Genomic DNA, 54,849 nt, shown 5'->3' with positions numbered 1-54,849 from the left:
TGTTATTTTTATATGGCTACCCAACCACTGTATATATAGGTAATCTAACTCTCTTGTTATATATTTTTCATGTTTAATCTCTGTTATATATGTAGTCTCCACACTGTATCGATTCTCTTTTATTTTATTATATATTATAAGTGGTTTATTCGAAATTTTTATATAAAATAAGGAATCTGAAATTAAGTGAGGTCCAAATTTTTATGAGAGTTATTATTTTAAATAATTTTTATGAAAAATAATTATATAAGTACCATGTAAATTTAATTTAATTAATACCTATCAAATAACAAAATGGTGTGTGTGTGATATCCCTACTCTAAAATACTTTAAATTTAGAAGTTTAATTTAGATGTCCATATTCATTATTTTAGGAATAAATATAAATGTAGTTAGCCTAGAATTGAAGCTGTCAACACAAAAAAATGGCAGGCTGATAATTTTTTATAACAAAAAATAAAAAATAAAAAATATCTTTGGAGGCATTCAAGGTGCTATTTTCACTTAACATTGAACTTTTACATATAAAAAATTGTTGGAAAAGAAATTGAGTAAGTAAATTAAAGTGATTCTTTTAATAAAATTGTAATGTATCTATTTAAAAAAAATAAATTAAAGAGATGACATAATAACATCTAATAGATATTTTAATTGTTACAATAATCTTTTTTACTGTAATAAAAATTGATGAAATGACAATTTTATAATAATACCATGGATTAGATAAGTTATTTTTTTCTTTTTTTCTTTTAATTAAGCTATTTATTTTATTTGGGGTTGTTCTATTTGCATGTAAGAGTTTTCTATATCATGATCACAATATTAATCTAAATTAGTTATTTTATTGTCAAAAATAGATTAATAAGTAGCAAATTCAACAAGAAATAATTCGTACAAATAGTCTTTGTGATGATGTTAGATGCTTATTTCAAAATAATTGAATGTTAGTACACATTACACTCTCTCTTAGAAATGAAAATGTGAATTTTTCATCTGACTAAAATATTATTTTAAAATATAAAGTACATTATCATTTCAAGAGACGTGGTTCACTAGTTATCTAATAAAGAAATTAGTTTTGGACAATGCCTCAACAATGAGGCATTTTGCCAAATAATTAACATGTACAAATATTTAAAGTATAGAAATCCAAGTTTTTTTTATATAAAAATAAATAAACCACATAGATTAAAAAAATAATAATAATATACATAAAAGAAGAAAGGACACAAAATAATAGTTGAAAGTCCAATAGAGATGAAGATTAAAGTATTAAATATATAACAAAACAAAATTAAAAAGAAAAACTAAGCACAACGGGAGTTAGATGAAGTGGGTAATCTCTCTTTAGGTGTTAGATTCATTTGGATTGCTCTAGATCTCTTGTGACGCCAATGAATGCTGCAAGAAGACGAGGCTTCTTTTGATTTTATCTATGACATCTTCTCAAGCTTGGTTTTTTTTGTTTAATTTTTTTCGGAGCTATATTAACATAAACAATAAGATCAATTTTACAAATAATGCAAAGATATAAAAGCAATATGCAATTGAATATATGAATATATGGTTATTTCTTTCAATCCGGATAGCCCAACAAATTACACAAATAAGAAGATTCCAGACCATTCAATTTTAAAAAGATTGCCCTTTGCCATGCGTACCAGACCTCTTTCAGGGAGGGATATGTGGAATGTTAAAAAGGCTTGCGAAGTGCATCCAAATACTTGTAGCAAATTGATAAATTACCAACAAGTGGTCCACTATTTCCCTGCATCATGGTAGAGTGTACATGTAATCGTAGTGATTCTATTACGCCCATGTTTCGCTAGGTTTTTCATGGTCAAGATCTTTTTGTCCCATGTTAGACAATTGAAAAATTTAATTTAAAGAGGCTAGCAACTTCGCAAAAGGGTTTGCTGAAATTAAAAGCATCATAGACCTCCGTCATTTAAAAATGTGTAGAAGGATTTAATTGTGAAGGTCCTATTTTTGTTAAATCGTCAGGTTCTAAGATCCAACCCTTCGGATAACAATGAGTTAACTCGGACTTGAAGGTAAAGGAGGATGTTGTCAAGATAGGTTGCTGGAATCAAACAAAATTTGTGGAATGTAAGGAAAGGATTCTGCCTTACTTGAAAGAGGTTTGACCAAGTGTTTATTAGCATTGTTTCCTTAAGTCATCTATCAACTAGAACATAGTAGTTTTCCCATCATTTAACTCAAGGACAACTCCTTGGAGGAAAGCATGTTGGCAGCTTAGTATACTTTTCCAGAAGAAAGATTTTCTATTTGGTGATGTATGGAATAGCAGTTTCAGTCTCTCATATCTCTTATAATTGAAAAAGACAATTGATGAAGGTCCTTTATGAGACAATTAAGTTTCCACCACCATTTACCTAGGAAGGCTCTGTTGAAGTCTTGTACCTTTAGTATGCACCCCAACCCCTTTGCTCTATGGATTTGCAAATTCGAGTTATCCAAATAATCAACCAAAATGACTTTTTTATAAATTAATTAAATAATTTTTTAAAAAAAAAGATAAACCATAACTTTATTAAAAATAAAAAAAACAAGTATATATATAACACAATAGATAAAATAGTACATCACAAAAGAAGATAACAATCCATTAGGAGTGGAGAAGACAACAACAATAACAACATGAAACAAAGTATGAAAGGATCCACTTGACGCCCTTTTAAGGATTATGAATATCCTTAGAAGAAGACTGGGTTCGAAACTAAGGAACAATCAAATAGCGTCTGCACGGGAAAACGGGACATTGATTACTTGCAAATTAAGTTCCTCAAGATTTCAAAATTGTGCTTAACAGGAACATTAAAGTCTTGTAAACTGCACTTGAATTGTTTAGTTTAATAACCAATCATTGCTACAAAAGTTGTATACACAAAAATTTCCAAGAAAATATACAAAGAGAAGTTATATATATATATATATACACACACACACATGGCAAATATTTGTAATAATATCAATAGTGTGGAAATTTTTACTAATTAACCAAAGATATTTAGCAAGAATAATAGACAGACTTGAGATGCCATATAGATCGGATATCCAGTCTTTGCTAAAGGAGCTTAGAATTTCTTGACTAGAGCTATAATTTGTGATATTTTGGTTTTTAAATTACTCTTGCCTAATCGCCTATCTTGATTATTATTAAAATTAACCATTTTTTTTTTTACTTTATTAACTTCTACAGCTCCCAAAACAAAAAAGCTAAAATTAAAAGACTTGATTGATACTATCAAGAGAAGCCTTGAGTTCCTTAGGTCTCGGTAAATCAACTTTAGTGAATTAATAAATAATCTAGGCATCAGTTAATCCTATTTGATGTATTTGCTCTACCTATGTGGGCAATCTTTGTGTTGCTTGAACTCTATTCTATTTTCTTGTTGTCATTCCTTTCACTTTGACGCCTAAATGATAAAACATGATGATTAAATTATGTTATATTTTTTTATTATTTTTTATTGTCATTGTTATTTTATTTGGTAAAGTAGCGGATATATAAATCATAACTTGATTAATAAAAATTAAGATAATACAACAGTGTACAAGAAAAAAGAAACTAAATAGATGGAAGCACTTCCAGTCTTGTTTTACTCGCCCTGTTACAAACAAAATTAAATTATCATGTACCTCAAAATATAAGAAAAAACCCATGGTCAAAGTAACATAATTATATGGATGTCAAATAAAATTAATATATCCATAATTCTTTAAAAGTCTAGTCTAATTTAATTACTTTTTTGGGTACCCCTTGACAGCTTTGTGTAACTTACCTATCTATTTTTCTGATCTGGAGAGATTTCGCTTTAACCCAAACATATATATATATATATATATATATATATATATATGAAAATTTTCATTTTCTCTTTTATTAATTTTTTTTCATGTATATATATATATATATATATATATATATATATATATATATATATATATATATATATATGAACACTAATATTTTAAAGATGATATTATTTTAAAATTTTTATAAAAATAAAATAAATTATATTCATCTAATAGAAAAAAAAAATTCTATGTGAGTGACAGTGCGATTATATTTATTATCTAGTACTATTGACTTCTATACAGAAAATTAAATATTCGATTTCTTTTCAAAATATGGTTTACATTAAAAATTATTTTCATTTTGTGATATTGAATGGTGATAATAAAATGACTTAATTAGACTCTTCAATTTTGTGATGTTTGATGTCCTTATCCAATTCTCTTCATATAATACTAATAATCCAAAACCAACCAAAATAACAAATATATATATATATATATATCAGAGATATATTTTTATTTGTTTTCAATGAATGAAGGCACGCGAGGAAGAAACAGGAAGGAGCAAACCCTAAATAGAAGGGTGGTCCACATCTATCCAACCCTTTTTATTCATATTATTTCTTTCAAGTCCAAAATAGTTGCGTGGTGCGCGTCTCTAGTCACATGTTTTGTGAATTGCATCACAAAGATGAGCACAAAAAAAGCTTTGGAATCTTTCATGGCCACCTTGGTGCTCATTGCTCAAGTGGATTTTCTTATAAGCCTCTCCTACTTTTCCATATATTCTTTCTCTTCATTTTTCCCGTCCACTCCCTTAACTAACGTGAACAAACACAATACCAAATCAACCATCACCTCATGAACCACAAAAATAAATAAATAATGATGTAAATACTCTTTATATATATATATATATATATATCCTTATAAAAGTCAAAAGAACTCCCACCAAACTCATACTACCAAGTCACTTTTTTTTCTCTCTCATTTACATTTTAAAACTATTATTTATTGTCATAGAATTGAAACACACACATATAGACATTAGACACACACATAAAAGAAGAGAGACAAGACTTTAAACCCTGGTTCTTGGAATCTTCCAAGCAGGAAATAAAACAGAACTAGGGGAGGTGAAAAAGAAGAGGAAAAAAAGATGAGAGCCAACCCTAAAAAGAAATCTAACCATGCAAGCCCTTATCTCTCTCTTTCTTTCCATCTTTTCTTGAGTCAATGGCCACCTGCCTAATACTTCTCAGCTGCTTTATCTTCCCCTTCTTCTTCTCCTCCCCTTTCTTTGTTGCCTAGCTTCTTCCCTTCATAAACCAAGACCATTCACACTTTGAAAAGTCATCAAGAAAATTCATACCACATGCTCGTTCGTACTGCCAGTTAGCAGTATCTATCTCCAGAAGACGAAGAAGAAGAAGAAGAAGAAGAAGAAGGAGAAGGAGAAGAAGTACTAGCAGTAATGGCAACCTAATTAGTTGAAACTTATTAAGGAGTTTGTACTATCTAAGCTTTATTTTTTATATCAACCTCATCATGGAGTTCTCAAGTGGCAGAAGAGAGAGATCTCTCAACCAAGAAAGAGATCAAGAAGATCAAGATCATGAGTCAACAAATCAAGCAACCTCTTTGATCATTGAGAAGGAACACATGTTTGACAAGGTGGTCACTCCCAGTGACGTTGGCAAACTGAACAGGCTAGTGATCCCCAAGCAACATGCCGAGAAGTACTTCCCTTTGGACACGTCTAGCAACGAGAAAGGCCTTTTGCTAAGCTTTGAAGATAGGTCCGGCAAGCCATGGCGTTTTAGATATTCCTATTGGAACAGTAGTCAGAGCTATGTCATGACTAAAGGCTGGAGTCGTTTTGTCAAAGAAAAAAGATTAGATGCCGGTGACACCATATCCTTTGGTCGTGGTGTCGGTGAAGCTGCCCGTGATCGTCTTTTCATCGACTGGAAAAGAAGGCCAGACAGAGGGCAAAACCCCCAACATCCCTTTAGCAGCACAATCAGCAGCAGCAGCAGCAGCAGATCCTTGTCCCCATGGAGCTATGGGTACCTGACACCATCATCTATTGCAACTTCTTCTATGGTGTATGATCACCGGCAGAGCTACACATACAATGTGGGGAGCCCAAGCAGTGGTGCCGGACAGTACCTTCTGTTCAGATCGGCAGGAGCCTTATCTCAACCTCCGGTGCAAGTTGGCCATGTAGGTGGGGACCCTACGGTGGCCTCGCCGATGGTCCTAGAGTCTGTTCCAGTGGTCCATGGTAAGGCCACTGCTAAGCGTGTTCGGCTTTTCGGTGTCAACTTAGATTGCCCTCAAGATGTTGTTGCAGAAAACAGTCATTCTACAATTCCTCTCTTGCCTCTCCATTTACAGCTCGGTCGACGCACCGAATCTTTAGAACCATCTTCTTCTTCTTCTCCTCAGGACCAGCCACCATCTCTAGATCTCGATATTTAGAGGAAGATTAATGTATGAGAATTAAGTGTGATATATATATATATAGAGAGAGAGAGATATCATTGCTTCATGTTCCCACTTCATAATAATTCATATTTGACAGGCTCAGGTTACAATTGGGATTGGTCGATGAAGAGAAAGGTCCCAAGATACTTTCTTTTTTGTGGTCACTTTGATGAGTTTGGTTTGGAGGTGTTGAAGGATGAAAGGAGGATATGCTGCTAAAGTAGGTTTATTCTTTTCTTGTCTTGGAACTCTCGTTTCAATTGTAAAGAAATTCAAAGGTATATAAAGCCTCTTCGTCTTGCAAATAATTATTGTAATTTCCATATCTAGTAACTCTAGTTTAGTTTTTAAAATATCATACTGATTTGTATGAATGAAACTTGTCGATTTTACTAAATTTGCACTCCAATATCACTGTCAAATGTTTTCTGCTAGTTCTTGCAGCTGAGTTTTTCTATCATCATGGACGGTCTACAAGCCTTGGATCAGATAATTTTGGACCAACAGAGGTTAGAAACTCTATTTTCTCATAAATTCTTAATAATTTAATCAGTGTGTTAATTTTCCCTCTTCCTCTTAAATTGGAGTGTATAATATATTGCATTTTCCAATTGGGCAAAAGTCTTACCAACTTTTCATAAATTCTTTTCTTGATGCCTAGCTGAAAGGATTAATTGGAATTCTTATACACAATATATAGTTTACTGAACAAGACAATATATATCATAAATGTTCATCAGAAGTTCATGCAGTTATAGTAGTGGGAGCAGTGTTGCATTCATTTATTTTGATGCACATACAGTTTAATTAACTGCATTGAGCTATATTTCTATATAATATGATAATATTTAATATCCATATTAATTTTGAAATTAAGGGTCATAGATTTACTCGAGATAATTAACTCTAGAGGACTTTGTTATTGACTGTTTGCTTATTCTCTCTTTCTATTTATGTTTCAGATAGCAATATTAATTAATAGTCAAATATTTAACTGGATCAATAAATCTATTTTATTAGGCACTTGATTTGCATTTTCATCTTTTATTGGAAGTATTAAATACACTGATTTCAATTATAATTGATAAAGATTTGCTTTAATTCTCAAACATATATATATCAGCATGCATCAAAGGTTTCCCCCTTTGGTTTTTTTTTTTTCTGAAAGTGGTTTAAAAATATAGGTTAGCATCATAGAACTCACATCAGGTTAACCATTATTAATGAGAAAACAAAAGCCACATATAATGATAGTAGTATATGTATAGAATTTCATAACAAATGGAGATCAAAAGTACATTATTCCTCTTTGTTCATTGGAAATTTCTTACTTGTCCATTTTAAGGACTTAAAAGGTGTATATATATATGTATGATATATTTTCAGTTAATGTTTACTTAATTGTAATTAAGCTAAATGTAAATTTCAAATCTCAGTAGTTTACACAAAATAACCAAGGATGAGAGATTTATGGTTCACTTAATCTACATATTTCATATGTAAAAAATATCAAATTAAAATAAGGAAATAAAAAGATAACTGTCTCTTTGCTAAGTTTTTCATTTTGGATTTATCATGTAAGTGCATGATAGCTAATATTCAAGCTTATGAATAAAGCATTCAAGTGATTTTTATGATATGTTTGTGCTTACATATTATTAACTGTACATATATTAGCAATGGTTAACATGAATAAGGTTTTAGCCAGAAGAGAATAAATAATGAAAGCTAATTTCAGCTAATTAACTACCTAGCATATACCTATGAACAAAGTTTTGATCATGTGTTGCTGTGAAAGCATCTGATTTAGATTTGTATATATTTACTTAAAATTTTCTGTATAAATATATATCTATTTTTTGTTAGGGTTAAGCAGGTGATCAAGTTTGGGAGGAGGGAATTATCTTAAATGAATGATTTGATGGAACTGTAGGTGATGTTTTCTTGAAAGATTGTTAAATGAGATGTACAAAGAAATAAGTTATTATTCTGGTCTTTTTTTTTTAAGAAATTATCTTGATATTATTACATTTTAGGTATACTATTCTTTTTAAGGGAATAGATTAATGGCTTTAGGAATCTTGATATTTCATATGTAAGTATCAAATCATACTAAGGAAATTAAATGGCAATTTGTTGCTTTGTTTAATTTTAGTCTGTTTATTGCAATTGGATTTAATATTCATAATATTTCTGTATTTTTTTAGTTTACTCACTATAATAGTTATAAATGAGCCATCACAAGAAAGCTCATGACAATAACTTTCAAGTGACTGTTATGTCATGGAATTTGTAGTTATTATTCTTTGTTATATAATGGGATTTGGAGTTGATGGAGTGATCTTTGTTTAAGTGAGTGTTGTATCAATTTGGAGCTAATATCATTGGAAAGGCTACATATGATCAAGCTTTTCAAATTGTTATCATGCATCTGATTTAGATTTGAATCTACTTGAATTTTGGGTGTAAATATATATATGTGTGTGTTTTTGTTAATTTGTCTTTTCTAAGTATCTTATATATATATATCCAGTTGTTGATTACCAAAATGACCCTATAATTGATAGGTTTAGATCCAAATCCAAACTATACAGTATTCACGTGAATCATAAATATCAGAAAACCAGATTCACATGTTTGGCATATAGAGCAAATTAATGGCTACTCTAATTTATTCCAGCAGCTCTATTCTACGTGTCAGCTTCAACTTTATCATAATTTATTTTCATTGTAACAACCATTGAAAGCATATGTCCATCCCCATCAAAATGCTTGAAAGTTTTAGAATGAAGTCACAGTATGAATAATGCTCCACGTGATGCTAGTAATGAAGGACGAAACAGGAGAAGGGACAAGAGGAGAAAAGAAGCTTTGTTTGCTGAAACTGGCACTAATGTGATTATAAAAGATTATCTTATATATATATATATATATTAATATATATATGAGGGCATGGACCGCATGGTTTACATACGCACTTGAATAATGCTTTGTTTGCACTATAAATCCAGAAATATGAGGACATGATTAACTTATATATGATTATCTTCAATGTGCATAACTACTACTTAATTATATGCCTATGGCACCATGCAATATATACAACATCCTTTATTTGCAAGGTGGATGAGTTTTAAACTAATTTTTTTTGTGAAGGATGGTTTCCTTGGATTTGGAGTTGAATAACAATGAAGTGTTTCATCCTTGATGTAAAACAACTCAATCTACAACTTCATTGTTCTACTGAGAAAATAAGAAGGGAATTGTTGTAACTGTTCATTTGTTGCTCAAGTTAAACCATATCATCAAGTCTTATTTGTGGGATTAGATAAGGATTTTTGACAAATGACAAAAGCACAACTATCAAATATGTGAATAACTGAGAATTGATCATCTTGCATGCGCCCTGATCGATTTGCTAGTATGCAAATTAGACTACAAGCCCGTTCCCACACGAGGAATCCTTATGACAGTTTACACACCATAGATCCTATGAATCTGTGCACACAAGGTATCCTTCCTCATAATGCATGCATTTGATGAGGTTTGAACACATGATCCTGGCATGGGAATGAATGCCATATCCTTTGGGCTAGCCAAACTTTAGCTGGATAAGAAATATTGTTCACATATTTTTCAATGAGAAAAAAAATCCAAATAATTGAGTTGTAGACAGTCAAGTGAAATCTTAACAAAATGGTGCATTATGAAAATGTCATTTAAAAAAGACTAGTTGCTGATGTTTTAAAAAACTAATCCTTTAATAGCGATTTTGGATAAACTTTAATGATTGCATCACTTTAGTCAAATATATACATCAACATTGTCATTTTCTTCCGCATGTTCACATTCTTAGTGATTATTTTCTATTAGATGAAAGCAAGACTTTGTGCCATCAACTTCATTATGGAAGCCTATCATTTGTCGTAACATACACAAAGTATTTTTATTTATAAATGTGAATAAACTACTAATTTATTAAAAATAAATAAATAAAATATATAAAAATGTATTCATAATATAACATGATTTGATTTGATAATAAAAATAATTTTTTGAATAAAAAACAAATCATTGATCTTTCTCTTATGAGTGAACCGCACTATATAAATAATAAAGAAAAAAACAAAGCAAATAAGGCTTGACTCTTCAAACTTACAAACAAAACAAAACTAAATATTGAACAACACTGCACATTATAATAAACTCTCTCTCTCACTACCAAACAAAAACCAAGCAATGTGATAAATCTTCTCTTATGAAAAATGTTCTTTTTAAAAAAAAAAATTATAAAATGAAAAAACTATGAATGCATAAAAAAACAATAAAGTACAAAATATAACAAGTACTACAGTAGACATACGAGTTTCAAAGAAGTAACAAAGAAGTAAAAGATTTTCCCCATGAAAAAAAATACTACAGGTGTTTTATTTTATTTTTATTTTATTATTTATTTTTTAATAATTGTGGGCATGCCACAAGTAGGAATCCATCAGTGGGAAGAATTGAGCAACATACATTGGCATCCATGAGTTTATATATCCTGGGCTGGGCTTCTATATGGAACTGGGCATTGGTCTATAATGGGCCAATCAGGCCTGTAATGGGCCTCTAGACCAGCTCATTGCTCAAATCTCACAGGCCTTATAGGAACAACTTCTTTAGGTACTTCGTTTTTTCGGGTTCATTCCTTTCATGGCCACAAATGTTTGTAATTTATATCGCTGTGGCCACAAAACTTTTTTTTGTAACATAAAAACCACTTAACTTTTTTTCGATTGCACGTGTGGTCATAATGGCCTATTTTAAGGAGATTTCCGATGAGTTTGCTGATATGGCGCTGACATGGCGCTAACATGATGCCAAAAATCTCCTTAATATAAGACATTATGGCCACACGTGTAACCAGAGAAAAGTTAAAGTGACTTTTGTGTTACAAAAAAAAGTTTTGTGGCCATGGTGTTTTAAAATCAAACATTTATGGCCATGAGGGGAATGAATCATTATTTTTTCCCATTGGTTCCCCTTCCTTACTGAATTTTCACTTTTCAGTGAACTCCATATTTTCTTTGTTTCCTTTCTTTATTTATTTTCTTTTTTCGGAGAAACGATTTGCGTTACTATTGTTGTTTAATTAACATTGTTTTTTTAATTATTTTTTATGCTTGAGCTGTATGGAATCAGAGAAAAAGAAGTGAAAAAAAAATGGAATTTTTTGGTATTTTTATTAACAGATTTGATGATGTGGCTGCAATATTGACTTCTTTTAATTGATAAGTGTTGCAGACAGGCCACTCAAGGGTGTATTCAGGAGATCCATGAGAAGGAACCAAGGGACACAGTAACAAATTCAAGGACTTTGTTATGTGAGGGGTAATACAAGGAGAATTAGTGATAATTGAATGAATGATTGTAATTTCTCAATAGCTATAGTTTTACATTAGTGTGACATGGAGGGAGAGTGTCTTGGCACATCAGGTGTTTGATGATATGCCAGGCTGGAGAATTAGTTACAAATGATAGAGATTCCTTGTAACCAACTATATAAGGGGAGTGGTAATGAGAAGAATGGCATCTTGGCCATATTTTCCAGAATTCTCTCTTTTCTATTCCCTTTCTCCTCCTGCCTCTCCATCCCTTCCTTAGATCTCCTTCTCTCTTCCTCTGTTCTTTCTCCTTCCAGACTCCAGACCAGTAAATTCAGCATCAATTTGGTGCTTTCGTTGAGAGTTTTCAGATGGCGGATGGAATGAAGACCAGAGCGAGAGCTATGGAGGAGCAACTTTCTTCTATGGCTGAGCAACTCGCTCGCTTCGATTCGGTAATTCCACAACTCGAGACGCTCTATTCGACGGTCCAGCAACATTCGGAGACGTTCGAGGTGATGAAGAAGAGTCACGAGGAATCTGTCGATATTCTTAGAAGCTCGCTGGCTGCCCAACAGACGGTGATGGCGGAGATGATGCTCAAGTTACAGCAGATCGATAGACCCCCGATCTCTTCCCCACCCCTTCTGCCGTTACCGATCCATAATTCAGGTACCTCACAACACCAATTCTCACCCCACTTGTCATCTTCGGTGAGATCACAGCCTTCTATGCCAGCAACCCGATTACCAGCAATTGAGGTTCCTTTCTTTGCTGGAGAAAACATCCTTGGATGGTTATTTAAGATCAATCATTTCTTCACTTTCCACCAAATTCTTGAAGATCAACGCCTCGACATCGCGGCGTTCTATATGGCTGGTCCTGCTCTGCAGTGGTTCCAGTGGCTCCATCTAACGGGTCAGCTTACAAATTGGAACGATTTTGTTCGCAAAATCGAGCTCCGATTTGGTCCGTCTTCATACATGAACCATGAGGCAGCCCTCTTCAAGCTCAAACAGTCATCATCTCTTATGGCTTATTTGCAGGAATTTGAATGTCTGTCCACTAGGGTCACTGGTCTGAGCCAACGAACCATGAGGCAGCCCTCTTCAAGTTAAATGGGGATGGGGCCGCGCTCATGTGGGCGCTGGAACCACCCATACACAGCCACTATTCACAACTCCCATAAATGTGTCCTCAGCCGAGAATCGAACTCTCACCACTCGGTGAGAGTTTTATCGGCGACCCGTGTACCAATAGACCCAAAGGTCGTTGGCCATACCATGCTAGTTTTGATTCTAAAGTTAGTGTGGTTACTAAAATCGGTGGTTTTGGCAAATTCTTGGCATGTAACTTTGTATTCCTGTCTGTTTGAAACTCTGCTCAACTTCCTGATTTCATTATTTAGATTGCCATTGGTCTATGTATGTGTTCAACACTATGTAATAGTGGATATTTTCTCAAGTATCAATTTTGTTGACTGTGTGTAAGTTTCAGACACTTTGGCCTTTCAATCGGAAACAACTATTGTTAATCCTCTACACCATAACAAACACTGAGCTGTTTGAGGCCATTTACTTATTTTGTTGTTATGGAGCTTTCTATTCAATGAACAATTCTAATGTTGGGTACATATCACAAAGAATATGACAGCAAATGGTGTGGTTAATTTGAAAAAAAAAAAAAAAAATTCCATTCTACGAAAGCAGTTCCCATATGCCATGTTATTATTCATTTGGACTATGGCCACTAATTGGAAATTTCTTCTCAGCATATTATATTGTTTACTGGAAATTTTCTTTGTGCTATTCAATGGCATATTCTCAATATCATATTATAGACACTAAGGGCCATTTGCACCACCAAGTGCACAAGAGGGCCTGAAAGAACAGAGCCTGCAACAAGTGTGACCAGGGGTGAAGCCAGTTGCATTTGGTGGCTTGTAGAATGATACCATGAAACTTCTGGTATTATTGGCCATGCTCCTTTCAGTTCATCTCATAAGATTGCCTTATTTACATTGTTATTTTGAAAAGAAAAAGAAAAAGAAAAAAAAAGTAAGATTGGAGCAACTTTTGGGGCTTGTTATTATTTGAGCTCTCTATGAAATCGATTTGTATCTGGAGGCATAAAACTATTGTTCTCATAACTTATGACCAAATGTTTTCAAAATGTCAAGATATAGTAATATCACTAAAATATCTATTTTCACCCAGTATCAAACCTGGAGATTTGATGTTTGAATACAACATATGTTAGATAAGCAGGCCCATGTTTCCCTTGTCAGATTTGTGTGTGAAATTTACAATACTACTTTGGCATATACCTGGTGAAATGCAATTTTGATTGAACTTCTTTCTGCCAATTTCCTAAAATTAAATGACAAATATTTCTCATTCAACTCTGTTACTGCATTGATTCTGAAATAGAGGTTAATTTTTTTTTATTTGCATCTGTTCTGTTTTGAATTGTTTGTACAGAATGATTTTTGATGGACCAGACAATCTCTACATCAAGAAGTTATAACCAGACAAGCAAAAGAATGTAAACAATGCAGCTCCACTTAAAGCACACATCTTATCTACCAACCTTTCCTTCCTGTTCTTCACGTCAAGGGCTTCCTTCTGCTTGCTCTGGTACTTGATATATCCCTCCTCAATGGCACGCCGGTCTCTGCTCCTTGTCGAACAGCTCAATGCCCAGTAGAGGACCATCAAGCTCCCCCGCCCGTTGACATGCATACCATCCACATCCTCCACCTGCAGCATCACCTCCACCATTCTCAGCTCAGTCATTGCCATCGGCCTCTCCAAGACACGGAACCTCAAGTCGATCACATACTCCACCCCACCGGCTCCACCAAGCAACTGTTGATCAATTGGCAGAGGACAGCTGAACCTCACAAGCAGATTGCCTTCTGATGGCCAGTTCTTCTCTACCAATGTAGGGCGCCAGCTCGAGAGATTCACAGCGACACCATTCCTAGAATCCAACAACACCCAGCTCAACCTCAATTCATCAAGCCTCTTGTACACCTCCTTCACAGCCTCCTCCCCTTCAGCCATTAGAGGAGGAGATGCACCATCATCAAGTGCATCCAATCTGAATGGGCAGTCAAGGAACCAGCTCCCTGTGTTATGCATGGGGATACCATGCACTACGTTAGAAAACACACAAACTCCTCCATAGAACACATCAACCAGAGAGACAAGCTCTGAAGGTGTACTAATGAATCCCTGCTGCTGTTGCTGTTGCTGTTGCTGTTGTTGTTCTGGATTGTAAAGGACAAGTGGAAGAGAGTTTGAGTAGAACTTAGCAAAGCCACCTGAAGAGGAGATGATATCATGAACTCTATGTTCCTTTGTAGAAGGCCAGGTTGTTTGGCAAAGATTCTCCCAAAGGTTCTTCTCCTGTGAGGCCTCCCGGAGGCCGGTGCTTGCGCAAGAGGCCGATACGATTGCAGGGCCATCAGCACGAGCCAGTATCTCAATCAGCATGTCTCTGTTCAACCTGTTCATGGGCACAGCCTTCTCCATGATCACTGATTCACAGATGTGTGTGTGTGTGTACTTCTCTGTATTCTATTATTGGCAATGGAAAAGATACATAAATAGTAAATGCATGATTACAACAAAAAGAAGAGTTGGGAAAGAGAAGAAGGTTCAAAGCAGTTGGGCAAGTGAACGTGCCTTGTAAATTATAATGGTCTGAAATAAATAAATAAATATTGGTTGACGTGAAGCTTGTTCAAAGGCAATGAACGAGTAAATAATAATTATAGATTTATGTATGTGAATGAAGTTGGGTTGGATCATCCTCACAACTCTACTCGTCAAAATCCATGCGCCTCTTCTTCTGGAAAAATTGCACTACTCGTTACAGCCACCTTGTTTATATATTATTAATATATTTATCTATGATAGTTAATAGCCAATGTAAAAATCATGTTGAAAAAATTTATTAATCTTTGTCCCTTGTAACCCCTTACTCTGTCTTTTATATAATATATATATTTAGTGGTTTGTGTTAATTAAAATATATGTATATATATAATATTTAGTTTTAATTAGTGCTAATTAAAATTAAATAAAGTTTGTGATTGATTGAATTTGCGTGTCAAGGATGTGATTCGCTTGTGTTATTCACGCAACATATATGTCAGTTTCTTTAATAATTTTATTGATAACTTCCGGTTAAAACTTGCTAAGTTTATAATTATTGATTAATGATAGTCTCAACTCTTGAAACGTGTGGGAATTTCATAACAATATACATATAATTTGATGATTAGTGTGAAGGGGATATCAGACCAATTAGAATGTTCAAACTAGTTTGAAAATGTATAGTGGTCTATTCTTTCATGTTTGAAGTTGTTCAATATTTACTTTTTCATAATAACTTTATTGATTTTTCTTTCATAGAAGCAATGTTTTGTTAGGCAACCGGTTCCAGTCCAACCGGTTCACCCGGATTTATTTTTTTCAAATAAATAAATATTTAAAAATTAAAAATAAAAATAAAAATTAGTAAAAAATAATTTCAAAAATAAGAAAAAATAATAAAAAAGATACAAAATTACATATTGCAAAGTTGAATTACCTTTATAAGGTCACAAAGTCTCAACTTTACATAAAATTAAAATTTTCAAAATACAAATATACAAAGATACAACTATACAACAAATATTGAAAAATTAAGAATTAAATAAAATATAAGTATACAAGTATACAACAACAATAATAATGATTAGAAAATAAAAATCAAACCGTTCAAATGCTTAATTTAACATTTTAACTTTAATGATTTAATTATTGATTAGTGTAAATTATAAGTTAATCATGATAAATTAATGATAATAAATTTTAATATATTAATATTTTTATGCATCTTGTTTTTTTATTATGACTTTTTTTGCCTTTTTAAAATTTGGGTTGAGTCAATGAGTTTATTAACTTTATTTAAGTTTTTTTAATTATAAAATAAATAAATTAATTAAATAATTTAAATTAATAAATTAACCCATTTGTCCGGTTTAATCGGTTCATCAGTTCACCAATTAAATTGGTTGAACTGATCGGTTCGGTTTTTTAGTGGTTTAACCCATTTGATCCGGTTTTTAAATCATTGTAAAAAAGTAGGTGATTTTTCTTGAAATTTATATAAAACATATCATATAATTAATGTTGTTGTTGACTTTTTGCCTTGTTTATTTGCAATTCAATAAGTGAACTCCCTGTTCATGTCTACCCAAAGGATCATCCAGATAGCTTGACCTCTTCCTTGAGTTGACCATGTATATCCACTCCATTAAATGTTTTCAATTGCGTGTTATTAGCTTTGAAACTAAATTACGTGCCCTCTAATTAATTGTATTTTAATTAATTTTTCTAGATGGATGGTAATTTGGGTTTGACCTCCTCCTTTCATTGACCATGATTATCCACTCCTTCTGTATATTACGGTACATTGTTTAAAATTAAAATAATATAATTAAGTAATAGTATATGTACATACATACGTATATATATTTCCATCATAAGTGAAAACCTCTTCTCCTTTAAATTCTTTCACCGTTTTGATTATGAGCGCATCACTGACGCTGGCCCTTGGACTTTTGATGGTAAACTCCTTGTTTGGAGGAGCCTTCACCTAGGAGATATACCAAATGAGACAGTCTTAAATATTGTTGCATTTTGAATCCAACTTTACAATCTACCCTATGGTTTCCATATAGAAGAAGTGTGCCGTCTCCTTGGTAGTGCGCTTGGCCGCTTTGTTTGTTGGGACAACAAAGGATCCATAGTTGAATGGCGAACTTATACACGAATAAGAGTGGAAATCAATATCCCTCTTCCCCTAAAGCAAAAACTCACCCTGCGACTTGTAAGGGGCGACGAAGTTATGATCAATCTAAAATATGAGCAGCTCCCCTTGTTTTGCTTTTTCTGTGGTATAATAGGCCATGCTGATACTGGCTGCCATGCTTTTTTTTCTTCTTCAATATAAATCTCTTCCAAAACCTTACTCTGCAAAGCTCCATGCTCCACAACGACGCCCATCGGCGGTGGCCATCGTTAGTCCCTGGTTGCGTGAGAACCACACAGATCCTCACTGTGCTCATCAAGTAATGTAATTACCAAGACCGGTATTTTCAGAATGTCACCAATCCCACAATGTTGCTACAGGGCAAGCAGATGATCCACTAATTAATGCCTGGATTCCATCATATGCATAATCCAATTGCAAACTGCCAATCCTTGGCACTTATCCCATCTACAATTCCCCCTTCACCCCATATGACCCTTTCATCCTCTGATTCTAAGAGAAAACGCACAAACTCTGAAGTAGCTCCCAAGTTCAAGCTTATCACCGTGTCCTGCCATCTAGACCCTCCATCAGCCATGACTCTTATTGTTTGAAACTGTCGGGGACTGGGCAACCCCCGAACAGTTGGCGAACGTGGGGATCTTGTATCCTCACTAAAGCCCATATGTATATTCTTAATAGAAGTCAAATTACCCATAGCTCGTGTAGAAAATGTAAGGGTAACTCTAGGTTTTCACTCTCTCTTTTATGTTGACAATGTTAACTCAGGTGGAGGCCTTGCCTTGATGTGGAATGATAATATCAATATCCATTTCCGTAGTTTTCACACTTTCACATTGATACTATCCTAAGACAGAGACATCAAGAGGAATGGAGATTTATTGGTTATTATGGGCATCCTGAGAGAACTCATTGACATGAAACTTGGTGTCTTCTCCAGCATCTTCGCTCTAATTCAAATTTGTCGTAGTTATGTTGTGGTGATTTTAACGAGCTCCTGATATCAACTGACAAGCGGGGTGGTTGTCCTCCTTTTCTCCGTCATATAGGCGATTTCGAGGCTGCTATTTCTTACTCAAATTTTATTGAAATTCCCATGGTTGGTCCATATTACACCTGGGAATGAGGCAGGGGCACAACCAATTGGATACAAGAAAGGCTAGACCGGGATTTTGGAATGCCGGATTGGCTTCAGCGCGTCCCAAATTCCAATGTAACAAATATTCCCACATCAACCTCTGACCACTATGCTCTACATATCTTGTGCCAATCTCCTCCAAGAAAGGCTAGACCGGGCTTTTTGAAATTCCGGATTGTTGGAATGTCTTTCAATCATGTTGGTCCAATCGTTCATTGGCAATATCTCTTCGTTTACAGGAGTGTAGTACTCAGCTTAAACGTTGGAGCGCTAGCCACCATCAATGGGGTAACTTCAAACTTCAACTAAAGCAGACGTGGTCTAGATGGGTTTAACTTAGGTTTTTTTCAAAAAACTAGCATCTTATTGGCACTGACAATATTGATTTTTGTTTATCCTATTTATAGTTTGGCAATATTCCTGCAAGTATGAATTCAACAACCAGCCTTCTGATCCCCAAGTCCAACAATTCCTCCCACATCTTTGAATTCTAACCCATCTCACTTTGCAATGTTCTTTAATAGTGCATCTCGAAGGTTCTTGGCAATCGCATAAAGAGCGTTCTTCAGTCAGTGATTTCTGAAAATCAATCAGCTTCCTCCCTGGTAGGCTTACAACAGATAACATAATTCTAGCTCATGACCTCTGCTATTTTCTAAACCAAAGAACAAGCGGAAATCAGGGGGTTGCGACTTTAAAACTTTACATGAACAAGGCATTTGATAGAGTGGAATGGCAATTTCTTCATTTTATGATGGTGGAGCTTGGTTTTGATGAAGCTTGGAAAAATCTTATCTTTAACTGTATAACAACGGTGGAGTTCGATTGAACGGGAAGCTCAGTCAACAAACCCATCTTTTATTCGCAAATGATTCTTTCCTATTCTTTCGTGCTTCAGCTCAAGACTACGCTAATATCAACGAATGTCTCAAATTATATCAGCGAGCCTCAAGACAACAAAATCTGCTATCTCTTTTACCAAAAATTTTCCCATTGATCAGCAACTTTTCCTAGGTTCTCTCCTACATATCCCAGTGGTGACCAAACATGATAAATATCTAGGCCTTCCCATCTCCCTTGGTCAAGAAAAATCAAATGCTCTACAATTCATAGTGGACAAAACCTGGAAAAGAATACAAAATTGGAAGTGCAAGTTTATTACGTTGCAGGCAAAGAGATTGTGCTAAAATCTATTGCGCAAGCAAATCCGGTCTATGTATTTGGAGTCTTCTTGCTACAAAAAACTATTTGTCAAAAGCTTGAATCTATCTTCAATTCATTTAGGTGGTGCAAGTCACACTCTATGGGGTACCATTGGTGTTCATGGAATCGGTTGAGCTGGCCAAAAGATCTTGGCGGTTTGGGCTTTCGCAAACTTCACTCTTTCAATTTAGCCCATGCTGCGTAAACAAGGATACGGTGGAGAATTATGCAATATCCTTATTCTCTACTGGCTGGATTCCTCAAAGCAAAGTATTTCCCCAATACTGATTTCCTTCATGCAAAAATAGGTAGCCATCCTAGCTCAGTATGGAGTATAATTCTTGAGTGAAGACATCTGTTGCAGGAGGGAATGGTTTGGCGGATTGGCAATAGCTCTACCATTCAAGTTTGGCATGACCCTTGCCTTCCTATCCCCCACAATCCAAGACTTCAAAACCAACCTACTGCTGGATTTACGGACATAAGGATGGAAGACCTTCTTTTATCAAACCTAGTGAGATGGAATATAGATCTAATCTGTACCTTGTTTGATGAACGAGATGTGGATGCCATTCTACAGATCCCGCTTTCTATTAGACAAATACCATATCATCTTGGATGGAAATTCACTGAAAGTGGTCAATATTCAGTGAAAAGTAGCTACAGGCTCGCCCGACACTAGCCCTTGCCTTCCTTTTCAAATGTTTGGACTGATTGTTGGAAACTCCCTATCCCACCAAAAGTCCAAAATTTCCTATGGCGTAGTGAGCTTGCAAGAACATTCTTCCAACTAGAGCTAATCTAATCTCCACCGACGACATGTCATCAATGAGCTTATCTCTGAAAAATCCATTGTCGACCGGACCATATGGCATTTTAGGAATCACATCCTATGGGGCGTGGAACATCAGACTCCGGTAGTCATCCTTCAGCGCTCTATGTAATTCTTCTCATAATGGAAACACGCCCAAGAACATCTTCATCCATCTCGTATGTTAGTGCCTCCACATACATATTGGTTAACCCCTCCATCTGGTCGTCTCAAGTGCAATTTTGTTACAGGCTTTTCATCAACCACTTTACAAGCAACTTTTGGAGCACTCATCTGAGATGAATAGGGGAAATTCTGCAGCGCTCTGCATGGCTCACTTAGCTTCACAGTTAGTCCAAATTCAGGAAAGTCCTCCTCTGGCTACTCAGCTGCAATCTTGATCACATCATCCTGGAATCAGATTCCGTGGAGGTTATCTCTAAGGTAAATGCAGCTACATCTTCTCCACTAGGAGCTCTTTTCTTGATTGTTCTAGGTGACTGCTATAAACTTTTCTCTGCTTTTACTGATATGAAAATACAGCTAGGGATGTCAATTGGCCCGGCCCCGACGGGGAACCCTATTCCATGTCTCATTGCATTGGGGCGAGGGTCAGGGCCAGGGCCGGGGTCGAAAAAAAAAATTCTCCGTCGGGGCTGGGGCCGGGGAATATCCTCCCAACTCCAAAATATTAAATATTTAATTTAAATAATATATATATATATTATTTAATATATATATATATATATTTTATGTAATAAATATCTAAATAAAAATTGAAAAAAAAACCCATATATATATATATTTATTTATTTAGCAAATTATTAATAATTAAATTAGAATTAGTATACAAATTAAATAAAATTCTAAATTCTTATTAACTATATTGCATTTTTAATTTTTTTTAGATTTGCAAATAATTTATTGGTGATTGTGTATGTTGGTATTTTGTGCTAGGTCGTATTTGTAAATGAGTTCTCAATTATTAAAAATTTTTATGGTATTTTTAGCAAATATTTTATAAATTTTATTTTAAATAAAAATAATTTTTTTTAAATTTATTAATCGAGGCCGAGGAATTCCCAAACCAAGAAAATCCCCATAGGAACGGGGATGGGGAAAAAAAAAATTTCCCGTATTCTGGTTCGGGGCCGGGTTCGGGGATGAGAATATGATTTCGGAGTCGGGACTGGAGAATGTATCCCCGTGAATCCCGTCCTCTTGACATCTCTAAATATAGCATGTATGACGATCGACAAAACGAGCATCTCATCTTTTTGATTCATTGTTGTATTTGAGACGAGGGTGGTTGCACCTACCTTGTCTCCTTTCCTCTTGCTTTGTGATGAAGCCCTTTGAATGAATTTTTTTGAGCTTTGTTTTTTAATCTTGTCTAGATTTTTACATCATAAAAATTTGCACATATTTGTAAAACATATAATTTTTTTATAAATATAAAAAAATAATTAATATGAATTATTTGCATTGATTTTTATTTTCCATTTTAAATGTATAAAACAAATTATTAAAGCATAAAAATTTTGGTGTCACAAATATAAATAGACATATAAAACTCACATTTTCTTTCTTGTAAACATAATAATAAACCTTATCATAATTTGTCAACTTTGACAAAAATCCTGATTTATCTATTTATTAAAAAAAAAATTAAGTAAAATAATAATAATAAAATTGCCATCTAAAAATATATCCAAAAAGAAGTAGAGCAACTCAACCAATACAAGATAGTGACAACAAAAGATAATGGCAAACAACTTTACAAGGGAGAGAGGACAACCCCTAGAGACGTAAAAAATAAAAAATAAAAAAATAAAAATAAAAATAATAAAAAATAATAATAATAATAATAATAATAAATTCAACTAATAAGTCTAATATCTAGAAATCGAAAATTATTAAGATATCAGTGATAAAAAAAAAAAAGCAAAAAAAAAATTGACTTCTGAATATTATTTTTTTCAATATAATAATACTCCAACAATATCTAAATATATCTTGATTCCCCCAATGGAAAGTTCAATTTTATTGGCAAGGCAAGTCTTATTTGCTGTGCATACGTACGGTGCTCATCAACATGATATCACCCTTGAACAGGAAAACCTTGTTAGTTGATATATAAAAATAAATAACACACGTTTATGATCAAAACACACACACACACACGAGTATGAGGTTGTGCATGCTCTAATTGTAAGCGTATAATATATTAACTTTCTTGTTAACGTTCAAGCAAAAATCATTCTTCTAGTAATTCCATCTCGAGTAATTAAATTAATAAATATTAGTATGTATATATAGATCTAGGTTTATATTCTCATGCATTTATTTTTGGAAAATTTACAATAACTAACTATATAAAAATATTAAAACTATGATTGTATTCAATAAATAAAAACTGTTTGCATAAAGATATTTTGAATAAAATGAGTGGTTCATCAATATGCATTAATAGCTATGTATATATCGTAGTACGTAGTCATATATAGATAGAAGCTCACAAGTTGAAGCATATCCACATGAGACTTTCATAAGCTTATTCTTATCATTATCATCATTATTATTATTATTAGTAAAACATGTCTTTCAATCTGACAAACATAATATAGTTCTCACATGGGGCTCATCAATCTTATTCAAGACACAAAACCTAACTAGTAATTAACTGGAGACCCTTTAAAACAACAACAGCAACAACAACAACAACAACATGCAACAACAAGAAGGAAAAGAAAAAATTCAGTTGATAACCCTACAATTCAAACGTATCTCTCCATCAGTTCCAGTGAGCACACCAATACGTCCCATCTTCACCATGGCATCATAGAACTTGGCCTTCCAGATTCCTCCAAAGACAGCGTTTGCCCTAACCAGAGGAGCTGTCGCTGTGTCGGAGATGAGTGTCTGGTCGGAGATGAAGAGCCCACGGTTCTTGAGAATGTTTTTAAAATAGTTTGAATCCACAGTGTTTTGACTAGTTGGATCCATTGGTACTACCAAGCTTGTGTTAGTGCTCCCTTGTGGACACTGTGACTTCAGCTCTGCTGCATAGTTAGCATCCAAGCTTGGATCTTGGCTCACTGTTGAGTTGAAATTATACAGCCTGTTCTGGAACGATCCGCAGTGGGATCGACCAATGGTGTGTGCTCCTGCATGCATGCAGAGCATGCATACGTGAAAAAGATTAGTATAGTTACACAGTGTATATGTGTATATATATATATCATATATGATTTTTGTTTGTAAGTTTAGTTAGGTTAATATTGGTACCAGAGAGTGTAACCATGTCTTTTTGAGTGAGGTTTTGTTTTTGGAAGCTTTGAGTGAGCTGGCTGACATTAAAGTTGGGGCCTGGTAAGTTGGCGAATGTTTCTGAAGACAATGAAACTCTTCCATCTCTTCTTCCAGCTGGAACTTCGTATGGGATAATCATTTCAGTCTATGCATACATATAACAAATTTATCAAGGAAAGTTAAAAGCTTATAATTAAACAAAAAATTGAGAATAATTAAGATGGAGAGATTAATCATGATTAATTAATTAATTACAAAAGCAAGGCTGTCTCTAGCTGCAAAAGCAAGGATATCAGCGCATGAAACAACTCCTTTGCATTGAGCTTCAAGTCTTGTCTTAGCACTGTCAATGACTTCAAAGCCTCTTAGACTAGGATTGTTGATTGGTGAATCCTTTTCTGCTGTATTTCCAGGGGTTGAGTCAATGAGCACAGACCCATCACATCCCTGCAGCACAAATATATATATATATATATATAGTTTCATTTTAGAGTTCATGACCCATACATGCATGCACGTAGGATTAATAATTAAAATTACATCATCCCTAGTAAACTTTATTCATGAACATATATAAAGAAAGGGAAATTAATCCTAGTGATATATGCTCACCCTGACAAAACAATCATGGAAATGCATTCTGACAAGGCCAGCAGCCAGTTCAATAATCTTACTCAGAGCCTTGAACACTTCTTCCCTCACAATGTTCTCTGCTTGAGGACATGTCTTCTGATAGAAATCCACTTGAAGTTGATCAGCCTGAATGCCAATACAACACATCATGAGAACCATAAACAAACCACACAAGACCAACCTTATTCTTAACCCCATCTCTAGCTCTATAGTTTCTAATTGATCTCTGGCTCTCTCTATATACTACTATGAACTATTTGCAAGGTTGGGCAGAGGCCAAATCCTATTTATAGATGAAAAGCTGAAGGCATTTGGACATGTTTTCTAAGTTACAAAGAACCATATGAGGGACACGTTGGATAGCACGGGCATTGGGCTTGATAGGACAATGGAAATTAAGGTCACTCTGGTAGTTATTTTAAATTATAAACAAGAGATGAAGTATGTGTGCATATATATATATATATATATATATTAACAATGTCCCACGAGGGTAATAGTTTGGTAATGTGGAAATTAAAAGAAAGACATATCAGTGCAGGTGGAGGTCACACTTAGGCCAAGTGGTGGAGTATTATTAATATAGAATAATAATGAATGAGAAGTTTGGTATACATAAATAGATGGGATGAACCAATAAGAGATTGAGGATCAAGAAGAGGAAGAAGACAAATGTGGAGCTAGATGTGCTCGTGAACTTTGACTTATGAGAGCTTGCATGATAAAGTTTAGAAGATTAATTCATTGTGGAATATTAGATCATGCAAATATAGATTTAATTATTTGTCCGGGTATAGTTTCAGGACTTTAGGGGGGGAGATTAATTGGAAGTTGGCTGCCAAGTTTGACACTTTGACTTGTACATAAGCTGACACAAATCTGTGGATAATCATTTTTTATGTGCCCAGTGAGAGAGCAAGTGGTTTATCCATGTTTATCAGTTTTTTATTTTGTTGAGAATTTTCTTGCATGCGCCTAATTATGTGATTGCAAACCATTGTCAGTATCCAATTATTATAATCTTATAATTAATTAATTTGAGCACGGCCAAATTTAGTTTCGCATGGGGCAGATGTTAGATGATCTTTGGACTTATAAAGAGGTCTAATACGTAATTTTTTTTAAATAAACTATATAATAACTATTAAAAATAAAAGACAGTGTTCGACACCTAACTTGGCCATGTGTTAGATGAATTTCAGACTAATAAGGGTTGAATAACTCTCAATCAGATCATTCTTTTTATACATATGTTTGGATTTATAAAAAGTTGGATAACTCTTAATCAAATTAGTCTTTTGGAGTGCAAACCCATCGGTCTAATACATAAATTTTTTTTATAAAAAACAAACTATCGATACATACTATTAAAATAGATGTATAATTTACCTCGAGATCGTTTCAAGGAATAATATTAATTTTTTTTAATAATATTTAAATTTTTATTTATATTAATTATAATATTAATGATCGAAATACATTAATTACACCTAATTATTTATATAATAAATGTCTATAAGACTTTTAAAATCCAAAGTATAAAATAGTTTTTATGGTAGGAGGTGTCTAATTATATTATTTTATATATGATATTGTCTCAAAACTCTTTACAAAATTTTAAAATCTCCGATGCGAAACCGGAAAAAATGCCTAGTATATATTAAAATAAAAGACAAACCCAACATTTAACTTGGTCATGTGTAGATGAACTTCAGACTTATAAGAGATTGGATAACTCTCAATCAGATCAGTCTTTTGAGCTGCCAACTTTGTGCTTTGATACATGACTTTTTTATAAAAAAAAAATAAACTATATATATATAGTTTACCCGCCAGCTAACTTGAAAATTTGATAAATTTTTCAAAATATAAAAATATATGAATTTGGTACCAATTCACAAAATTCAAAAAACTTTACTGTGCAAAAATTTAAGACAGAAAAATAATAATAATAATTGTCACTTATTTGCACACGTACAATAGGTGAGAAATGAGAGGAGGATTTTGAAATAGACATGGAAATTTGCCCTGGAATTAGATTCCACTTTAATTAGGTCCTTTCATTCACCAAACCAAATCCATACACAATTTGGACTCTATTCATATACAAACATTTACAGCTTGAGTTGTCCTTTGCCATTTATCAGTTATCTTGTTCTTTACTTTTCTTTTATTACACTTGCATGAGGTTGTGATTCTCATGAACATCTCTGTAATTTTCTTACCCTGGTTGGTAATTTTTGAAGGTTAATCTAGAACTGGCTGTATGTCAATTTCTAAGAGCACACATTCTAAGATCTGTTGATTGAATTCCCCATTCTCTGGGTGTGTATATAAATATATAGGTTACAACAACAGACCTATGAAAAAATTATGGTAAGAAAATTAATTTAACTTAGGAATTGAATTGATGAAGCAGAACTTGTTGGGCTCACCTTCACCTAAACAATATGAAGATTTAAGATTAGGATCACTTGGTTTCCGGATAACATCGATTGAGAAGCTCTAAGAGGAGAACAGCAGCTGAGTCTTTCGCCTTCTTGACACTGGGCATTGGTTCTCCAATGCACTCATCGGTCCAGCCTCGAACTGTTGTATTCACACGCACAGAGTACACGAACCTTTTCGCATGAGCCGGACCTCCTTCATTGATACAACGGTATTGAGGCATCGGCCACTGCCTTCGTAAGCATATGTCGTTAAGGGTTTGTCTGGTGAAGACCTGAACCCCATTTTTCTTGTCTCCATTTTCAGCTTCTATCTTTGATGCCTTCTCCTCCTTCTCCTTCTCCTTCTCCTTTAAAACAACAAGGGCATTTCTGGCTGCCAATTTTTGTGCCATTTTCTTCTGCGGGTTCTGAGCTATTCCAATCTGAACACCATCAATGAAAACCTCGACTGTAGCCAGATTTCCAGCTCGTGTTGCCTTGTATTCCAGGCCCTCCGCTTGCTGCTGACACCGCTCTTGGAGTTCTCTCACTGGATGCATCGGCAGAGTGTCAGGGGTCACCATGGGATGAAGCAAAGGTTGGAAGACCTGACAGATATCATGCAAGGTTAGTCTTGAGTCAATGGCATAAGTCAGATGGTTCATGAATAGGCAACAACAGACAATGAGTGAAATGTTAATAACAAGAAGAACAGGAATCACCTTCCAGACCACCGAAGTATCACGGCCATTGTCAAGAAAAATGGCACCGGCAATAGATTCAACTATATCTCCCAAAACTTTTGGAGCTTTGCAATCTCCAAGGCCAAAAGAATTAAAACCTGGCTTTGACAGTTCATCCTGAACATCCTTCACAAAGTCTCGAATCTGCAGAAAGCAACAAGAACATATCATAAATACTTGTTTTCTTTTGTGTCAGGGTGGGAAATTAAGCTTTTATCCTCTGCCTGATAAAGTGACATAGATGAACCTGGGTTTCCAGGGCACTTGATCCATGACGAAGATGTAAATGCAGCTTGTGCTTGACAGCAACACGAGCAAAGTTTTCATTATTAACAGCAGCAGCTCGTAAGTCAGTGAGGCGCCCTGGCGGCAAATCAGTGTATGTGAAGAACAAATGTCGCGTGATTAAATGATCCAAGACAGCATCACCAACAAATTCCAGCCTTTGATAACAAGAAACACCAGAGGAAGGCCTCGAAGCATGGGTTATCGCCTCTAATAACAGGCCCCTGTCTTTAAACTTCACATTTAATGCACCTTCCAATGAGTCAAAGTCTACACTTCTCATAACACTTTCTGGTATGTTATAAGGCTTCACATACTCCATTTCTTGAGGGTCAGACTCCACCTGAATCCCTATCCAGTTCATTAGATGGTTTGCAGCATTCTTCCCACCTTCGACATAATACACCCCAATCAAAGCTTCAACAACATCAGCCAAAGTTTTGCTAGAAAGAACTCTGTAGCAACTAGAATCACCTTCCAGCTCCCCATCTTCCCTTGCATTTTCTACACAATCATCATAAAAATCATTTTGTGGCTCAATGGCAACAGCAGCGGATTCCTCATTACTAAATAAGGTTGCCTCTGATTCTTTACTATCTTCATCAAAAACAGGAAGCACACCAGGTGCAGCCCATCTGGATGGGGAAAATCTGTCTGCTTGGATGTAGGACTGAAGTTCTTTATTAAGAGCATACTGGTATAATACCATGTTGCTCACCATCTGTTGCCGCATTCGAGTAAGCTGGCCCTCATGTTTCTGTGGGTATTTAAGAAAAAGATATCTACTAACAACCCACTTCAGATATGCATCACCCAGAAGCTCTGCTCTTTCATAGCAGAAAGTCTCCTGACATGAGGCGGCAGTCAAGGCTTCCAAGATCTGAAATAAAACTTACTAATATGACGAGCTTGTGACAATATATCAAAAACTTGGAACAACAGCAGCAGTAAGTAGATATAGCATACCTTGGCAGCTGGAACAGGATAATTGATCATATCCTTAAGCTGAACAGCAAGAAGCATACTCTCCACTCGCCTCATTATTGAAGGCAACCTCTGAGCACCTCGAACAAGGGCCCCAGGGAGTGGATGGACAAGACACAGCTCAGGAGGTAAGAAAACATAGTAGGTTTTGTCTAAGTTCCCATCAAATTCTCCTTCTGCTGCTGGAACACAAATAATTAATTTGAGTATCTAGAAATTCAAAAAGTCGTAAAATAAAATGTGAACATAAACATCAAATCACACTAATATCAAACCTTCAGAATGTTCAAATCTAGGGGAAAGGAGATTCTTGCAATATGAGACACCTCGTCCACGTATAAGAGGCTGTTTCTTATAAATCAACTCAACTCCATACCTGCAACATGGTGGAATAATGACATAAATAGATTCACCTTAATCAATTCTGCAGAATAAAAGAGAAGGCTTCACAATCTCCCCCAGAAACAAGAAGTTATTTCACCATCAGGAAATATGAGGAAGTTGATACATGAAGCACATATATTTCAAATAGTAGTAACAGCTTGTTAGAAAGACATGTAATCAGTTTCATGAAGTAAAACAACTTTATAATCATTGATGTCCACTTATAGTAGTTTATATGATTAGATAACAAGCACACGACATCAGAAAAACAGAATACCATCAACATAAATCTGTCAAACCATAAAAAGTATCACTATTGCTTACTTTTGCCTGTAGTAATCAGCATAGGAACTGTACTCCAAAGGTCCTAGATATCCCTCCTTTCGAGGGAATGAGTTCTCTGCATTCATTTCATAGCGCACAGAATCCACATAAAACCTCTTTCCTGAGTGCACAGCTGTTACAACCCTCCCAATTAGATCCTTCACATCAATACAAGAATCTGCCGCCATCAATATGCCTCGAGTCCAATCCACATCAAGGCATTCCATAGCGTCTCGCTTAGGAACCAATCCAGACGCTTTCACTATATCAAACTGCGCCACAGCTCCTCTGATGCCATACGTTGGATGAACTTTTGGCCCAGTTGCTAAGCCATGACGCAGCTTTCCAAACCCATACTCCCTTCTATCTCCACCAAGGGTCCGTTCATTGGTACCAAGGTAGACATCTGGGCGAGCCCTCTGAAGGGGATTGCTCCACGCATCAGTCTCTATTATGTTTTCAATAAGGCCCCAGTCGATCTCTTTTAAAGCATCAAGGCACTTCCCACCAACCACAGGGACAAAAAGATATGCTTTTGAAGGATCCCATGGAGTAGTCATGGGATCTACATCAACATCAAGCACAATGCTCATAAGTCTAACATGAAAGCTCTTCAGTGAAACCAGCTGCAAAAACAAAGTTGAAGCTTTGAGAATAAGCACAAAGCATATCATCTACAGCTTTTACCTAATCGGAAATAGTTCAGCATCTTTCTACTTACCTGAGTTTCAGTGATACTTATGGGCCCTCGGAAAACAAGAGATGCCTTTGTTATCATTGTTCTAGCTACAAAGAGATCCATCGAAATCGATAATACCTAGAAAGATAGCATTACAGTGATTATGTAGACCATAAAATCTAGAATGTCTTGGATTGAATGTTATATTAAAAATCATACCTCTGCATCCAGTTCATTGCCAAAAAGCACAGCAAATTCTGAAACTTGTGTAAGGAATGGATCTTTAGAAACTCCAGAGTTAGCACATTTAACAGAATACATGTACAATTGAAATATCTTGGAGCTGTGACAGTCATCTCTGCCACATAAAATCCAATCCCCCTAAAATGATGTCAAAGCATTCATATAAGTGAAGAAAATAGCAAAAAACTAAAGTACCACGACAACAAGATTTGGTACAATGCAAATGTGCATCTTGCTAAAGCACATTAACTTTATATAAAATCATCATGAACTTAAAAGTTCCTAGTATTGGAAATTTCAGAAGCATATTGTAGGAAAGATTATGTTGCATAAGCAGAGGATCTGAGAGATTCAACAGGCTATGACAGGTTAACCAGGCAGCAGTGGAGTTCCAGCATCATGAATAGGGCAAAAAAAATAGTAAAAAGGCCTATGACAAGTGACAACATCTAGTAGCTCTACCAGTCTTTAACTGGTCATTGGGAAGTTATCACTGAGGATTTTAAGGTCATTCACATAAAGCTAGATCATGAAGTCTTGAAAGCATTTCAGTCCTGAAAAAAATTTCCATGACTATGGCAAGAGCAGCTGTCCCTGAGTTGAGCTGACAAAACAAATTCAGTATTGAGTGAAGAAGGAAGCTTTTAGTTAACACCATCTACATGTACAACCATACGTAAGCTAGAGATAAGAAAAGACTACCAATCATCGCAGACAATCCGCCAGAGGTGAAAACTGAACAACCATCACATGTAAGCTGCAATCAATTTGTTGCATATGTGTATTTAATTCTTGAATCCAACTAAGGAATCACAAATGACAAAGCTTTTTCTATCCTCTAGATGAAGTGCATTAGATAAGTAACAGCCTTCATAAAATTTTTACAATTTTTTAATTAAATCAGTTCAAGAGAAAACAACTCCTTGTCAAACATGGTTCCATCCACCTCACTAACTAGGGTATATTAATGATCATACACCAGACACACTGAACATCAGAGGGCCTTTGTCCAAGACATAAAGATAGAAGTTCTTCAACAGCAGCAACAACCTAAGTTGCTGGCAATTTTGGCAAGCACAATTTATTTGCAAGTATCATGGCTCGATTTTAACTAGTGAGGTCTGTCGCATGTCTTACCTATTAGTCATAGTAGAGGTGAATTCTATCATTACAAGCAAAATAACACATACACATGCAGCGATCAGAAGGAAAAAGTCAACCGTATGCAGTTATAGCAGTTAGATTATTTGATCCAGCAATCATATAGAGCTGTAGTGGTGAGAGACATAAAACCATGCAGCACATTCAACCCCATGGCAATACGGATATTGAAGCAAAAAAAATTTCACACAAGTTAGAAGAAACTCACCCGAAGAATTTCTCCAACACCTTCAGGGTAGAACTCTCTATGCCGTGCTGTTCCAGGGAGAGGGTCTCCACCATCCTTCTGTTCAATTTTATCACCTTCCTCCCTATTTCCTTTATCTGGCAAAAGCATGTCAGTAAATGCTCCCATCTCATGCAGTTTCTTGCAAGCAGCCAAGCATACAGCCTACAAGTCAAATATCATATAAGCTGATTTCAGTCTATCCTATGCAGCATACAAAGTCAATTCTACATGCTAAAAGAAAAAATAAATAAATGAATAGTAAAAATAAAATATAAAATGCCATGCCTGCTGTGCGAGGCGCATAGAACTGCAAACAGGACCCTCAAGCTTTTCAAATGGAGCATTACATGGGAGCTGAAGCTTGCATGAATACTCGGTAGAAACTGCAGGTCTCTCATGTCGTTCCATGATAAACTCGGGACGGAGTATTGAGTACCTAAATGAGCAATTCATGTCAAATTCAGTTTTATTGCTAGTAGTTACAGATAGAACATACAAAAACAAGCTGGCACCTGTCACTTGGTAACTGGGAACAGTAAAAATGGATCAGCCCCACCGCAGAATTCAAGCTCACAATTGCACCAGTTGACTGCACCTGGTAAACTGAAGAGGGTAAAGCCTCAGTTAGAGTTAACTTTGAAGTACCCTTCAGATGACTCAGATCAGTCCTCTCAATAGCTTCTTTTCTCAGTGTCTCCTCACTATTACGAGCATTCCTCAAGAATGTTTCATGTGACAAATTCCCTCTGAAACCAGTTTAATCAGGATTCAGATGATTAGCATACAGAACATAAAACACTAATATAATATATATATATATATATATTATATAAGTACCTCTCAAGCATCAATATGTAATCAGATCCAGGCTTCCTTGCACGGCCTCTAGATTGAATATATGCCAAGACAGTTTTAGCAAGGTCAAAGCGAATGACAACATTGCATTGACGAATATCAAGCCCTTCTTCAGCAACACTGGTAGCTACTAATAAATTAACCTGAAAAGCAATATTGGCCACTTCCTCATAGACAGCTTTCGAATAACTATAACAATGTGTCTGCTCTTTTTTATCAATCATAAGCTAATAAATCTTGGCAAAAGTGTAAATGTTAGCAATTGTTCAATGAAGGATGACTTCAATTAGAAACAAAGAGTATAAACAACTGCACTAGACCACTGATCCATAAATTGATTTTCGCAAACAAAAACCAATATCCCTGACCTATATGCTAAGGAGAAGTTGGAGGAACATACTCGACCATCACGAAATTTAGCAATGGTGTCTTGCATTTGACATGTGCGCATTTCCTGATTATTGTTGTGCCCAATCAAGCTCGCACACTTGATGAAGCTTAGAGATGGAAGCTCAGCAAAAACCTGCAGGTAATAGAGAATATTAGTGGATGTTAAAAATGTAAAATCCACTTAATCACGTATAAGAAAACTGGAAACTAATCAACCTTCGGAAGAACCAAAGCAGCAACAACTCGCTCCACAAAGATTATTGCACGAAAATCTTCCGTTTGTTGGTACTTTAGAAGTATTTTAATTAATGCCTGCACTTTAGGGGTGACTTTTCCATCTGCCACAGCAGCTCCAATTATTACATCGACATGCTCACCACCAGAAACAGCTGGAGAAAAGCATGTCAATGCGTACATATATTAAAACTTAGAAAGTTAGAAATCCATTGATCATTTGATGGTCTCAGTTCTAAATAAAAGAATTAAATAGTGCGCACACACAATGTCCAGAGATGCTAAAGAGGCTAGCTAGAATTTACATGCAGAAAAAATTCAAAGAATGGACTGTGAAAGTATTAATTATTAAAGAAAGACATGTGAAAGATCAAAAGAAAGACAACCAATCAGAGAGGCAGTCATATGAGTGCCATGGAAGAAACCAGTTACAACCAAAGTGTGTAATTTTATCGCTGAAAAACAACATTCAAGTAATTACTTTTATGATCACAAATCCACCTTCCTATTAGATCAAGAAGTTGAAGTTAACCATCACTCACATCCTAAATGAAAATCATTGCCTCTACAATCATCCGACAAGACAAAGGGAGAGACCCAAAGCATTTCATCCATCACCATCAGACAGCATACTGATAGATTAGTGTACAAGAGACCGAGTCAAAAAAGACATGATTGAATATGTTTCTCACTAAACTAGATGATCCTCTGCCATCAAGGCATAGAATCAATACACTGCAGCTCAAAGCAACAATCCAGGCTTGCAGTGGTCAATAACAATTGGTTAATTCACTGATGATCAAGCATTTGAGGATGACCTCTAGGAAGAGGAATATTCAGGCACAGAAAGGAAGAACCAGATGGAACATCATGAGATACACAAGATGCAACAGATGACCAAAGTCCGTACCAGGGTAGATCTTAAAGCAGAAACAGTGAGTACAAAACTTCACCATAAATACAACAGACCACTAGGCACATCTAGGTGATGCTGGTTTCATGATTTAAAATGCTGCCATTTTAAATCATGAGGCTAGCATCACAAAACATCTTTCTAGCCCTTCATATGATTGACTCTTATAAGCCAGTAGACAGTAAAAGGACAGTCTTATTTTAATTCTGACAAATGAATATATATATACATATCTACATAGATAATATCTGTTCTAAGAGGGCATAGGGAAGCACTAACCATGACTGTTAGGCAGCTCTCCTTCCTCAATCTCATCTATGGTATGGTTATTATTTATGTCCAAATCCATTCCTGTATCTTTTTCGCTAACAGCAGCTCCCTCAGATAATTGGCATTGCAATAAAGCAACAACCTTCTTCAAGTAAGATTCCTGGAACTTCACATCAAGCTGGTAGTTCGCCCTTTCATCATTCTGTAAAGCAGTTAAAAATGAATGCGCCACCTGTAAAGAAGAATACAATCTCAGTTGTCAAACAACACTGCCAGTGGTGAAAATGACACAATGGAAATTAGGAAGAAAAAAAAAACTGTTTTTACCTTGTAAGCACACCACTGTCCAAGTTCACCCAAAGCATAGTTGATAGCCCTCAATTTCTGGATTAGATTTGCAGCACCATCACTTTCTGTTCTTTCAGAAACACCATAAACAAGGCGCAGTTCTTCTTTTGATCCAGCATCTCTTGCACCCATGAATTGCCATTTGCTTCTTCTAGAGCTAGAATTTGCAGCTTCTTCAACTGCAGTTTCCATTTGCTTAATTTGTTCATGAAGGGTACACAACATAGCTGCTTTATCATATTCTACAATAATTTCTAAAGGCATAGGTACATGTTTCTCCAACTCTCTTCTATCTTTTATTGTACATACAATGGAATCAAGTTTGGTTTCAAGATTCCGAATTTTAATAGCACAGTCTTCTTGACTAGAAACTCCTGCGGAGAATGGAAAAACATAGACTAAATGATATAAATGTTTATCATAATAGAATACGTAAAAGAATACCATCAGAATAGGGAGAAAAAAAATTAGGCAGCAAAAAGCAAGAGCCAGAAATGGAAACTACATGTACCCTTAAGATTGACAGGAGAAGCAGTCATTCCGAAAACAGCTGGTCTTTTATCTTTGGGAGTTGTATGGTAAAATTCAGACATCACTAAAGAATACGGATGTTTTTTCACAGCATGGTGGCATTCATCCAAAATGAGAAGATGAATGGCATCCATTTTTATTATGCTGTGCCTGAGAATATTCAATAAAATTTGTGCTGTCATAACAAGCACCTGCAATTCAAGTAAGTCATTCTCAATTAAAGCAAAATGGTACAATCATACAGAATTAAGGTGTGAAAGAAATAAAAGGTCAACATGCTTCAACATCTGCTTTTCAACAAATAAGATGTAGCAAACTAGAGATTGGAGTACACATACAGTCAGTAATATCAGTTTCAACACTTGTGCTGTTACATCAAAAACAATTCCATGGAATTTTCCAAAGTTACACTCTTTATGCCAGAGACTTTAACCATCAATGTCAACAAATTAAGTTTTTCTCAACATGTTAGAAAGTTGAAATTATCAAGCAACAATAGCAGGTCCTTCTGTATGAAATCACTAACTTCAGAGAAAAAAGAAGCTTATGTTGTCAACTTGTAACAAAAGTTGCTCAATTTTTTTAAGCTAGAGAAAATGTGAAAACAACTCACTCAAAACATTCAGCTTTAGAGGCACACAAATCAAAGAACAGGTGAAATCATGAAATCTGATCATCAGAAGTTTCTATTGACTGATTGTTCTAGACACTCAACTGTCAGTTTAAAAAAAAAAATTCCCGAAGGAGTTATATTACTGTAACCTTGCCAGTTTCTGGTTAGGCATGAAGTATGACTCTAACTAAATTCTGCTGCCCAAGACAGTATGGCACATGCATAGCATGCCAAGACATGAATGACTTTATTGGATATATGTACCCAGAATTAAAAGTTCCTCTTCAACACACCAAACTGCTTTCAGGTTACCCCAAGAATTTAATATCAATTTCTGACCTAGTACAGCACCTTAAAATATTTGAACCTGATGTTTCCCTGCACTCAAACCCTAACAGAACCTTGATACCATGCATCTAAATTGGTTGCATGGGTTATATTTCCTGGGCTTCACAGTGAAACAGTCAATTCTCATTATTACTGTATGTGAGGAGATCCTGATTGTTTAAAAAGAACAATTAAGAGAAAGCATTGAAGATGAATGACATAGATGCTACTTGTAAAGAAGAATCGCACAAACCAATCACACCTAGTTAGCAAAGGTAGATGCTTGTAGGTAAATTTATGGTGAGCTAAATTTCGTTTCTACAATCAACAGCTACTACACCAAGTATTATTTGTAGAGGATTCACTGAAAAAAGTGTTTAGAAAAGGGCTGTGGCTCAAGCATCGGAGAATAACAGATATCATTTGACAGGGAAGAATGACAATACACCGAAAGAAGATAGAATTTATACCTGCTTTGACTCGAATTCACGCTGCCACCTCCGGGCATCCCAGAAATCCTGACCCATCTCCCCACAATAATGACCTACTCTGTATCCAGTTCTCTCCCGTATCACTTCCGCTTGCTGCAACAACCAAGTTCAAATTACTGAGACCAAAATCCAAACTTGAACCAAAATCCCTCATCAGAGAAATGATCATTGTCTTACCTGATAGACAAGCGGGACTTTAGGCACTAAAAAGATGGCCAGCATTTTCTTGTTCTCTTTAAGCATCTCAGCACAAATGCTCTTGATTAAAAGCACAGCTATAAGCGTCTTCCCGGCCCCAGTCTCAAGAAAAGCAATGGTGTTCTTCTTCTTGGCCTGATCAAGAACGTCAAGTTGATATTTTCGGGCTTGCTCCTCAGCAGGCTTCTCTTTCTTTTCCTCCTGCTTCTTCTCAGGGCTCCTCCCATTCTCCGGGCTCTCCAGCTTCACCTTCTTGACTTCCCGATTGCACTCAGGCTCCCAATTCCCAGGTTTATACACTGCTTTACCACTCTTGTCCCTTTCCCAGTACCCTCGACTCTCCCTATCCCTCCACTCTCCATCCCTCCCATCCCTATCTCTCTTCCGCCCCCGATCACCATCCCACCTCCGTCGATCACCCTCTTGCCACTCACGCCCCCACCGTCTGGGCTCACGGCACCGTTCATGCCGACCGGACGCATACCTCCTCTCCTCCATCTGATCTCCTTCTCGCTCCCTTTTCACCTCCATATGGCAACGATTCTCCCCATCCCCCACACCGCCACCGTTCTCAACTCGACAAACATCAACCTTCACCTCACAAACACTCTCCCCCACACCAATCACAGGCGACGGCGGCTGCTGCTGCTGCTGCTGCTGTGGTTCATCACTCTCCCTGTTAATACTCTCAAGAATCCGATCGATCTCACCTAAAAATCCATCCTCATCCTCATCCTGATCAAAAGGGATAGCAGGCAGCATAGCAGCGTCCAAGTCCGCGAAGTCGATACCACAGAGCGCATCGTCATCCTCACAGGCGTCGAACCAGTACGAGGAGGGCGGTGGCAATGCAGGCTCGCCGGCCATAGCTAGAAGACGAAGGAGAGAAGAAGAAGAAGAAGAAGAAGGAGGAGGAGGAGGAGAAGTGGAGGAGCAAGCAAGAGAGGTTGGGTGGGATTGTGCTGTGGATGCTGAGATTCGGCGGTGTATGAACGCGAGGCTTGTGAGGATTTTTATTCTGGGTCTGGGCCTATAACTATAATGCCTTTTCTTTGACTGCCGGGTCTTGAGGTCTTTGACTACGTGGAGCCTTGGGGGCTCAAGCTCAAGGCTAATATGGGAATTTCAATATTCACACTATTTTTATTTTTTTTTATTTAATTAAAAAAAATTAGTAATCAACAAATAGTCCTGTGATGTTAAGTTATCCAAAAAAAAAAAAACAAACCCTATAATTTTGAGTATTTTTTTAAAAAAATTTTTTTTTTTTCTTGCAACTACTTTTCAAATCTTCTCATACAAAAGTGTTTAATGTTGTTTGGATTGACTCTTAGTTTTTAAGCCATTATTTTAAATAAAAATGTCAGATTTTAAGCAGAAATTTAAATGGGAAAAATAACATATTAAGTGAAAAACTTATGTGATTTACATGTGCAATGTTTAATAAAAACTATAAATATTAAGTAAGAAGTACATGTTAAACTACTATAAAGTGTACTAAAAAAGGATGATTTATTTGGGAAATTCAAATGTTAGATAGTCTATCTAAGTTATTTTGAAACTGTTAGGGATTTTATAATTCATTTTTTTAAAAAAAATAATTATTAAATTAATTATATATATATATATATTATTTTAAAAATGATGGTTTGGGTGTGGTTTACATTTAGTTCGGTTAATAAAGAGTTTTGACCCAGTAGTATTGTCTCACTGTGTAAAGCTTGATTTATGGTATTTTTATTTTTTGGATTTAAAATGTATCAAATACAGCAGTCTCAAAAAATCTCTCTGATTGTGAGAGCAGATTTATAAGTTACAACTCAATTTTTATATAAGCAAAATAAAATTATAATTTAATTTTTATATCAGGCATATAAAAGCTCGTGGATGAATTGTTATTGTCTCTGTGCGCACCCCACTAACTATATATTTGATCATGGTAGTAGCATTTTGGAAATAAAACAAAAAAAAACAAAAAAGGGGTTGGGTTGCAACTTGGAGCGGGGGAATGGAATGAAGGAAAAGATTGAAAATGTTGATATGATTCTGTGGGTGTAATTTGTTGGTAATGGTATTTTGACCTTTTCTGGGCTTTTTGATTGTGATTTTTTTTTTTTCTTAAAAATAAAATTTTATGGGTTGATGATATGATTTATTTGATTTGATTTTATTATAGTTTAAAAAAAAAGTTGGGTTAGGATTAGTTTGAAATAACTTTGAATTGATGTGTTTTTTTTTTTTTTATTCTTATAGTTTGAAAAGATAGTTAAAACAGAGAAAAGAGATGGAGTAGCTGATGCTCTGGAGATGTTTTTCACTTTTTACGTCTTGATTTCTTTGTTTGTTTTATTTTTAATGAGAATTAGTATTAAAATATGATTATTATTTTTTTCACTTTTTAATGTGCTGTTGGCCATTACGCGGGGTTCAATACATGTGGTGGAATTATTATAATAATAAAATAAAACAAATGAAGTAAAATTTATTTTCAGTGAATATTCCACTAGATTATTTTTTAATAAATATTCCACTAGATTTTAAAGCTAAGATAATTGAAACAAATATTCTTATTGGAAAAGTTTATCACTTTGATTTTCATTTGCTTCCATTGAATCCATTGGAATTTTTGCTTTTCTCTACTGTTTGCATTTGCTTATCAAAACCATTACTTTCTTAATATTTAAATCATGAATTCAACACAGTATTTTCAAAAATATAATAATAATAATATTATTATTATTATTGAATTTAGACAAAATCACATAACCGTAATTTTTGAGTTTGGAAGAGATTCAAATCCTATATTTTTAATTGGGAGAATTGGTTATAAACCCCTCAAAAGTTCTATAATTACATATTTACCCTTAGAAAAAACATAATTGTATATATACCCCTGAAAAATATAGGTAATTACGGATATGCCCCTACTGTTAGATTCCGGTAATCAAACTTGATTAACTATGGTTATAACTTGGATTAAAATATACAAAAGGTCCAAAATAACTCTTGTACAACTTAAAAAAAAAAAACTTTTCAAGGGTATATATGCAATGGTATAATGGTAATTTTATATATTTATTGTTTATTAATGGATGGTTTTTTAACTAATTTGAACCCTAAGGGTATATACGCAATTATGTATATTATTCAAGGGTATGTATGTAATTAAATTTTATTCAATGGTAAATATGTAATTCCAAAATTTTTTAGGGGTACACCTGCAAAAGCCCCTTTTTAATTTAACCGGGAAATAAAATCTTACCTATATTTTTAATTGTGGTTAATATTTAAATCATGAATTCAACACAGTATTTTCAAAATTTTAATAATAATAATAATAATATTATTATTAAATTAAGACAAAATCACATAAACGTAATTTTTGAGTTTGGAAGAGATTCAAATCCTATATTTTTAGTTTAAAAGGGAAATAAAATCTTACCTATATTTTAATTGTGGTAAAAAAAAACTTTAATTTCACTGTTTAACATTGGAGGGGATTCTATGTTGAAATATAGAAAGCATAACTTCTTTAAATATTCTTTTTGTTTTATTTTTGGTATTTTTGATAGTTTACATTTCTAATATCATATTTGTATTTTTTTTAATAATATGTTATACCTTTTGATATTTTTATTTCATTTAATATATCATAAATAAAAATTGTCCTGTCTCAATGCACCACACATATAATAATAATATAACGTTATTGATATCTAAATTTATTTTAATCATTTATCTGACAAATATTCTCATAACAATTAAAGACTGTACCAAACAAAATAGAACTCGAATCCATGTATTATTAATATATAAATAAATAGTAAATAAATAAATAGAGTCTTAATCTGACGATTAATCATGATTAAGATCCAGAATCAATTTACACAAATTAAGCCACATTTGACGGTCATGATAGACAAGACTGAACGATGTACGGTGAGATTGCATTCAATGTGAAAATGATATTAAATAAAGGATGTCAAGTTACGGACAGCAAACAATAACTCCTGACCAATAGTTAGCTTACAACGCACACATGTTTGTCTTGGATAAGGATGTCTAGAATTGAATGATGTTTGAGATCGAGTAGCTGATTTGAAGTCAATTTAAGGATGTCTGTCGGATTAGGACAGGCCTTACACCTGCCACTGCCAAGCCAGTGACTTTACAGGCCGTAGAACTCTCAGACTCAGGTTAGGTTTATATATATATATATATATATTTTCTTTTTTTAACAAACCCCCAAGCAATAAAGTAAAAAACAATCAAATATAAAAATATACCGATTATAATAATTTAACTGACTTTTTAGGGATAACCCTTGTTATATAACCCTGAAAAAAAGAACTAAAGATATTTTTCACATAGGACTCTGATAGGAAACTTTGAAAATGAATTGTAATATGAGAGGTTTTAACTCAAGATCTCTCAGTTACATGCTCGGATAGTTTTCATCGGGCTAGCTCATGGTCCCTATTTTTTAATTTTTTAATTTTAATTTTTTAATATAAATATGGTTGCAAAAAAAAAAAAATGCTATTTGTTTGACATGGTTTTCATAAACATAGATGCACTGTGTCCATAAGTGATGAGTTCTTATTTGATGATTAAAATTTTCAAAAACATAAATGCTATTTTTTTTCTTTTAAATGAGAGTGAATCAATCACAACTTTATCAAAAACTGAGCCTTTGATTTTTATTTGTAATTTGTTCACAAGTTTAAAAAATAAAATTAGATTTTTTATTAATATAAATTTTTAGATTAAATTAGACTAAGCATATAAAATAGTATGAGAGCTTATTTGATTGGTTTATTTATGATGCACAATTACAACATGTAACCATGTATTAAGGTACCATATTAGAATTTATAATTTATAATTACACATCAGTAAATGTAGTAAATTCAGACTTAAATAATAACAAATTTAGTTATGTTAAGTTCATAAAAAAAATGCATTGAATAAGCCATGCATCCATTGACAATGGAAAATACAATGGCTAAAAGGCCACATGCAAACCATCATAAATTAGAGATGCAGAGAAAGGGAAAGGAGGACCCATTGGATGTGTTGTTAGTGTCCTCCTTTCTCATCATTTAAAGAGGAACACACCCTATAAAGCAAAAAGACTTGATTATTTTCAGCTTCTCACATTTTTTTACTTTTTATCATCACTGTAATAATCAGAAGGTAAAAGATTTAATTCCCATACAAAAAATGAAAAAAATTCACCTCACGTATTTGAAATAAAATAATAAAATATATATGTGTGAGGTTGCTTTGTTCACATTGTAAAGTTTCACTAGTGTTGTCAATCCACAAAGTTTGTGGATTGCCAATTTATTTACAAAACTTTTGATAGACTCCACTTGTCTTCTCCCAATCAACTTAGCTGGAACACAATGGTTTCTTCAACTCCAAATGCCGTACAAGACAAATGTTGCTTTCTTGCTTGTTGATGTGACATGCATGCATAACAATCCAATTTCAACCGGCTATGTTTGTTTTCATAAGTTTTACCTTGAGAATAAGTAGGATATTCACAATAATAATAACAATAAACTATGCTTGCAAATCTTCAAAGATCCTAATTATCAGGGACAAATGCACTGTCTTCAATGCGTGACATTGATGGACAATGAGGTGGTGTAGATCTTTTACAAGATAAAACAAATGCAAACCTTATAATTAATTAATTAATTAATTAATAGGTATAATATTTGGATTACTCCCTCTATTTTTTTTTTCTTCTGTTTTTAGTCTCTCTATTCATAAATACTCCCAAATAATCATCTACTTTTGAAAATAGTTTTATTTAATCCTTTCTACTCTAAAATAGATTAATTATTTGACTGTGTTTTTAAAAATAGAAAGACTAGATAGGAAGAAATTAAAGGTAAAGAGACTAAATTAGGTCATTTTCAAAAATAAAAAAAATTAGTGGGACGCATTACTGAGTAGATGGACCAAAAAAAAGAGAGAAAAAAGTAGATGGACCAATTCAGGTATTAAACCTAATTAATAATATAACTATCACACAAAATGGGTCACCTAATTGCCTTGGCAGTTTATATCATAATCTGAAATCATAAGTTCTAATCCGGAAATAACAAGTGGGTCACATAAAGCAAAAGAATAACAGCACCAATTCCCACTAATATACATTGCTCACCTCTCATGTGTCGCCTGACCTGGGTATCTCATGATCTGACACCAATATCAACAAAACCATCTGCAGAAACAAACCAATTGAAAAGTTCAAAGAAAACAAAACAAAACACTTGCTGTTATCACATTAGTGTGGACCCAATGTATGCAAAGGAGGCATTCATTTAAGTTAAAGCAACCATATCCATACAAGAACTGAGCCATTCTACAGTCAAAGCAAAGGATTACTTACCTCTATTACATTATCTTTAAAACGAGGGAATTCTGCTTTTTTTTTTTTTTGACCCATTAAGGAGCATGTAAAGAGTCTGGGGACATTGAAATCATCTGCAGAAGACTTGAGTTTGAGAATGTTTCTTCCAATGAAGGCCGCATTCTGCTGCTGCTGCCGGGAAATCCATTGAGAATGTTCATGAGTTCCTTTGCAATTCCAACAATACAAACACCTTCGTTCTCTCTGCTCGATAAGCATTTAAGAGCAAGGCATGCCATTGTTTCAATTTGTTCACGTTGAACTGGGAGTTCTTCAGCGTATCCAAGACATGGATCGACAATTTCACGGAACTTCCTGTCTTCTATTTTAGGCAAGACAATTCCCAACATGTCTCCGCATTTAGAGCCAACAACAAGCTCCAGGAGAATCAAACCAAAGTTAGCAATAACATTTGCATCGGAAGAGGCTCCAACGGAGGATAGGAACTTAAAGCTAGCGACTTTAACTGAGTAGTTGATTTCCACAAAGATGTCATGAGAATTGAGATCTTGAATGTAGATAGGAGGAGAGATCTCATATTGAAGATAAGCGACAGCACTTGCAATCTCAGTCGCAATGCTGATTCTATTGTACCAGTTAAGGCCATTTCCTTTCCCTTGCTGCAGGAGCTCTTCCAAAGTCCTGCTTGAGAAGAACTCATGAACCAGCAGGAGTGTGTAACCTGAACCAATGGAGCATCCGATAATTTGGGCAATGTTCCTGTGAGAGATTTGAGACAAGAGTTCAATTCTCTCCAGGACTTGCCTCAGGTTTTGTTGAGTCTCACATCTTACTTTCTGGACAGCCACAAGCGACCCATCATCAAGAACTCCAGTATAAACTGTTCCATCAACGGCAGCTACTACCTTGAGATCTTCAAAACCCTTCGTGGCTTCTTTAAGTTCTTCATAAGTGAATAGCCGAGTCCTGCATGCGTTGCCAAGGATCTTTGGTAGACAGGCTGGGTCAAGATCCCACCTCTTTCCCTTAGAAGATTGTCTTAGTACAAACCACAGAAATGCAACCGTTGCGGTAAGAAGCAATCCGCAGCCAAGTACCACTAACATATCAAGCAAAAAACATAAAAGAAAAACTTAATAAAAAAACAAAACAAGATGACAACTTAGAATATGCAAATGTTTGGAACCTAAATCAAATCATTCATCCTCAACAGTCCAGTGTATATAAAAGCATGAAAACAAATCCTGCAGTGCACTTAAGATAAAGGTCATAAAGTAAACAGAGGCAAAACAAGTATCCTACATATTTCAAGAAAGAGAGCATCATGTTAAAGACTAAAATTTATACCAGCAAGAATAGTAACTAATTTCCTGCTATGCTTTCCCTTGCAGCCATCTCTGCCATCACTGTTGGAAGCTGTAAATTTAAGATCAGAGTAAGCTGCCTTCCACAATTCAAAATAATTCTTAACAATCTATTCTTTATAAACTAGATTACAGAAATGTAAATCTGCACAAAGGCTTTGAGGGAATTATTCCAAACATCAAAGACTTAAAAAGTACAGATAAAAGGTAATCCAAGGCACCAAGAGAGGTATCACTCAAAAAGACATGATGAAGCATAAAGCACAGGGAAATTGTTTAATATACAAGAAGATTGATACAGTAGTGACCAAAGGAAAAAAGTGCAGGGATTGATACAAATGATACCAGTGAAGGTTTGTGTCTATGCTTGAGCAGAAGTTTGATACAAATGGTCTGAAGTTTGTTTCTTGCTGACTTGCCATTAATAATTGCATGAAACACTATAAATTTCTTAATTCTTCATTTAAGATAATACCTCACTTTATGCATAGGATTGCTGCAATTACTGTAAACAGTTTCATGATCTTTCCATATGAGCATTCACACACTTTTGTCCTGCAACTTATTTTGATGAAAAACCAATAGACAGTAACTTGCAAACCTGATGTTTGCAAAGACCGGTTTTTGTATACAGATATTAATTATCACTTACAACATGTGTATCTTTCAGTGAACCCATGTTTATCTCCTCCAAGGAGAAAAACACCACCACTTAATTCCTCAACTAAGCATTCTCATAAAAAAAAAAGAACTACTTTCCAACATTCATACATTCACATTTTGTATTTATTTATAAACCATTTATCATTCCATGAAGCAGTCAACCATAAATTTCACGCCTTCAACCAAAAAGAGAGGAAGAGAGATAGAGAGAATGTCATCAGCTACAACAAAAGCAATCCCCTTTTCCAATCCACATCTGTAAGAGTTATAATTTCAACTAAAAATCATAGTTTCCTCAAATCTAATGATAAAACAGCAAACCAAAACATTATCAAGAAACAATGACAGAATAAAAATCTAAAACTAATCATCAAAAGGAAGAACAGAATGCACTTCTAAATCCAAAAAACTTTGCATGAAGATAGGTGTAAAAGATAAAGATCCCATGCAAACATAACATCAAAGAAGAAGTCTACTTACATTTGGAGCAGCCAGTGCCGTGTTTGAATCCATCTCCAACCATCCCGGCGTTGCAGCTACAGCGAACCCCACCAGGAACCGCAGTAGCATTGACCACTGTCGCCCCCACCGAGCAAACCTCTCCGTCCGAATAACCTCTCGGCACCGCCCACTCAACCTCAATCCCGCGCTGCGCCGCCTGTCCTCGGCCAACAACCCAGCTCGAAAACCCTCGACACCCAAACTCCGAGAAAACCCCAAATCCATCCCCAGTCTTCCAAACACTCCCATCGGACAAGGGATAGCAACACCCAAAGCTAGTCCCATTCCGCTCGCACCGGCCACCATTGATCTCCTCGCAACCCGTCTTGCAGACAGACGAATCCTCGCAGTCGTAGAGTCGTAGGACGTTGTAGGCGGTGATCGCAAAGAAAGAGCTCCGGGAGAAGACGGCGGACGCGTCGAGATCGGAATACCAGCGATCGCAAGAAGAGGAAGATGAATTCGAGGAGTAATCAAGGAGAAGAGTACCTGAAGGTCGGAAATCGATGACGCGGAGGAGAGCGGAGGCGAGGGAGAGGAAAGGCGAGGTGGAGTTAGGGGGGCAGGAAAGGAGGAAGGCGTCGATGGGAGGGCCACAAGAGGCGTTAAGGTGGAAAGGGGAGGGGATCTGGAGGTCGGCGCAGAGGTCGGAGCAAGGAGAGGAGAGGGGGATTGAGAAGAGGAGGAAGAGATGGAGGAGAAGAGACGCCATTGGAGAAGGAGGAGAAGGTCATTGATGGAGAGGAGAAGACGAGGATTTGAAGAGAAGGAGAGGGCCGGGGTGCAGGAGTACATGGGAGTGAGGGAAGGGGGGAGAAGACGAGGCCTGGATGCGCGCGAACGAGGCAAGGGCATGTCGGGAAACTGAAATTTTTTATAATTTCAGGGGCTTTTTTAAGTTTTTCCAACCCCGGTTTCGAATCCTCCCGGTAACAAAGTAGTGATAACAAGCCCTAACATGGGCTCGGCTTTGTAACTTGTGCCCCGCGTCCCAGGTAAGGGTGTAGGATTGGATGTTCACTTTCTGATTTTGTGCACGTCTATGACTCTTGTGGCTTGTCCACTTTGTTAAAATTGTATATATACACCATTACAAAGATAGTGAAATGTTATGAAAATAGTGAATAAGCAGATCCATGAACCCATTTTTGAGTCGATAATACTATATAATATTGTGTATAGGATGCCAGACTCTTCTTCTCCGTAATTGCATGTCAAGAGAATTTTTTAACTTTGTTTGGTTTCTAAAATATTTTTTAGGAGTGTATATAATAGCACTTTAATCGTCATATTTGATGCCTGACCGAGTAAATAAATTTTTACGGGTCATTAAGTCACTGAGATGCATCTGCATATTTCTTGACACCCCCTTTTCATTTCTGTGAAAAAAAAAACAATAATAATAAAACAAGACTTCCTATTCTGGTTTTTTTTTTTGGGAAGGTGTTTGTATTTTTATATTTACCCCTTTAGTATGTAAAATTTCATATAATGTGCAAACACACCCAATATATAATTATTGGTCATGAACTAACATTTCACTTCGGTCTACGAACTCGTATTTATGAATTAAAACCAAGCCTTGAGAAAACAAACGAGTTTTATTTATTTTGGAAAGCAAACCAACTGAACTAACATAACAAATGACGGACAATACTGACACTACTAATAATAGACACCAAACTAACTATTGTTCTAAGACTGACTCTGATTTATTTAAGATGAGACAATGAACACTAGTAATATATATTAAGTGCACGTCATATCCTTCAGGAAGCCTGGGGTGAATGGAACACCTGTTGCAGGAAGCCATTGATCTCCATTGATGAAGTTTGTCACCGTAAATTGCAATACATCATTTGCAGTCACCTCCTTTTTGCGCCCAGGCCAGTTCACACGATTTCCAATGTATGATCCTGGACCTCCATTGCCAAATTCCTCATAATCCAAAGTATTGAAATAACCTGGTTGTCCAGGCCACTGAAGCCAGCCAGCTGGATCAATCACATTGCTAATGCATGACTGCATGACAATTGTTCTGGAGAACTGCTTCCATGGTCTTCCAAGATAACACGGTACTGATCCTGGCACAAAACCATTGTCTGCAATTATTTGGCAATCATGGACAACAATGGCAGTCTTCAAGTTTGGATCTGTCCGTCCTTGAGCCGTCATCGTATTGGTTTGCTCACCAACCGGTTGACGAAACTTGATGTTGCATTTCTGTAAGATCATTGCAGCATCTCCAAAGATGAAATCAATAGTTCCACTTATGTCGCATTCTCTGAAGAACTGTCTGTTACCGTTCACATACAATGTGTCTTGGTGACCGATGAATTCACAGAGATAAAACACAGATTTGTCACCCTTGCTATACAGAGCCACAGCTTGATCATTCGCCGGGTCTGATGTGTTCTCGAAAGTAATGTCCTTAACAAAGAAGTTATCTCCCAATAGAACTGACCAAAATAAACACATGCATGAAACAACAAATCAAAGATATGAAAAGGAAATCAAATCCAAGAATGTGAAAAACAGAAACTATTACCTACTGCACCAGACACTGATATATTGAAACCACCATTTTTGTTTCGACTGCTACGAAAGATAGTCTTGCCCTTGCCATCACCGAGAAGAGTGATATTAGAGTTATTGATAGTCACATTTTCGTCATAAACACCAGCCTTGATCTGTATGATGTAGGTTCCTTGATGATTGATGGGAATATTTTTCACAGCATCAGCAAGAGTGGTGTATTGCCCATCTCCTTGTTTGGAGACAACAACATTGGCTGCCATTTTTCACAGGAACAATTTTGTTGGAATTGTTGGAGTTGTTGGAATTCTTGGATAGCTTTGATTGAGTTCTGCATGAATATCAATGCCATATTTATAGATGGTGAATCTCTTCTTTCTATCCCACAGCAATTTTAAACATACCAAATTTAGTTTTATTTTATTTTATTGTGTTCCTTATCATGCATGATTCCCATGTTTGGTATTGTTACCATTGTATTCAAATCTCCTTATTTACATCTTGATGTTTGTTTGATAAAAGAAGTATATATACTTAATAAAATTAAATTTGTCTTAGTTTTTTATTGGTAAGACTGTGAAGTCAAAACTTAGAAATAAATCAATTGACAACTTAATAATAGTGATCATCCGCCTTTACTAAGTAATATTTGCATGCATAATGTATCCAAATTTAGCAAGTTTGTATATGGAAATTAACTAATATAACATTGGATTTCGTTTGGTAACAATACTATGATATGAATGGTAATAAAAGAAACTATCATAATGATATTAATTGTTTGGATAAATTTAGAAATATATCAATTGACAACTTAATTATATTGATCATCCGTGTTTACAAAGTTATATTTGCATGCATAATATATCCAAATTTATCAAGTTTGTATATTGAAATTGACTAATATAACATTGGATTTCGTTTGGTAACAATACTATGATATGAATGGTAATAAAAGAAACTATCATAATGATATTAATTGTTTGGATAAATTTAGAAATAAATCAATTGACAACTTACTTATATTGATTATCCACGTGTATATTTGCATGCATGCATAATGTATCCAAATTTATCAAGTTTGTAAATTAAAATTTACTAATATAGCATTGGATTTCGTTTGATGGCAATACTATTCTATGAATGGTAAAAAAGGAAACTACCATAATAGTTTTAATTGTTTGGATAATAAAGTAACATTTTGACGAGATTTCAATTTAAAAATGTGTAGTAATACAATAAACAAGTACATTGCATTAATAGGTAATAAATTTATAACTATTAATAGCCACAATTTAACATTAATATACAAAGATATTATATATTTTTTTTTTTTTTGAAAAAGTGGATAAACCATTTCAATATATTATACCTTATATAGAATTCATATTTGTAAATTAAAATTTACATATAAAACATATGGTTTTATGTGACTGAAATTTGGTCCTTTTGGACTAGAATTACAAATCCAAATTTATCTAATTTATAATTGGCATATGCATGTTTTTTTTTTTAATAAGGTGGATAATAAACCACTAATTTATTAAAAAACATGTTTTTTTTTTAAATTTACTTTTTAGTATCAAAATTATGGTATAAATAATAAAAATAAAATAAAATTACTAATAAATCAGCCAAAAAGATATATTTTGGTGAGAGAGTAACGTTAGTATTATTCTCAAAAGTTATACTCTTAAGCTTAAATCCGACCTTCACATGATAATAAAATATTTTTATATAATATCATAAACATAGTAAAATTTTCAGATTAACATCATACTATTTTTATTTATGAATATAAATATTAAATTTGTAAACTTTATCTTATTTTATATTTTTGAGATATATATATCTATTAATATATACTCTAAAAGATTTTCCTTAATAGGGCTAATTATATTAAAAGATTTTCCTTACTAGAACTATGGGGGATCTAATGGTTGATATTTATTTTAACAAGTTTTGTAGGATTCTTACACTACAATGTTAAAAAGAAAAAAAAAAAATACCAATAAGCGGCTGTAAAAATAATTTCATGTATAATTATAATTTATAGTATTAATTTGCTTAAATTAATATGATATAGGTATCCTTTTCAAAAAAATATGATATATGTATATATATACATGTATTATGATTTATTTGTTTTCTATTTAAATATTTGATGGAATGCTTATTATGTCATGCATTAGATTTATACTAGAAAGTTATATGGTCATATAATAATATATTATATAGACATGATGGTTTTTGGATCTTTATTATTAAGAATCCGAATCTGTGTCCATATATATATATAGCTCTTCGGCATGATAGTTCTCGGATCTTCATTGTTAAAAACCCGGATACATTTTCATACATATTTAACTGTTTTTAAATATATACTTTAGATATCATGTTTTTTGGGTCTTCATTATTAAGAATCCAAATCCATTTCCATATATATATATATATATATATATAGTTATTAGGGCATAATAGTTTTCGAATCTTCTCATTGTTAAGAATCCAAATCCGTTTTCACGTTTATTTAACTATCTTTTTTTTTTGAAATAAAGTGGATAAACTACAAATTTATTGGAAAAACCAGAACAACAAACAACGAACAAATAACACGAGTAAACTAACAATAAAAAAAAACAAAATAAATATATTTAACTACTATTAATATATTTTTTAGACATAATGGTTCTTGGATCTTCATTACTAAGAATCCGAATCCATTTACATTATATATATAGCCGTTAGGCATAACGGGTCTCGGATCTTCATTGTCAAGTTCCAGATCCGTTTACGTGTATGTATATATAACCGTTAGCTCTTTCCATTTAAGTTCTATTAATAGTCTGTCAGGCAATCGGATTTCGGATCCTGAAAACCAATTCAAATCCGCGAAGTAATTATACCCGGATCCGCTAGCTCACTATTTAAGCAACCATTCTCTTCGCTTCTTCTCAACTCTTTCTTCTCCCCTCTCTTCCCGCTCCTCTCTCGCTTCTCTTCTCGTTGAAACCCTTTCCTCCAATGTCACCATCGCGGGAGCTCGATCGAAGATCCATGGCCAGCTTCAGAGGTTCTATGCTTCTCTCCATACCTTTTGATTTCTCTGTTGTTTTCTGATGCCTTTTTGACGATCTTCACTGGTTCTTGTGTGTCAATGGCGTCCAGGAGGGAGGGAGGCCTGTGACTAGCTGGTTGGAGGTTGATTCTCAGTGGAAATAATGGAAAGATCAAAGCTGATGAGATGCATTTGGTTATCTTCAAATTTAAAATTATTTTTTTTCTACTGTTTTATCTCGAACACATTTGCATTGAAGGGGTTTTTTTTTTAAAAAAAAAAAAAAATCATTTTGTGCTTTAATTAGATCAAACATTGCTGTTTATTTTTCAAGTAATTGAAGGCATGTAAGAAATTTGTGTGCCTCATACACAAGCAATCATGTGTCCATTTATCTCTCTCTCTATAAATGTTTGATTTTTTTTAGGATTCAGCTCTCCATTGTTGGTGAAAAGGCTTTTGTTGTTTTCTAATCTTGTTCAATATGTTCAGGAATGAGGTGATGACTCACGAAAGCTCAAGGATTGTGTTAATATGTACCTTTTGAAAGTTGCTCCAAATCTTGAATTTCTGTAGGTTAAATCATTTAATTAGTATTTGATTTTAATTGTTAATTGTTGTTATTTATTCTCTGTCTTGCTTATTCCTTTTTGTTTTCATTACTTTGCGGTATAAGGGGAAATCCCCTTCCTTTGTTAGTGAGGTGTCAAAATATATATTATACATTTGTCGGATCATATGACATCCATTTTGGGGAAGTATAGTGAAATTTGTGGTAATAGTTGCCTTGGCTTGGCTTAAGCTTGATTTTAGATGCAGTGGATTGTCTTTGTCCTCCTTTCAGGGCTTTTTTACCCAGTCCACTTTTCCCACCTTGTAGAGATAAGAAGACTGTTAACTATAAACTACTGGGAGGACTTCTTCAAACAATTGAGAAACTATTGCTGGGTCTCTCAAACTGTTTCCAGATGTTTTAGAATTGATACCACAAATGTATCTCTATGTACTATGATTTTGCCTCAAATTCTCTATTCCATGGGTCCTAGTGCACAGATTATTGATGTGGAGTTAGTTGTGACTGATGATTCTAAAGATGTCGATGTTTTGACTACTGGAAGTAGTGATACTTCAGTTATTTCTCTATCACCTAAACAGTTGAGTTTATAAACTCATTCTTCCCCTGTTTTACTTATCTTTACATGGGACGTTTTGCTTGGTCTCATGACAAAGGAAAACCATAATTAAGTCAGTTCATCTTGGTGTTATAACCTTTGGGTTGTGTTTCTTATTCAATTTCAATCTTGGCAAATGTGTGATTAATGTTTGGTGATAATTTTGCTCATCAAGCAGGTTGCAGGGCATATTCTCTTCAATCTTTGTCTTTCTAACTTGGCACTTTGAACTTCCTCTTCTGATTTTATTAAACATTTAAGCCAATCTTCAGATATTGGAACATCACTTGTGATGGAAGCTACGTGTCATCTCTCTATTAATAATCCGCTTCACGTACTTGTTTCTGTGTAGGTTAATCTAATTAATAAGAGGATAGATACCAGTTCAATCTAGGCCATTGTTACGCCAGCATGTCATCCTCTTCATGTGCCTTATTGGAATCTTCTGTTCCTTTCGATTCTCTTGACGAGCAATGCATTTAGGAAGTGGTCAATAATGATGAGGTATGGCTTGTTTACCTGTACTTTAAGTATTGCCCACCAAGTATTCAGACTTGAATGGTTGAATATATTGTCTTTGTTATCTTGGTTCCATTTGTTAACACTGCATTTATGTCTAATAAAAAATTCATACTAATACTAGTCTGCAAATGTACGAGGCATTGTTTCCCATATGCTTGTGCATGTGCAGTTGCGCATGGGTGTTCAATGCTTCTGCCTGCTATGAGAAACTCTTTATGATTTTTATGAATTTCTTGAATCACGTGTTAATTGAACTTCTTATGAGAAAGTATTAATTGAACTTCTTGAACTTAAAATGTTTTCTCTGGGATTAAACTCATTTAGATTTTGTGCAAGATTTATAATGTTATATTATTGAATTATTTTGGCCTAAATTTTCCTTGATTAAATCTTTTTAGCAGTGAATGAGTTATTATTTTATAGGGAGTTCTTAGATTATTTTGCTTTATCATATTAATATTTCATTATGTTAGATGGAGTTCTCGTATAATTATACCTAATATCATGTTTATTATAAGTGAAGTATGTTATTTGTTTATCCATGTAACCATTTCTTGTTAGAGGGTGCCTCATTGTGAAGTCTTAACAGAATTCTTTTAGTTGCCCATTTCAGTTTGATCATGCTTGCAATTAGAGATGATCTGTTGCTCTCTTCACTATCTAATGCCATTTTATTGAAATTAATCAATTGAAACTGGTTGTTGCTCCTTGAACTTACTATTGTTGTTTTCTTTAAGTCAATGATTGATACGTATCGACTTTGCAAAGGTTCTTCTTGAAATGTGTTTCTTGTCATTTAAGATCATGTTCAAATTGTCTCATTATCTTATTGTGATTAGATTTTATCTTGTTATGGTAATTATTTAGTGTCATCTAAATAATTTTATTGGAGTTTGGATGCAGTATTTTAAGCCCCTTGGTTGCTTGATTAACAAAATGGCCGAGGTTAGTCTACCAAGCTGGTCCGATCGAATTCAATTAATGAACTGCCTTTGCTCTTTCATTCTTCTTGAAATCCTGTATAGCTCAAGTAATATTTTCTTTGCTCTGAGGAGCTTTTTTGTTGTGTTCGAATCTTCTTAGGCTGTTAACTGCAACTGCAATTTCTTTTCACTCAAAATTTTGAATTGTTTATGAGTTGCTGTGGATAGTAGTATTTGTTTGTTTATGTGGAGAGATCAGCACAAATAACCTTAGATTGTAGATCAAACTTCACATCCTTTGTGGGATATTTCATTTTCCTTATATCCAAGTTCATCTTCACTTAGAGATGTGACATGTCTCAGATCCTTTTTACTCAGGTCTCATATCCTTTTTACTCACAGTGCATGTTACTTTACTTCTTAGTTCCCATTTGTTGCTTGGTATGTTTCCCTTAATGTTCAACTGATGTTTAGGTTTTTTGCATCACCTC

At 34.6% G+C, this 54,849-nt stretch overlaps 6 protein-coding genes and 1 long non-coding RNA gene across 10 annotated transcripts; 2 read left to right on the top strand and 5 right to left on the bottom strand.

The window, feature by feature from the left end:
- The first annotated feature begins 4,874 nt into the window (after positions 1-4,874).
- LOC120276372 (B3 domain-containing protein Os03g0120900-like) lies at positions 4,875-8,430 on the top strand. 3 transcript variants are annotated; one of them, XR_005541227.1, is made up of 3 exons: positions 4,875-6,590; positions 6,757-6,821; positions 8,179-8,430. XR_005541227.1 is itself a non-coding variant. In XM_039283097.1 (2 exons), the coding sequence occupies exon 1, from the start codon at positions 5,371-5,373 to the stop codon at positions 6,304-6,306; it is 936 nt and encodes a 311-aa protein (XP_039139031.1). In that variant the 5' UTR covers positions 4,875-5,370; the 3' UTR covers positions 6,307-6,318; positions 6,410-6,617. The 3 variants fall into 3 exon arrangements, 1 of the variants encoding a protein (XP_039139031.1); XR_005541226.1 differs by having other exon boundaries at positions 6,748-6,821; XM_039283097.1 differs by lacking the exons at positions 6,757-6,821; positions 8,179-8,430 and having other exon boundaries at positions 4,875-6,318; positions 6,410-6,617.
- A 5,704-nt stretch (positions 8,431-14,134) lies between these two features.
- On the bottom strand, positions 14,135-15,239 carry LOC120276308 (probable F-box protein At2g36090). Its single transcript, XM_039283028.1, has one exon. The coding sequence runs from the start codon at positions 15,212-15,214 to the stop codon at positions 14,186-14,188; it is 1,029 nt and encodes a 342-aa protein (XP_039138962.1). The 5' UTR covers positions 15,215-15,239; the 3' UTR covers positions 14,135-14,185.
- Positions 15,240-23,339: 8,100 nt separating this feature from the next.
- On the bottom strand, positions 23,340-24,836 carry LOC120276301 (peroxidase 5-like). The gene is made up of 4 exons (XM_039283021.1): positions 24,581-24,836; positions 24,224-24,415; positions 23,945-24,113; positions 23,340-23,823 (listed from the first exon to the last, which is right to left on the bottom strand). Exons 1-4 carry the CDS (start codon positions 24,797-24,799, stop codon positions 23,414-23,416), a joined length of 990 nt encoding a protein of 329 aa, XP_039138955.1. The 5' UTR covers positions 24,800-24,836; the 3' UTR covers positions 23,340-23,413.
- A 2,030-nt stretch (positions 24,837-26,866) lies between these two features.
- LOC120275093 (endoribonuclease Dicer homolog 1) lies at positions 26,867-38,254 on the bottom strand. The gene is made up of 19 exons (XM_039281586.1): positions 37,212-38,254; positions 37,014-37,127; positions 35,584-35,794; positions 35,052-35,446; positions 34,734-34,956; positions 33,524-33,696; positions 33,318-33,440; positions 32,900-33,060; positions 32,575-32,808; positions 32,348-32,498; positions 32,042-32,224; positions 30,649-30,810; positions 30,472-30,567; positions 29,751-30,376; positions 29,318-29,418; positions 29,025-29,224; positions 28,021-28,938; positions 27,753-27,917; positions 26,867-27,638 (listed from the first exon to the last, which is right to left on the bottom strand). The coding sequence occupies exons 1-19, from the start codon at positions 38,097-38,099 to the stop codon at positions 27,072-27,074; spliced, it is 5,691 nt and encodes a 1,896-aa protein (XP_039137520.1). The 5' UTR covers positions 38,100-38,254; the 3' UTR covers positions 26,867-27,071.
- A 5,296-nt stretch (positions 38,255-43,550) lies between these two features.
- LOC120275066 (probably inactive receptor-like protein kinase At2g46850) lies at positions 43,551-47,046 on the bottom strand. Its single transcript, XM_039281555.1, has 3 exons — positions 46,128-47,046; positions 44,968-45,036; positions 43,551-44,719 (listed from the first exon to the last, which is right to left on the bottom strand). Exons 1-3 carry the CDS (start codon positions 46,858-46,860, stop codon positions 43,695-43,697), a joined length of 1,827 nt encoding a protein of 608 aa, XP_039137489.1. The 5' UTR covers positions 46,861-47,046; the 3' UTR covers positions 43,551-43,694.
- An 851-nt stretch (positions 47,047-47,897) lies between these two features.
- LOC120276235 (pectinesterase 2-like) lies at positions 47,898-48,946 on the bottom strand. The gene is made up of 2 exons (XM_039282957.1): positions 48,697-48,946; positions 47,898-48,607 (listed from the first exon to the last, which is right to left on the bottom strand). Exons 1-2 carry the CDS (start codon positions 48,944-48,946, stop codon positions 47,898-47,900), a joined length of 960 nt encoding a protein of 319 aa, XP_039138891.1.
- A 2,719-nt stretch (positions 48,947-51,665) lies between these two features.
- On the top strand, positions 51,666-54,524 carry LOC120276497. 2 transcript variants are annotated; one of them, XR_005541258.1, is made up of 5 exons: positions 51,666-51,756; positions 51,852-51,936; positions 52,234-52,313; positions 53,266-53,417; positions 54,339-54,524. It is a non-coding gene; the product is annotated as an uncharacterized LOC120276497 (long non-coding RNA). The 2 variants fall into 2 exon arrangements; XR_005541257.1 differs by lacking the exon at positions 54,339-54,524 and having other exon boundaries at positions 53,266-53,612.
- The last annotated feature ends 325 nt before the right edge of the window (positions 54,525-54,849 follow it).

This window comes from Dioscorea cayenensis, chromosome 14, assembly GCF_009730915.1.
Source record: "Dioscorea cayenensis subsp. rotundata cultivar TDr96_F1 chromosome 14, TDr96_F1_v2_PseudoChromosome.rev07_lg8_w22 25.fasta, whole genome shotgun sequence".
Taxonomy (NCBI): Eukaryota; Viridiplantae; Streptophyta; class Magnoliopsida; order Dioscoreales; family Dioscoreaceae; genus Dioscorea; species Dioscorea cayenensis.
Note: the sequence above shows the minus strand (reverse complement) of the source record. Positions and strands in the feature narration are given on the sequence as shown.

Coding starts and splice junctions, on each gene's coding strand:
- LOC120276372 (XM_039283097.1), top strand. CDS start 5,371: ATGGAGTTCTCAAGTGGCAGAAGAGAGAGATCTCTCAACCAAGAAAGA.
- LOC120276308 (XM_039283028.1), bottom strand. CDS start 15,214: ATGGAGAAGGCTGTGCCCATGAACAGGTTGAACAGAGACATGCTGATT.
- LOC120276301 (XM_039283021.1), bottom strand. CDS start 24,799: ATGGGGTTAAGAATAAGGTTGGTCTTGTGTGGTTTGTTTATGGTTCTC. Junction 24,416..24,580: donor TCCATGATTGTTTTGTCAGG/GTGAGCATATAT, acceptor TTTGTGCTGCAG/GGATGTGATGGGTCTGTGCT. Junction 24,114..24,223: donor CTAGAGACAGCCTTGCTTTT/GTAATTAATTAA, acceptor ATGTATGCATAG/ACTGAAATGATTATCCCATA.
- LOC120275093 (XM_039281586.1), bottom strand. CDS start 38,099: ATGGCCGGCGAGCCTGCATTGCCACCGCCCTCCTCGTACTGGTTCGAC. Junction 35,795..37,013: donor GTGAATTCGAGTCAAAGCAG/GTATAAATTCTA, acceptor CTTGAATTGCAG/GTGCTTGTTATGACAGCACA. Junction 35,447..35,583: donor TTCTCCTGTCAATCTTAAGG/GTACATGTAGTT, acceptor CATTCTCCGCAG/GAGTTTCTAGTCAAGAAGAC.
- LOC120275066 (XM_039281555.1), bottom strand. CDS start 46,860: ATGGCGTCTCTTCTCCTCCATCTCTTCCTCCTCTTCTCAATCCCCCTC. Junction 45,037..46,127: donor CGGCACTGGCTGCTCCAAAT/GTAAGTAGACTT, acceptor TTAAATTTACAG/CTTCCAACAGTGATGGCAGA. Junction 44,720..44,967: donor ATTAGTTACTATTCTTGCTG/GTATAAATTTTA, acceptor TTGATATGTTAG/TGGTACTTGGCTGCGGATTG.
- LOC120276235 (XM_039282957.1), bottom strand. CDS start 48,946: ATGGCAGCCAATGTTGTTGTCTCCAAACAAGGAGATGGGCAATACACC. Junction 48,608..48,696: donor ATCAGTGTCTGGTGCAGTAG/GTAATAGTTTCT, acceptor TATTTTGGTCAG/TTCTATTGGGAGATAACTTC.